The sequence below is a fragment of the Callithrix jacchus genome, chromosome 2 (assembly GCF_049354715.1).
Source record: "Callithrix jacchus isolate 240 chromosome 2, calJac240_pri, whole genome shotgun sequence".
Lineage (NCBI taxonomy): Eukaryota > Metazoa > Chordata > Mammalia > Primates > Cebidae > Callithrix > Callithrix jacchus.
In genome coordinates this window covers 40,338,300-40,399,247 of record NC_133503.1, presented here as the reverse complement: position 1 = coordinate 40,399,247, position 60,948 = coordinate 40,338,300, and the positions used below count along the sequence as shown (strand labels likewise).

Sequence of the window (60,948 nt, the reverse complement as noted above, 5' to 3'; positions counted from 1 at the left end):
GCAGGGAATGCCCCAGGGTCTATGCAAAATCCAGAGGTAGTCACAGGATGGGATAAGTTGTACAGATTACAACACTCACCCTTGCAATAACGTCACTGCCTGTGACTTGGGGCCAGGCCCAGGCCAAAGCCCTTCATGCATCATTTCATTTAATCCTCACAATTTGCTGCTGAAAGGGCAACTATTCTTATTCCCATCCCCACTCTACAGATGAGCTAATGGAGGCCCAGAGAGGTTAAGTGACTTGTCCCAGATGACATAGCTGGTAAAATTGCAAAGACAGAATTTGAACCCAGGCAGTTTAGCTCTGATGGCTCACTCTGTTAATCACAGCTGCTTTGCAGTGAGACAAAAATGAATGATCAGGGAAGAATCAACAGGGAGAGGTAAACAAGAGTGGGAAAAAGGCAAGAGTGAGAAGGAAATGAATGGGGAAAAGATAGGAACAAATAGAGATGGGGAAGGGGAGAGATGGGGAACCTGACTTGTCCAGGATGGGCATCAGTACACGTGCAGGCAGTTGGAGGCTCAAGTTTTCTGCTCACTTGGTGATGCAGCGGTTCCCTTTCCCTCAGCAGCCACCTTGCTGCACGGACAGCAGCGGCTTCCCATCTGGCCTGTCCTGGGAGCCCCAGCCTCATCCTCCTCAGTGGCAGGCCGCTCAACTTCACAGGAAAGCTCTTTCTCTAATTGGCATTGAAACTCACAGCCCTCCCTTTTCCTGTAGGTGGGGTTTCCATAGGAAAAAGCTGCTTCTCTGTTTCCCCAGCCTAGCAACTGTTTGGAAGTTAGAGCCCCACATCCTGCTCAACTGGGTCAGGTCCCTCTTAGACCAGCTCTTTTCCATCATTTGCTGAAGTGGACCAACTAGTTCCCCTGTGGGGGGGTCTCCCCTGGCAATTCTTGATTGGTGTTCGGACATCTCAGATCGCTTCCGATGAAGATGGCCTTGCCTGGGGGTCCTGCTTGTTCCATTATCATCTAACTATGGGACAAGGTTGTGCCAGCCAGTCTGGGGGAAGGAGCACGGGGCTGATCAAGCCATTCAGGAAACACTGGAGGACTTGTCCAGCCTTGAAAGAACTCTAGCAGTTTCTGAATCTAGCGCTCTTGGCGGTAAGCATGATGCAACTTCTGCAACTTCTGCTGGGGCTTTTGGGACCAGGTGGCTACTTATTTCTTTCAGGGGATTGTCAGGAGGTGACCACTCTCACGGTGAAATACCAAGTGTCAGAGGAAGTGCCATCTGGCACAGTGATCGGGAAGCTGTCCCAGGAACTGGGCCGGGAGGAGGGGCAGAGGCAAGCAGGGGCTGCCTTCCAGGTGCTGCAGCTGCCTCAGGCACTCCCCATTCAGGTGGACTCTGAGGAAGGCTTACTCAGCACAGGCAGGCGGCTGGATCGAGAGCAGCTATGCCGACAGTGGGATCCCTGCCTTGTTTCCTTTGATGTGCTTGCCACAGGGGATTTGGCTCTGATCCATGTGGAGATCCAAGTGCTGGACATCAATGACCACCAGCCACAGTTTCCCAAAGGCGAGCAGGAGCTGGAAATCTCTGAGAGTGCCTCTCTCCGCACCCGGATCCCCCTGGACAGAGCTCTTGACCCAGACACTGGCCCCAACACCCTGCACTCCTACACTCTGTCTCCCAGCGATCACTTTGCCTTGGATGTCATCGTGGGGCCCGATGAGACCAAACATGCAGAACTCATAGTGGTGAAGGAGCTGGACAGAGAAATCCATTCATTTTTTGATCTGGTGTTAACTGCCTATGACAATGGGAACCCCCCCAAGTCAGGCACCAGCTTGATCAAGGTCAACGTCTTGGACTCCAATGACAATAGCCCTGTGTTTGCTGAGAGTTCACTGGCACTAGAAATCCAAGAAGATGCTGCCCCTGGTACTCTTCTCATAAAACTGACTGCCACAGACCCCGACCAAGGCCCCAATGGGGAGGTGGAGTTCTTCCTCAGTAAGCACATGCCTCCAGAGGTGCTGGACACATTCAGTATTGATGCCAAGACAGGCCAGATCATTCTGCGTCGACCTCTAGACTATGAGAAGAATCCTGCCTACGAGGTGGATGTCCAGGCAAGGGACCTGGGTCCCAATCCCATCCCAGCCCATTGCAAAGTTCTCATCAAGGTTCTGGACGTCAATGACAACATCCCAAGCATGCATGTCACATGGGCCTCCCAGCCATCACTGGTGTCGGAAGCTCTTCCCAAGGACAGTTTTATTGCTCTTGTCATGGCAGATGACTTGGACTCAGGAAACAATGGTTTGGTCCACTGTTGGCTGAGCCAAGAGCTGGGCCACTTCAGGCTGAAAAGAACTAATGGCAACACATACATGTTGCTAACCAACGCCACACTGGACAGAGAGCGGTGGCCCGAATATACCCTCACTCTGTTAGCCCAAGACCAAGGACTCCAGCCTTTATCAGCCAAGAAACAGCTCAGCATTCAGATCGGTGACGTCAATGACAATGCACCTGTGTTTGAGAAGAGCAGGTATGAAGTCTCCACACGGGAAAACAACCTACCCTCTCTTCACCTCATCACCATCAAGGCTCATGATGCAGACCTGGGCATTAATGGAAAAATCTCATACCGCATCCAGGACTCTCCAGTTGCTCACTTAGTAGCTATTGACTCCAACACAGGCGAGGTCACTGCTCAGAGGTCACTGAACTATGAAGAGATGACCGGCTTTGAGTTCCAGGTGATCGCAGAGGACAGCGGGCAACCCATGCTTGCATCCAGTGTCTCTGTGTGGGTCAGACTCTTGGATGCCAATGATAATGCCCCAGAGGTGGTCCAGCCTGTGCTCAATGATGGAATAGCCAGCCTCTCCGTGCTTGTGAACGCCTCCACAGGCCACCTACTGGTGCCCGTTGAGACTCCCAGTGGCTTGGGTCCAGCAGGCACTGACACACCTCCACTGGCCACTCACAGCTCCCGGCCATTCCTTTTGACAACCATTGTGGCAAGAGATGCAGACTCGGGAGCAAATGGAGAGCCCCTCTACAGCATCTGCAGTGGGAATGAAGCCTGCCTCTTTGTCCTCAACCCCTACACGGGGCAGCTATTCATCAACATCACCAATGCCAGCAGCCTCATCGGGAGTAAGTGGGAGCTGGAGATAGTGGTAGAGGACCAGGGAAGCCCCCCCTTACAGACCCGAGCTCTGTTGAGGGTCATGTTTGTCACCAGTGTGGACCACCTGAGGGACTCGGCCCGCAAGCCTGGGGCCCTGAGCATGTCCATGCTGATGGTGATCTGCCTGGCTGTGCTGCTGGGCATCTTCGGGTTGATCCTGGTTTTGTTCATGTCCATCTGCCGGACAGAGAAGAAGGACAACAGGGCCTACAACTGTCGGGAGGCTGAGTCCACCTACCGCCAGCAGCCCAAGCGGCCCCAGAAGCATATTCAGAAGGCGGACATCCACCTCGTGCCTGTGCTCAGGGGTCAGGCAGATGAGCCTTGTGAAGTCGGGCAGTCCCACAAAGACTTGGACAAGGAGACAATAATGGAAGCAGGCTGGGACCCCTGTCTGCAGGCCCCCTTCCACCTCACCCCGACCCTGTATAGGACACTGCGTAATCAAGGCAACCAGGGAGCACCGACGGAGAGCCGAGAGGTACTGCAAGACACCGTCAACCTCCTTTTCAACCATCCCAGGCAGAGGAACGCCTCCCGGGAGAACTTGAACCTTCCTGAGTCCCAGCATACTACGGGCCAGCCACGTTCCAGGCCTCTGAAGGTGGCAGGCAGTCCCACAGGGAGGCTGGCTGGGGACCAGGGCAGCGAGGAGGCCCCACAGAGCCCACCAGCCTCCTCTGCAACCCTGAGGCGGCAGCGACATCTCAATGGCAAAGTGTCTCCTGAGAAAGAATCAGGGCCCCGTCAGATCCTGCGGAGCCTGGTCCGGCTGTCTGTGGCTGCCTTTGCTGAGCGGAACCCGGTGGAGGAGCTCACTGTGGATTCTCCTCCTGTTCAGGTACCTGGGACATGGGCAGCTCTTTCTCTGGTCACCCCTGGACCACCAGAAACAGCATCAGACACCCCCATAACCTGCACAGTCCTCATGTTTCTTTCTTAGGCTCACAAGGCACTTTCTGATGCTTTGGGTAGCAATGATTCAGGGCGCAGCTTTGGGATTGGCTGAACTTAGCTGTGTGATCCTAGGCAAATTCCTTACTGTCTCTGGGCCTTAGTTGTCTAATCTGTAAATTAGAAATGATTGTAAGAGTATATATCTTGTAGAGCTGTCCAGCCAATTTGATCAACTAATTCTTAGGAGGCATTTATGGTGCCTCGCAAGTAGACACATAGCAAAGGTAGTGATTAAGAGTATAAGCTTTGGGCAAGGTTACCAGGGTTCAAATCCTGGCTCTACTTCTTCCCAGCTCTGAACTACAGGGAAGTTAACTTCTCTGTTGAAGATGTCTTTGTTGACAGCACCCACCTTCTAAGTTTACCTGAAGATAAAATGAGTGAATGCTCTTAATGCCTGTAGAACAGCATCCATCTGACATGTAGTCAGAACTCAGCAAATTATTGCTATTACTTCCTCAAAGCACTTCTCCTTCTATACTCTTCACCTGCCCTCATCTCATCTGAGCAACCTCCCTATGAAGAAAGCCAGCACAGGCATCACTCCACCCAAGGTCAGGGGCTGCATATAATTTTTCTGAGACCCAAGAGCTTTCTGGCTGGGCCTGCAGGATAGGGCAGTGGAAATAACCTTAGCACTTTGCAGTTAGGCAGATAGAAGTCCAAATTTCAACACAGCCACTTAAGAGTGGGGCAACCTTGTACATGTCCTTCAATGTCTGAGCCTCATTTTCCTCATCTATAACGTGGGGATTATGAGACCAAACTTACCCTGTGTCTACCTCCTTGGAGTGTGAGGGCTAAATGGGATGATGAGTGACAAAATGTCTAAGGACCCGGGCTTTTCTAGACACAAGCGGGAAACATTTCAGGGATGATGCCTGATCTCACACCCGTATCTGCTTCTGTGAACATCAGATATTTTTACTGTGCCAGGCTGCCAGTGCAAGGCACACTTCTGTTTGGCCAGGCCATCAGCTCCGGTTTCCTGTGAAGCAAAAACACAGTTTCCTTCCCTTACTCCCTCCTCAGGAAGCCACCTGGAGATGGCCCAGCTGTTCTCTTAGGAATCTTGCCCTGGGAGGGGTGCAGACCCAGAGGTTGCCAGAGCCAACCATTCATTTATCCTTCCATTCATCCACCATTGATCAGGTGCTTTTTGGATAAATTCTGTGCCGAACACTGTGCTGGCTGCTGGTGGACAGGTCAACAGAGAATAGGCATTATGGGTGACCCCACTGGGGTGATAGAAAGAAAGGTGCCCATTTGGGATCAACTTGAGGGTAAGAGGCAACTTGCTCAATGCTCGTATCTTTCCAGCAGCACAGTAGAGTCAGATGTGACTTTAATTTCCAGCCCTCCCACTAATGTCTGTGTAGCCCCTGTGAGCCTCCAGTTCCACCTCTGCAAAATGGCCATAATGGTATCTCTTCTCTTAGGCTGCTGTAAGAATTAAATGAGATTACATACCACTGGACCATTGTTGTTTATCATGAGATCCATTAATAAGCTCATTTAAACCTCATAACCCACCATATGACCTGGGTCTCATTAATATTCACTTTTTTTACTGTTGAGGAAACTGAGGCTCAGAGGGCTTAATTCATTCCTCAAGTCCACACTGATGGGAACTGGAGCAAGGGCAGATTTAGAATTTGAACCTGAGTCTGAGTGATTCAAGTCTGGGCTCTAACTGTGAAGTGACCCTAAATGACAGCGCTCAGCATAGGGCTTGGCATGTAGGGAGTCATATTATGAAATGCCAGCTGTCACTTGAACAAAAGGTGGCAGGTGTCTTAGGAAGGCTTCTGGGCCTGGGCTGCAAGGTGAGATCTGCCGAGGCAGGCAATGAGACCCAAGTCTCCCAAGTCACAGTGAAAGCCCTGTCCTGGCCATCTCTGCTTCCACTCCTCCTCTGAAGTTGGCACTTCCTACCTCAAGCTGCACAGAGGGGCACAGTGGACCTGCTAAGGGAGGAAGGGGGGTGGGCCCAGGAGGCAGAAGCAGTGTTTCTAGGAGTAACAACCCAAACTCCCTGCTTTTGCAGAGGATTTTTAACTTTTTCAAACCATGTAATCCTGACAACACTGTAAAGAAGGTTGTGTGAGTATTTCTAGCCCTACATTAGAGATGAAGAAACTGAGGTCTGAGGAGGTCTAAAAAAAACTGTCTAACACTATACAATAAGCTACAAATGGCCTTGAACTAGAACTCCGCCTCCCAGGACTTGATCTGTTGCCTCTCCCTCCCAATGCCCTGTAGGGTCTGACTCTGATATCTCACCCATCCCCTATCCGATTCTCCAGTCTTTCTGAAACTCCACCATCTCTTTCAGCCTTTCAGCACGCAGTGCTTCTTCCTGAAACCCCCTCACCCCTTGTCCAGACCCTTACTCTCTTTCCACTTGTCAAACTCTTGTGGAGCCTTTGGGTCTCACCAGAGGTGCCTGGCATGTAGTATGAACTCAGTCACATCTGTTAAAATAAATGAATAAACTTCCTCCTGTACCACCCCCCTGCTTCTTCCCTACTTCAAGTTGGGTTAGGGGCCTCCCCTCTGCTCCCACAGAGCCCCCACTCTTTCCCTATGCCCAGAGGCACCCTGTGGTAACCACTCTTGCTGCCCTGGTCTCCAGTCAGTCTCCCTGTGGCTGCCTGCACCCTACACATCCTGACCATGCTGAGGGCAGCAGCTGGGTCTCCTTCTCCTTCTTACTCCCATTGCAACCACCCTGGCTGGCACTTACTAAGTACTTGTTGAATGAATGAAAAGGTGAATAAATGAATGACTCAATGGCACCATTTTGCCTTCTCTACAACATAGTCTTACATCTGGTCCACAAAAATTGGCTGAATGTCCAAATACCGCTAAAGGGAAACAGCTCTTTAAAATAATCTTCATCAAAATAATAACAAATTCATGGTCAGGAAATGCCTTTTCATCTCTATCCCTCAGAGTCCACCAGGCATAGGTCATTCAGAGGAATGAGTATGAGGGGACGAGTCCAGAGGGTCCTCTTGCTCTTCTTCAGATACTCAGGTCCTAGGGTGACATGACAGAACAGGGAACCTGCCCGCCTAGGTCCCTGTCTCCGTCACTGGGCACCATCCCCCATCTGATCACACAAACATCTGAAGCCAGAGGAAAGACTATAAAAAGAAAGCACCGGCATTGAGGGAAACATCCGGCGAGGAAGTGTGCTGAGTCGGAATTGTGTGGAGTCAACAGATTTTTCCTGTCTTGTAGCAAATCTCCCAGCTGCTGTCCTTGCTGCATCAGGGCCAATTCCAGCCCAAACCAAACCACCGAGGAAATAAGTACTTGGCCAAGCCAGGCGGCAGCAGGTAAGCAGCACGTAGCCCACACAGGCATCTGAAGGCCCCCACCGGCTGCCCCTCATGTCTGTAGCCTCTCTGAGTGAGGAAGGGTGAGCACATCCCAGAAACCAGTCTCCTAGGAGGGTGCAGCAGACAGCATCCATCCTCCCACCCTTGGAGGCTTGGTCATGGGCAACTGTATTGATAGCAATTACAGGACTTAGAGTCACCAAGGAAATGACTTCATTCTGAGGCTGTATCTGTCTCCTGACTACAGAGGTGATGTAAATTGCCTTTGTATCTGTAACTTTCACCTTTCTTTCTCTTGACCCATAAACATAATATAAAGGCTCCCCACTAAAGAAATGGATGTGTGGGTGTGCCCCTTAGGGCAATCCTAGGATTGAAGAGACCTTAAGAGAACATCAAATCTAACTTCTTGTTAGAAATGGTGAAACTGAGGCTCTGATTAGTCTGATTTAACCCAGCTATGTAAACTTGAGCAAGTGAGATAATCTCTCAGGACCTCGGTTTCCTCATCTGTAAAATGGAAGCCATCCCACTTCCCTTGTGGTAATGGCAGAGCTCCTGACTCCTGCATCAGTGCTCTTGCCCTGACAACTTATAGCTTCTTTTTTATAAGGATGGTGAGAGGTAGTGGAGAGCAGGGGTGAGTCCACACACTCCAGAGTCACACTGGCCTGGATTTGAATTCCATGAGGAACTTGGGCAACCTGCCAAATCTTCACAAGTCTTGGTTTTCTCACTTGCATATTGGGGTGATAAAAGGGAACCCCTTACAGGTGTGGAAAGTTTGAATGAGACAGTGCATGCACCCTGCATCACATGAGGCCTGACTCAGACTCACTGCTCAATAAACATTAGTTGTCATTACCACCCACACACTTGCCACCTCCCTGCTCATTTCTTCACAGCAGCAGAAATGGCTACAGGGGAAAAAAACCAACAGAAAAAATTCCCATGCCTTAAAACCCTTCAGGGAGCCTTCACACCTGCTGGGATGAGGGTCCAGGCCTGTCCCCAAGTGTCTAGGAGGGATGGGCCAGGATGGAGACAGCAGGAGACTGGGGTGAAGAGAGCAGATTCCGAGCAGCTGTAGGCTGCCTCATTCCAGCTGTACCCGCCAGATCTGCTCTTCTGGCCTGGGATTTGGCCTAAAGTAGGAAGGAAGGAATGTTCAGTCACTCATTAAGTATTGACTCAGCACCTACTGTGTGCCAGGCCCTGTTCTGAGCATTGGTGAGGGAGCAGGGAATGAGACAGGCAAAAATCCCGGCCTTGCTGGAGCTCCTCTCCTCTGGAGGGGTGGAAGGCTGCACTGGCTCCACTGAGCTTTCCGAAACTCCTCCTGTGTGCCAGGCAATGCATAGGCGTAGGAGGGGCAAAAAGAATGATAATATCAATGAACTCATATTCACTTCTGTCTGCTGAGAGCTTACAATGTGCCAGGCTCTGTGGTAGGTCCCTTTACCTACAATGTCTCATTTTACCCTCATAGCACCCCATGAGGTGGGTATTATTTATTATTCTCATTTTACAGATGAGGAAACAGAGTAAGAGGAGGGCTGGAATCTCATGATCCAGGTTGGTCTGACTCTAGAGGCCAGGCTATGTATCCATTTCCCTGTACGGGTAAATGAATGTAAATATGAATGGGCATAAATGAGTGAATCTATGTGGGAATTTCCCTACCCATGGACTGGTTGGTTTCTTTTGCAGAAGTGCAATCCCAGACACAGATGGCCTAAGTGTGAGGGCTGGAGGCCAGACAGACCCAGAACAGGAGGAAGGGCCTTTGGATCCTGAAGAGGACCTCTCTGTGAAGCAACTGCTAGAAGAAGAGCTGTCCAGTCTGCTGGACCCCAGCACAGGTAGGGACTCCCTAGAGTCACACTGACCCTGCTTCTGCCCCATGGTGTCCAGGCTTCAGAGTTCTGCTCCCAGCCACTGCAGGGAAAAACCATTCTGTTTCTTTGGAGGAACATCACCAACATTTTACTTCCCTTGCAGCCTCAGAAAGTATTTGTTTAAAGACCGGGTTCTACTTGAATTTTTTTTTTTTGAGACAGGGTCTCACGCTGTTACCCAGGCTGGAATACAGTGGTGAGATCACAGCTCACTGCAGCACTGACATCCTGGACTCAGGCAAGCCTCCCGTCTTAGCCTCCCTAGTAGCTGGGACCACAGGTGTGCACCACATCTGGCTAATTTTCTATTTTTTTTGTAGGGACAGGGTTTCACATGTTGCCCAGGCTGGTCTGTGACCCCTGGGCTCAAGCAATCTGCCCACCTCGGCCTCCCAAAGTGCTGGCATTAGAGGCATGAGCCACCTGTAATCAAAGCCAAAGTAGGCACCTGGTACTTTGATTATTCATTTTAAAAATCATTCTAAGAGTAGCAAACATGCTAGGCACTGGGGAAGCATCTTAGGTACATGATCTCATTTAAGCCTCCAACCAATCCCCACAGGTAGAGAATTATTACCTCGAATTTACAGATGAGCAAACTGAAGCTCAAAAAAATAAAGTAGCCTTCCCAGAGTTACCCAGCTCACCAGTGATTGAAGGGGAGCCAAAGCCTGAACCAGCCAGTCCTCTGCGGACTTCTTACCACTCATTTGCATTTGCTTGGTGTGTTTCAATATCCTTTCACCCTGGGAACCAAGTCAACTCTTTAATATGCTAACAATTGCAATTAAAACAAAAAGATTTTTTTTTTGACAGAGAAACAATTAGCTTTGACAATAAATACATACCATGAACTTGAATTTAGGAATCTGCTAGCACCCCCCGCCCCTGCTGTGGACATTGGCTAGCCTCCTTCGGCAACACACCCCATGGTGGCCCATCCCTGTGCTGCGGTTTTCTGTCTATGTAGTTAACACTGTTTCTCATGTGCTCCATCTGGCTGCAGACACACTGAAGGCACAGCAGGGACTTTCCCTTCCTTGGTTAAAAAAATATTGCTAACGCTTATTGGGCACTTTCTATGTGCTAGGCCATGTTGTAAGTATCTCATGAGAAAATCTTGTGAGATAGGGGCTATTCATTATCCTCACTTCATAAAGGAAAAATGTGAGGGTCAGGGGTGTTTAATAATTTGCCCAAGGTTGTGCAGCTCATGGATGGTTATTAACACAGGCAGTGTGGCTCTAAATTTTAGAGCTGTGTTGTTCAATGCAGTAGTCACTAGCCACATGTGGCTATTTAAATTTAAATGAATTAAAATTAAATAAAATGAAATATTCAGTTCCTCTGTCATACCAGCCACATTTCAAGTGCTCAATAGCTATGTATGGCTGGGGGATATAGCTTTGGATTCTATCTCTATTAGTCACTCTAGCTGGAACCTGTGGGCTCAGTTCCTGCATGGTCCTGCTTGCTCATAGCACAAAGTATACTGAACACAGGGGCACTGTAAGGAGTAGGGGGTAAGGAAGGAGGGAGGGGCAGAAAAGCCTTTGCTGCTCACAGGCTGGACTGCCACAGGGAGACTGGGATCTTGCTTCTCCAGATCTACTTCAGCTCTTGCTGCTTCAGATTCATATTGCCCCACTTGAGAATGTGACCATGACAATGATTTACTGATTGCATGAATTCACTGAATCTCACAGCAACTCCCTAAGATGAGGACTACTGTCTCATCACTTCCTAAGAGGAAATGGGAGCTTAGAGAGGTTAAGCCATTTTTCCAAAGGTCACACACACTGCTTCTAAGCGGCAAAGCTGGGAAACCAAACCTGGGTTGGCCCAGCACCCACCTGCAGCTAGAACTGGTGGGTGACGCTGGATGAATTCAGCATCGCTTTTCAGCTCTTCTCATATGCCCCAGTGATTTTTCTCATTCCAAGCTTTGCTCCTTCTGAAGCTCTCTGACCCATGTATAAGGAAAGGCCCGATCCTATAACACCAAGAGTTCCACCCAAACTTATGGCCTCAGAGTCTCAGGGAACTAAGGTTTACATTTCCCAAATGTTGAAGGTTAATATTTATTTTTGTTCAATTATTCAACAGACATTCACTAAGTCCCAGATATGGGGCTAAACCCAAGGATCCAGTAGGGCAGGAGCCCGACACTGTCTCCCAGCCTGCACAGTCCAGAATGCAAGACAGAGCTTCATTTATCAATACAAAAAATGACTAGCCATGCTTTGGAGTAACTTTTTCAAATTACATAAGTAGTATTTGGTTAATATAGAAAAATATAGATAAACAAAAAGAGAATAAATTGCTTCTGCCCAGGGGTAATTCCAGTTAACATTTTGACATATCTCCTTCCAGTCTTTTATTCTGTGCACAAATTTTAAAGTAACTCACCTTAGGCAAACATTAGATAAATGTTAAGTAGATGTGCTTTTTTTTAAAAGACACTGTTTCTTAACTACAAGACTTACAGTTTCTTTCCTCTGGCTTGGTCTCTACTATCAAGCCTAGGACTGGTTTCTTGAAACAGGATTTTCTGTTGAAGGGATGGGAAAGAAGTGTGATTGTACCATTGCAAACATAGGGGCCAGTTTTTTGAATTCCCAGCCACCAGACTGACTTGTCACTGCCACTACCCCAGTCCCTCTCCTGGGGCAGCCCTGGGACAGGCAGCCCCTCCTCAGCCTGACTCTAGGCCAGGGTTTCCTGCAGCTTGAGATGAAGATGTTGAGGAGGATTTGAGGATCTGGAACCAGGTGGTAACAGTGCAGACCTTAGGTAGCCTGGGAATTCCAGAGGCCCCAGCTGGGCACCTGGAGTATCCAGGGGGAGGAAGGGCCAGCTCTTCAGAGAGAGGGGAGGGTGGTCCCATCATAGGGAGCCTTCAAAGTCATCAGACCTGGCATTAAATTGAGGTTTGGTTGCCTAACAGATGTGTGACTTAACTTCTTTCAGCTTCAGTTTCCTCATCCATAAAATGAGGGTAATCATCAAAGGTTTGTGTGGAAGTTAAATGAAATAATCATGGAAATTGCTCATCACATAACATGCTAATATGTGCTCCCTATTATTACGGATGGGAACGAATGGCAGCGCCAAGTCAGGAACTCCAGCCTTAGCTAAGAAAAGTGATTTTTTCCCCATCCTCAGCTAGTGGAGCTCTGAAGGAGAAGTCACCCTGAGGGGTAAAAATCCTGGCTGAACTATAGAAAACACTGAGACCAGAAACACACCACAGCCCAGATTGGGAAATTCTGTAGAAAAAGGAAAATTTCTACTTCTAGGCCTTCTCCGTCTCCTGCCACTTCCTACTAGGTTCATGGGTGTGTCAGTCGACTGCTTTCCTACCCAGGGAGCTTCGCTGTCAGCGCCTCTTCCTTCCTGTCCCCCTCGGGCCACTCCGTCTGTCCCCTACCATTTCCCTTCCCTCCTTTGTCCACTGCCCTTGCCCTGCCCACTGCCCCACCCTCACTTGCCTGGCCCTTCCTGGAGCCTGGCCCTCACTGTGTCCCCTCCTCCCTCCACAGGTCTCGCGCTGGACCGCCTGAGCGCCCCTGACCCGGCCTGGATGGCGAGGCTCTCTTTGCCCCTCACCACCAACTACCGTGACAATGTGATCTCCCCGGACGCTGCAGCCATGGAGGAGCCAAGGACGTTCCAGACATTCGGCAAGGCGGAGGGACCGGAGCTGAGCCCAACAGGCACGAGGCTGGCCAGCACCTTTGTCTCAGAGATGAGCTCACTTTTGGAGATGCTGCTGGAACAGCGCTCCAGCATGCCCGTGGAGGCCGCCTCCGAAGTGCTGCGGCGGCTTTCGGTCTGCGGGAGGACCCTCAGTCTAGACTTGGCCACCAGTGCGGCCTCAGGCACAAAAGTGCAGGGGGACCCAGGTAGAAAGACGGGGACTGAGGGCAGGAGCAGAGGTGGTAGTAGCAGCAGCAGCAGCGGCAAGTACCTGTGAACATACCTTGGATGCTTCTGGATCCAAGAACCAGGGGCCTGAGGATTGGGGACATGAGATGGTTTCTAAAATCTTGGAACTCAGTAACTAGCGGTGGCCTGAGAACTTTAGGGTGACTGATGCTACCCCCACAGAGGAGGCAGTGGCTCCAGGACTAACATCTGACTGACCAAAGCAGCCCTTTGTAAGTGACTCTGAGTCTTTTGGAGGACAGGGACAGTTTGTGGCTAAGTGTTTGCTGGCAAAACATACATAGAGCACAAAGGGTCAGTCCTCTGCACAAAGGGTCAGTCCTCTGGCAGAACAGATGCCATGGAGTATCACTAGCAGGGAAGAAAGGCCTTCTTGGGTAGCAGGAGTCATGGAGCTGTACCCTGGGGGTGCCAGGCAATGCTCTCTGGCCTACCAATAAAGGAAAAACAGTGGCTCATTCTCCTGTTTGCACCTGTCACGATGGAGAAGGGAAGAGTAATACAGTGAGGGTTTTGTCATCCAATCCCTGGCAAGACTGTCACACTGGGCCTGGACAGGAGTGGGGCACCTTGGTACACAGTGACAGGTACACAAATAGCAGACACGTGCGCCCTTAACCCTGTTCCCCTGTCACTATGTTATCAACTAATCTGCTTCTCAGCTACAAAATTAGAGCTAAGAAAGCACAACTATTTAAAAAGCATTTACATGAGCCAGGCACCAGGCTTTACAATAGGATTTAATTTGATTTTCCAGCAATCCTGGGAGGGAGGCATTATTAACCCCATTTCACAGACATGAATATGGAGCTTGGCGAGGTCAAGTGGTTTTCCGAAGATCAAGCAGGGAGTAGAGGCAGAGCCAGGATTTGGACCCAGGCTGGCCCAACACCAAAACCCATGCCTTCAACCTTGATACCAGGCTGCCAACCAAGGAGAGGAAAAGCAAAGGCCCTGGAGGTGAGCTGTTGGCAGCAGTGATGCCCTAGCTCCCACCGGGAATACTGTTGAAACGAACATTTCCAAAGCTGGGAAGGCCTGCTCCTCTCTACACTTCCAAGCACAAGGCAGAAAGAACTTGGATCTAAACTGATGCAGGCCCCTGTCCTTTCCCACCAAGTAGCTCTTCAAGTGCAGAGGGCATCCTTCCCTATCCCATTTGTGGGTAAACCTTTCCCTGTCATTGCAGGTTCAGGCTGGTGAATTCAGGTCACAGAGGACACTGTGTGAACTGGGTCTATGAAATTGCACTGACAGCAGCCAGCCTTCCAGGGGATGGAGGAGTGAAGAAATAGCAGATATTTTCCCAAGGCTCAGCTTTATAATTTTCTTGGAAATTTCCGAGCAGTCAATCAGCTAGCTTCCAAACAGTGTGGGTCTCTCCTGGACACTGAAGGCAAAAGTTCCTCTATCTGCTCCTCTTTGTGTTCTTTCTTGGAGCTCAGTGCTCATGTTCACTGTTCACAGAAATGGGCCAATCATACTCCCAACTAGGGATAATGGGCATCATACATACTTGGAATACAGTGTGGTATCATTATTCCACTATTCAATTTTACGAATGAGAAAAATGAGGCTCCCCAAAGTTAAGAGCTTCAGGGGCAGAGTCTCTTGGTTTCTGCTCACCTCACTCTAGGCCAGAGTGATCTCCTTACAGAACCTGTTATTTTCAGGCCGGATCACAGAACTGTTGGGTTCTGTGGGCCAGTGAGAGAAGCTGGGGGAAACCAAGCAGGTAGGCAGGGTCTCCAGCCTGACCAGCCAGGTGCCTGCCACAAAGCAACGGTTGATGAATACCTGTTGAATGAATGTATGAATGAATAAATGTGTCAATAAATGCTTCAGAGGCCCCTTGTATCCATATTGGAGCTCCAGGTAGGACTTCATTAGAAAAAGATTCTGTTATATAAAAGCAAAGTCTGAGAATCAAAGTATTAGAGGAGACCATGCTGACCTCCCAGTTACCAGCAGATTTTCAGTGCGGAGCCGATGTTGGGAGGGTAGAGAGAAGACAGTGGGCACGGAAAGGTGACCTGAGGAAGCTGGAATTATAGCTGGCAACTGGATCACTAGATACTTGGGACCACTGTGCCATTCTAGTTCAAAAGCCCTAAATCTGTACTCCTTGGGCCCCCATATACTAGGTAAAACTTTGTGTTTAGGCATTTTTTAGGCATAAGATACAAATTTCTCATCAGATTCTCAAAGGAAACCTTGACCTTTAAAAGGTTATGCAAAATTGCTTTAAGATACTATCTAAACATCCACAGACATGGGCAATTGTCATAAGGAGTCTGAACTTTATCGATTTCGACTCTTCATTTTATAGCCAAAAATATAGAAAGAAATGGCAGATGACTTGCCCAAGGCCACCTGACAGGTTTGTGGGGGAGAGCTTTCCAAATTAAGATGACATTTAACTGAGTGGTTGGCCAAATTAGGATTTAGATCTGGGATTCAGTGTGGTAGTCTTTCTCATACATCAAGGATTCTTAATCTGAGGGCCTTGGTTGGACTGCAGGATCTATGAACCTGCTGAACTGCATACAAAATTGGGAGGATATGCATTTTTTCTATGGAAAGAAAGTAGGTACTTAGATCATATTCTTTTTTTTTTTTTTTCTGAGATGGAGCCTTGTTCTGTCACCCAGGCTGGAGTGCCATGGCGTGATCTCAGCTCCTGGGTTCAGGCAATTCTTCTGCCTCCGCCTCCTGAGCAGCTGGGACTACAGGTACACACCACCATGCCTGGCTACTTTTTTTTTTTTTGTATTTTTAATAGAGACGGGGTTTCACCGTGTTAGCCAGGCTAGTCTCAATCTCCTGACCTCATGATTCACCTGCCTTGGCCTCCCAAAATCCTGGGATTACAGGCGCGAGCCACCGCACTTGGCCAGATCAGATTCTCAGAGATTCAGGGCCCAGTTAAGATGAGGGACCACTACAATCCTCTAGGTCGGCCCTCAGCCCTGCCTTCCCTGCAGCACCTGGGGAACTCATGGGTAGAGCTGCTCCTGTTCTGAACTTTGATCAGGATGGGGGTGTATGTATGTGAGGGACTGTGTTCTCTCCTGCATCACGTATCCCCTCCTGGCGAGCTGATACCAGCACCTTTCCCAATAACAGGCTCAGAGTGAGACAGTGTCTCTGGTGACAGAATTGGGTGTGCTGAATAGGAAGGTTACAGAAACTTCTTGACATCATCCAAGATGTCAAAGCTGAGATTTGGACATGCTCAAAACAGTTTCCACCAAGATGGGCTCTGCCCCCTGGGAGACTGAGGGAGCAGGTGAGCCAGCAAGCACTCACTTAAATGTTGTCTTAATTTGGAAAGCGTAGAGGGACATTTTTTATCAATAGTCAGCCGTTCTCCAGCACCAGGAGTACAATGCAGTGCTCAGAGCCTGGGGGCAGCTCAGAGATTGACAGGCAGCCGCCTTGTCTGTCACCCAACTTCAGTTTGGCAGCTCACTGACCCTACCTCTTCTCTGGCTGAAATAAGAGTGAGATGGCAACCATTACCCTTGAAACTCTGGAGAGAACCAAATCCCAAAAAGAGAGGACAGAAGGAGGGAGAGCACAGGCTTGGCCTGGCACATAGTGTGTACCTAGAAAATAGATCAGCATTTTCTAGTTCCTGCTAAGTTTTGGGTACAATGGGGGAGGAGTAGGACATGATCAGATACACACATGCAACAAACATTTTGTATTTATTGAACAGTTACTAAGTGCCAAAAGTAGCACAGGAAACCATGTGTGTGCATGTGTGCGTGCATGTAGGCGGCGAGCAAGGTGGGGGGCAATAAAGAATTATTCATTCAAGTTATTTAGAGTACCTACTATGTGCTGGGTAGGCTTGGTGCTGGTCATTAGGTGGGGCAGGGGTGAGTATAAACACTCATTTGTTGAACATATATTTAGCAGTAAAGATAAAGTGAATCAAATAGCCTTTTTCCCATCATAGCGTCAGGACTCTGAAAACAGCATCTCCGGATAGGGAAACTGAGGCAGCAGAGCTTCGCACAAAAGTCTCATTGGTGAGGGCACCAGGCTGTGACCCAGCATCCTAACCCAGGCTGGCCCTGCTGATAGGAGCCACCTCCCTCTCCTCCTCTCACACTTCCTCTGGGGCACTGATGGTGAGTCATTAGTAGCAGAATTTTAATGGCAAAAGCACAGCAGTCCCCAGGTCTGCCAATGAAGCCCATCCCCCTGGGGCTGGATCAAGACTGCAGTGACTGAACAGCCAAGGACTTTTGGTCCCTTGACAACACCTTTCTCACGACTCTGCCATCCTTCCCTTTCCACAGGAGAGGCCCTTCCTTTTTAAATTGGAGAGCTTAAAAATATCCTGCCCCCCCACCTTTGGCATCCCAAATTGAATCAGTATTTAGCTCAGCAGTGACTGACAGGGAGGGAGAGCCACTCAGGGAGGGCTGCATCTGGCCTTCACCACAGGATACCCAGTGTCCAGACTGAACCACCCCTTGGCCCTGGGTATGGCTAGAAGGAAGTAGTCAGAAAATCCAAAATGACAACAGAAGGGAGGAGGCTGGGGTGTGGGGCTCCACAGGGAGGACCCACAGTGACATCTCATGCAGAGGGTGCTCCAGGAAGGCTCAAAGGCAATCTGTAGGGAAACAGGCTCTGGGCTTAACTCAGTGAGGGAAAACATTGGGTTAACCAAGCTCTTTACTGGAGGACTTCTTGGAACCTCGAATATGCTGATGTGTATTGTGAATCTATAAAAAGGGGACGTCTGGTGCAGCGTTAACTTATTTAACCACAGAAACCTTTGTTTGTTTGCTTTTTTGGCAGAGAGCTTAGCGCACTGCACAGCTTAAAACCCTGAGCTTGAAACCTCAGGTTTCCTACCCTGCACAGGGCCTTGCACTCAGTGCTGGGGACCCTGGAATACAAAGACAAGGTCCCTGCTCCCAAGGAGTGCCATCTGTAGAAGGCAGCCATGTGCAGGGTTCAATGGCGGTGAGCCAGTGTGCAGGGCAGCCCTGAAAAGGAGGCAGGGAGCAGGCAAGGAGCTGGACCTAGAGGACGCCTGGGCTCCCCGGGTGAAAGGCAGGTGCTAGGAAAGTGTGACAGGACCACTTAGAAGTTGAGAGAGGTGCAGTGGGAAGCAAGGAGGGAAACGTGGACAACTATCCCCCCTCAAATCTTCTCACCTTTGAACTGACCAAGCTGGTTGCTCTTTCCCACTCAGTCACAGGATTGTGGGGGGTGGGCCCTCTATCCCTCCCAGCCCCCACCCTCAACCACATCTATGCTATTCAACTTGGGCTAACGTCCAGAAGCCAGGGAACAGCTATTCACAAATTCAGTAATTGGACTCATTAGCGTCGACTCAGAAATCTTTTTTTTTCCTAAGTCTCTCTCTTGGAGAAGCTTTTAAGATCCTTTAAATTGGTTAATGGAGAGTTTAGAAATGAGGACAGAGCCTCAGCTTTCAGCTCCCCCTGCCCATCTCCCTGGTTCTCCCCAATATACTCAGGGCAAGAGTGATGAGATAATCCAATATCTGTTTTATTAAACACCAAGACATTTCTGGCACACATTTCCCAAACGGGGACCTCAAAAATCTACACTCTCCAGCTCTAAGACTCCTAGCACTCCAGCCACATTTACTCTCCCATGGGTAGGACAGTAATAATGCTTTCACATAAAATTGCAGTGTGAACTGACAGACAAGAACCCTGGAGTCAGGAGGCCCAGGTCCTCATCCTGGCTTGGCGACTCATAAAGCCACGCACCCATGGGCACCACCGCCTCCAGGGCCTAAGTGAGTACCAAGGTCCTCTCTGTGGTGAAATGCCCTTGCATTTGTCTTATAAGGCAGGAGGGAAGACACCATTGCCTTTGGTCTACAACTGAGGAAGCAATACAGGGAGTCAGGTAACTGCTTCAAGGTGACATGGCCAAGCAAGTGGCAGAGCCAGACCTGGGTCTATGCACCCTCCTCCTCTTGACTGTGCTGGCGCAGGTGCATAGGGGGAAGGTGGGTGGGTAACTGGCCTCTTCTTCAGGACTCAAATTGTGATATATATCTGAGAACCCACAGGCTCCATCTTTAGGGCTGAGGTGAGAAGTTCTGAAAGTCAAGCAAACACAACCAGGCATTTGGGCGAGAAACTTCTTCCTTCCAAATCAAAGGTGAAACGAAAACAATTATGAGCCCACGGGGGATGAATAGAGGTGAATGGTGGAGGTAGTCTCGAGGATGGCCTGATTCAGTGTTTCCTAAGTGTCAGCCACTCATGGAACCACCCCTATGATTTTTGCCACCTCTCTAGATCTGTGCTCCCTTTTACGCTATGTTTTTCTTTAAACTGATTCACTTTTTTTTTTTGGAGATGGAGTTTCGCTCTTGTTGCCCATGCTGGAGTGCAATGGCACAATCTCAGCTCACTGCAACCTCTGCCTCCTGGGTTCAAGCGATTCTCCTGTCTCAGCTTCCCAAGTAGCTGGGACTACAGGCCTGTGCCATAATACCTTGCTAATTTTGTATTTTTAGTAGAGACAGGGTTTCTCTATGTTGGTCAGGCTAGTCTTGAACCCCCAACTTCAGGTGTCCTGCCTGCCTTGGCCTCCCAAAGTACTGGGAATACAGGCGTGAGCCATCTCCCTGGCCCTGATTCACTTTTTTTAAAAGTTAGCTTTATCCTAGACAGAACATCTGTCAAACTGCAGGTCAATATGCTAGTCATACTTTTATATTATATGTTAAATATATAACTACTGAAATAGAAAATATTGATTTGAATGTCACCTAAAATCTTCTTGTGAACCAGGGGTACACACATCAAACATTGGCAAAGAGTGGTACTGGTTTAAGTGTGAGAAAACTGAGGCACAGGAAGGGAGAAGGTGAGTGATTTGCTCAAACACAAAGGCTAAGGTGAGCACCAGGGTCTGTGGACCCTCCAGGAGGGTTCTTCCTAGGTCAGTGAATGCATCCTTTGGTGCACAGACCAGAAATGACTGTGAACGCATCCAAGGCTCATCTGTGAGGCTACCAAGTCGGGGGAATGATCAGTTACTTACTAGCCATGTACGTGAAATTGCTTGAGAACCTGAACTCCAGCTGGAATTTCTACCTGGAAAGGGTTGCTGATGCTCTATTTTTGTTATCCAACCTCCCGCCCCCTCTGGCCCCTAAGAGGCGCCAGTGACTATGTTTTATCTCACCTTAGCCAAAACCTAGTCTGACGATGCTCCTTTCCAGTGGGCAGGGGTGTGGAGGAATAGCCCTGCTGGGGGCTTGCGGGCTGGCTCTGAAATGCCGACTTCTGCAGAGGAGGCCAAGGTTCCCTGTGCTTGAGGCATGTGGTAGGTGTGAGGTTCCTGCCAGCAGAGTGTTCAGGCTGCAGAGGGAGGGGCTGGAGAAAGACTTCAGTCCCGTAACTGTCAGGTCTCTGGGCCCTGGGGCTACAAGAAGAGGTGAGAGCAGCTATTACTCATGCTGTATATTCCTGGACTCCTACTTTGGAGCCAGGACTTCTTCAAGGGCTTGGTCCCCCAGGCATTGTTAACTCCCAATCCCAGTGACTCATGAGTGAGCAGGGCTCTCAGAGCCCTAGAAGGGTAATTCAGACAACCTTGGGATATTATCTCTCCTACAAAAGCATCAGAGCAGCTACCATTTGTTCAGTACCTACTGTGCTGTCTGGCTGTGCTAAGCCCCTTAGAGTCATCTCATTCAATCCCTAGGACAACCTAATGAGTTAGGTTTTACCCCTGCCTTTATTTTTAAAGGTGAAGAAAGAGAGGCGCAGAGCCATGGAGTCTAAGTTCAATGACAGTGGGGGTTAAAACTCAGGTATGGCTAGGAGTGGTGGCTCATGCCTGTAATCCCAGCACTTTGGGAGGCCAAGGCGGGTGGATCACCTGAGGTCAGGAGTTTGAGACCAGCCTGGTCAACATGATGAAATCCTGTCTCTATTAAAAATACAAAAAATTAGCTGAGCATTGTGGTGGGAGCCTGTAATCCCAGCTACTCCAGAGGCTGAGGCAGTAGAATTGCTTGAACCTGGGAGGTGGAGGCTGCAGTGAGCCGAGATCGCGCCATTGCACTCCAGCCTGGGCAACAAGAGGGAAACTCTAAAAAAAAACCAGCTCAGGTTTGTCTGACTCCAAAAGCTGTGCTCTTAGCCACCACAGGGGTTGGAAATGACAAGGAGACCAGAGACTACTGCCACATACTATTCTGTCACAGGGTACTGAGCTTAGGGAAAGGATCTGTTGGCTTGGACTTGTGTCTGTACCTGCAGCCTCCATGGAAAAGAGGGCTCGCAGCCTCTCCTGGGCAGCCTCATTTCCCAGAGCCGCTGACTGCTGGTAACATCTCAAGGCCTCTCCCAGATTCCTGTGTACACCAAGGCCTCTCTCGTAGCAAATTCCCAAGTGGTACCTGCTCTGTGAGTCCTAAGGGAGAAAATGGACAGACAAACAGATATACACATGCAGGACTGAGGAACTGAAATGCTAAGGCAGGAGGAAGGTAAAGTCAGGCATGCTGAGACTTCTTCCATGCAGGGTCAAGGCCGAACCCTGGCCCACCCCATAGCAAGGGATCTCAACTATGAAATGCCAGAGGCTCAGAGCTCGCCCAACACAAAGGAGAAGGGGATCCCTCCACCTGGGCAGATTCCAGCCAGGGCAGTGTGGAGGCTTCTCTTGCACAGGCTGGCTGAAAGCATGCACAAGAAAGGCTATAGGAAACACTCAGCCCAGTTACAGGAAACCTGGGAGTTGGGCTCCTACGTTGCCCTGAAACAGCAAGGAGGCAAATGTGGAGAGTCACCTTCCCAAAAACCCTGTGCCTTCCTGAATCTCTGCCTGGAAGGGCTGACCAAAAAAAGCAATTTTTCTCCTTTAAAAAGCTATGCTCTTTGCCCTGGCTCTGGATCCTTTCTCCTCTCACCAAGAGCTATGCTCAGGATCGGGTAGAGGCCGGGTGTCCAGCTGCACAGCCAGACTGTCTGCGCTCCCGTCATGGCTCTACCACTTACCAGCTGTGTTAACTCAGGCACATGACTCCACCTCTTGGCGCCTCAGTTTCCTCACCTAAAAATGTGATACTAAAAGCACCTACCTTATTAGGTTGTTGCAAGGATTAAATACGCTACATGAAAAGTGCTTATATGCACTCTATGAATCATATTCACTCTCCCAATTTAAAGAAACAAAACAAAACACTATTGACTCCCAACCATGGTCCCATTTCTCTTCTACCCGCCACAGTCAAATTTCTGGAAGAGTTGTCTACACATTCTGCCCCACTTCTATAACACACAGGCCAAAGTCCCTCCAATAAATATGGCAGACTCATGCCTACAGGTCAGGTTCCAACACAGCACTGGACACATGTCACCGCCCCTGCAAAGCTGCTCAGTACAAACCCAGGAAGACACAATTCCCGGTGGGGTGGAAAAGTGTTAGGTCTGAGTCCCAAGACAGTGTCACATAGCAGTTGACAGATATCCTTTTGTGCACTTTTCCTGCTAACATGCTGGTCTGATTAAAGCAGGCCAGCATGACCACAGGCTTGCCCTGCACATGGATGTGCAGACCTGCCCAACTTTGAAAGGCTCTGTGGGGCTCTTTCAAGGCAAGGTAGGTACAGCTCTGGATATTGGTTGGTGACATTGGTCCCCTTTTGAGTAGACAAGGAAAAGCATTCTGATGCCCAGGAGTTCAATGAAGCTATCAGTGTGTTAGCCAGAAAACAAAGGAAGCAGCAGTCCCCTATGTAGGGAGATCATGGTACACGCATATATTGCTTGATTTCATCCAAGACTCCTGGTCCGTCAAGATACAACTCAAAAGATCCACTGGCTAAATACACTTGAGGAATACAGCAAACCACAGATGGCCTTTTCAATGATCTACAGTGACATAAAGCTTTGAGACTTCCTGCATTAACAATAACTGTTTAACTCAGTTATTTCCCAAACCCATCTAACCATGTTTTTCCTCTCAGGACTTATAAACATCTTACGGAACTAACGCTTCATGGAACACATCTCAATTGTCTGAATGCCAGTGCCCCCAGTTCACAGACAACCAGACATGCCCACCCACCCCAAGCTGAGCAGTGTTCACTGTTTACTTCTCCACCTGATGCGTCTTCCGATTTCCCTGGGTTACCATCACTTGTAATGATGCATTTTTCATGTGTACAGTTTACACAGCACTCTCACACCTGTTATCTCAGTTAGATTTTGATCCTCAACAACCCTGTGAAATAGTGGACAGGTAAGGCAAACATTATTATGCTGATTTTAAAGACGAGGAAATAGGTTTCAATCAAGAAGTGACCAGGCCCAGTAGTATGCTGGTAAATGTTGAACAACTGGCTCTCTAGGAGAGAAACAGTGCTGCTTTGTGGCATTCAGCAATTTCTGTGGTGCAAATATTCCCTCCATTGCAGATTTTAAGCTGCACGCAGCTCACAGCCTGAGGCAAGGCAGCTCCAGCGCAGTCTTGCAACTGCCCAAGGGTTACACGAGAGCTAAGGCTTGAAGCCAGCCCAAAGCTCCTATCAAACAATCTCCTAAGCACAGAACTCAGTACCAGTTCCAAAATCCCTTCTCTTATCAGGCTTCAGCACCAACATGCTTGCACACTAGAGATCTCATACCCCATTGTTGGCTGCAAGCCAAAGGTATTTCACAGCTCTCTGCTCATCCAGGTAGGGCTCCTTGGTGAAAAGCACCCCGAGGAAAGCTTGGGCCTGTGGTCAAGGAGGAAGGAAAAAAAGGCATCTTGGTCAGTTTCAGGCTCCACAGGCCCCAGAGACCTTGGACAGACCCTGCCAATGGTACTCACCTCTCTCAAGCCTGAGTCTGCAGCCTGCTTCAGCATGGACACTGCCCTCTGCTGCTCAGGGTCCCACGAAGGGGCTGTGTCTTGTAGTAGGCACCTGGCATAGCGGTACTGAGCCAGGCTGTGGCCTTGGCTGGCAGCCAGTTGATAATAAAGGACTGCCTGAGGCAAAGGGAGAAACACCCAGTCAGCTGATAACTCTGTAAGCATTTTTCTTTCAGTGAAATTTTTAAAAATTATTTTAATTAAATAATATATAATAATTATAGAGTAGTCAGAAAATTCAGATAAGCCAGAATTTAAAAATATAAACCAAAAATAGAAACATAAAATCCCAAGAAATTCAGCCTCCTAAAGATCATTCTTGCTTAAAATGTTAGTGTTCAGCCTTGCAAATCTTCCCACATGTGTTATACATACTCACACACATACATTTTAGATATCTATGCATTTGCACACGCGTGTGTGTGTGTGTGTGTGTGTATGGGGGGCAAAGAGAGAGAAAGAGATTTAGATCACACTGTACTACTTTATAACCTATTTTTTAACTTTATTGATACACCATGAATGTCTTTTCCTGACAATATAGATCTAGCACATCATTTTAAGGCCCAAATAGATGTAATTAACCAGTTTTCTATTGAAGAAACTTACAAGCTTTTTTTTTTTTTTTTTTTTTTTTTTTGGCTCCACATACAACTTTAAGAAACACATTCTTATATACAACCACTTTGTGGCCGGCACAGTGGCTCACGCCTATAATCCCAGCACTTTGGGAGGCTGAGGCGGGTGGATCACAAGGTCAAGAGATCGAGACCATCCTGGTCAACATGGTGAAGCCCCGTCTCTACTAAAAATACAAAAATTGGCTGGGCATGGTGGTGCGTGCCTGTAGTCCCAGCTACTCAGGAGGCTGAGGCAGAAGAATTGCTTGAACCCAGGAGGCGGAGGTTGCGGTGAGCCGAGATCGCGCCATTGCACTCCAGCTTGGGTAACAAGAGCAAAACTCCATCTCAAAAAAAAAAAAATAATAACCTCTTTGTGTTCTTATCCTATTTTTAAAAAATTAATTAATCCATTCATTGAGATGCTATTCTAAGCCGAGAATACACTAGCAAAGAAGAAAAGCAAAATCACTGCCCTCCCTGATTTTTTAGTCTAAATTCCTGGAAGTTAGGAGCTTCTTTCTTATTTTTCTTTCGCAGCTGGGCTACAACCAAGTGGGGAAAAGAAGCCAAACTTTCCCCCTTCCCTGCCTACTGCTCATTTCTAGACATCACTCTCAGCAGCCCAGCACAGGGGACAGGCTTGGGGGCAGGGGAATACCTTGCTAATGTCCCTGGGGGTGCCTCTGCCATGCTCATGACACAAGCCCGCGTTGTACTGCGCTTTGCTGTAGCCGCGGGCTGCAGCTTTCTGGAAGTAAGAAAAGGCTGCCGTGTAGTCACCACTCTTCATGTTCTCTGTCCCTATAAGAAGGCACAGGGCACAAACACTCATAGCTTCCTCAGTGAACTTCCCCACACCCTCAGCCAGGTACCTACAGACTCCTAATCTGATCCTCCTCCCTTTTTTTTTTTGTGCCAGACACTTTGCATATATTTCTTTCTTTTTTTTTTTTGAGATGGAGTCTCGCTCTGTTGCTGAGGCTGGAGTGCAGTGGTGCCATCTCGGCTCACTAAAACCTCCGCCTCCTGGGTTCAAGCAATTCCCTGCCTCAGTCTCCCAAGTAGCTGGGATTACAGGTGCCTGCCACCATGCCTGGCTAATTTTTGTATTTTTAGTAGAGATGGGGTTTCATCATCTTGGCCGGGCTGGTCTTGAACTCCTGACCTCGTGATCCACCCGCCTCCACCTCCCAAAGTGCTGGGATTACATGTGTGAGCCACCACACGTGGCCTTTTTTTTTTTTGAGATGGAGTCCAGCTCTGTTGCCCAGCCTGGAGTACAGTGGCGCAATCTTGGCTCACTGCAACCTCCACCTCCTGAGTTCAAGCAATTCTCCTGCCTCAGCCTCCCAAGTAGCTGGGATTACAGGCATGAGCTACTACACTAGGCCCTTTACATATATTTCTATCCTCCAAATATTTCACTGGTTTGCCATAGACAGCAGTAGGTTCTGCCCTACTATAAACCATTCCTCCTTCTCTTGGTAATAGCATCCAGATTTCCCATTGGGAACAACCCCTCCCCTGGTGCTCCCAATGACAGAGATTTTTTCTTAGGAATCTGAACCTTGATCTGGTTGGGACAAGGAAAGAAAACGGTCCTTGTAGGTTTATTCTGACAGCACCACTCTGAAGATAGTCTATCAGCTGCTGCCTCTTGGGTCTCTGGAGCTTCCCTGATTCCTGTCCTTTCTGAGGCTTGGCAGGTCAATAGATCCCAATAGATTCCTTTTGTGCTTAAGTTAGCCAGAGTGGGTTTAGGTTGCTCATAACCAACAAACCCTAACTGATACAAGTGATATCATTAATCTTGTTTCATGAAGAAATTGGGAGCAGTAATACAGCAGCATCAAGACCTGAATGCAGGCACGTTCAACTCCAAAGCCCATGTTCTTTTCATTGCCCAAACAAAAAGGAAACAGGAAAGGATCAGGGCACAGCCAGTTCTCAACTCAAAGCCTTTGCTTCATCTGCCTCTCCTGCCTGGGATCTCTCTTTCCACCTCCACCATCAAAGGTCCCATCCTGTGTCTGCTCTAGAACCTTCAGCCCACACTCAGCCTTTAAACACTTTTTTGGCACTTACTTAATATACCAAACCTTTTTCTAAACCGTTTCAAAAGTACAAGTCCTGTCTCCTCAATTAGACTGTAAAATCCTGGAGGCAGAGCAGAAAAAGAAATGTAGAAGAAATAACTTTGCCTAGGGTGAAGGCACCATACAAATGCAAAACACGATTATTGCTTATGCTCCTTTTATGTTCTGCCACTGTGCCAAGCACTTGCTGAATAAATGAATATATGAATAAAGGGACAGGCAAGAAAATTCCGAGAAGAGACTCTTTGCCCATCAAAATCACATAAAGCTAATGAGGGAGAAACCAGGTTCCATTCAGCCAGCAATGAATTAAATACAGTTGCCTCCCTGCTGCCTGAAAACTCAGTGTCCCGGGTTGACAGAGCCCTCTGCCCTTGGGGAGAAGATTCAAGAATGTGAAGGATCCCACTACCCTCCTGTTTCCCACCTGGCTCATTAATATACCCAGATCCATCTACTCTTGTTGCTCTCTCCTTTCTCTAACCTAGACCATGCCACCGACGTGTTTTGTTTAGCTGTCACTAACAGCACCTACTTGGTCTCCTGGTTCCTCTCTAGCAACCCTACAATCCATGTCTGTCTACACGGCAGCCGGAGAGATCTTAGGAAAAGCACATCAGGTCATGTGACTGTCCCCTTTCCTACTCCTGCTTAAAGTCCTCCAAAGACTTCCTGTCTCACTTAGAAAATCCATACTCTTTACCATGGCTCAGAAGACCTCACCTGACCTGACTCCTGCCTGCTGTTCTGGCTTCATCTCCTTCCACCCTTTCCAAGATCTTAAAGCTCCAGCCACACTCACCTTTCTTTTGTTCCTTTAGCAAGCAAAATCCAATCCTGCCTCAGGACTTCTGCACTTACTGTTCCCACCACATGGAAAGCTCATTCTCCAAATTGAAACAAAAGTGGCTGTTTTTGTGACAGGTCTTAGATCAAAGGTCTTCTGCTCAGAGAGGACTTTTAAATAGAAAACCACTCCTTGCTCAAGTCACTAACACATTCCCGTGTTTTATTTTCTTCATAACATTTATCAGCATCTGAGATTCTTTTTATTTGTTTCTTAATTATTGTTTTTCTGCTCCCTGAGAATAAGGACTTCTTCTTGCAAGTCACTGTATCCCCAGTACCTAAAATAGGACCTAGCAAAAGGTAAACGCTCAATAAATTTGTTGCGAATGAATCCCAGCCTCTTGCCTATCTGCCCACTAGACCTCAATAGGTGCTGTGGGGAGTCTGAGTCTTCACATCAGAAGGCCTGAAACGAGCCAAGTCACTGCAGAGACCAGGACAAATGGTGAAAGGGCATTTGGAGTCCTCAGATGAGGGGAAAACGTTCCTGTTCATACATTGAGAATCTGCTACAAACCTCAGGAGCCTGTTCTTTCCTAAGTGTGGCAGAGAATGATAAGTGCGCTCCAAGATTTATTTTCTCCTTCATATATAGTAACTTGGCAGGATCCTCTGTGGCGAGGTGTGGCCATGTGCCTACATTCTGGACAAGGACTTGTGCAACATCTAGATTAAAGGGAAGAAGTGATTCTTTAGCTTACCTACCTTGCCCCTTCTAGCTGGCTAGAATATGGACAGGAGGGTAGTAGCTGGAATTGCCAAACTCTGCCTCAAGATGGGAGCCAGTTTTAAGAATGCCAGGACATATTTGCATAAGAATGGGTCTCAGCCATCACTGAGCCACCATGCCAGATTTGGTCTACCTACCTGGGAGAAAATAAAACCTCTCTTGTTTAAGCCACTCTCTATCCTGACTCTATCTGATCCACCCCATACCCTTTTCATTTTCCCACCCTCCTGCCTTGATGCAGGGTCCATTTGGTTACCCAGGAAGTTGAAAGCGATGGAAACACTGAGCTGGAAGAGCTGCTGAATGGAAGTCACAGCCTCCTCGAGGGAAAGAGTTTTTGATGTATCTTGTTCCTGGGGAAGAAACATAAAGACTCATCAAAGGATGGTTCAGTGGGATAGCCACCTGCCCAAGAGAATGTTATGTGGATCCAGGTGGCCAAATCTAGATAATACCTGTTCACCAGCGTGCTGAGGCTGGGCTGGTTTTGCCTTGGATTTGATTCTGCTACTGGCATGCAGGAAGCCAAAATCACTGGGACCTGCAAGGGAAAGGCCGACACCTGGCCAGGGCAAAGAATAAAGTTGTACTTCTTTTCTCCAACTCTCCCAGCCTACCAGGCTTTCCATCCAGCACCCTTGCCAGGAACCGAAATAATCCTCAATCACCTCACAAGGCATGGGACCTCACAGGAGTGCCAATTCCCTTCTCTGGGAATATGCATCAGCCAACATACATCTGCCCAGCTCCCCACCACCACCAACCTCTGCCTTCTGCCGATTCCATGAGGCAGGGACGTACCTTCCTCAGAGGAGGGGTCCTGAGGACGAGCTGCTCTCAAGGAGTTGTGTGAGAAGTTCTGGGGCTGAGCTGAGGCTTCTTCCTGGCCAAGCCTGGGTTCTCTGAGGCCAGTGTGCCTGGGAGCTGGGCCATCAGGGCTGGGGAGGATGTGCTGCCGCAGTGCTGCAAAGAGCCAGCAAGAGTAGTCAGGTCAGAGCCGGGTGCACTGGCTCACACCTATAATCCCAGCACTTTGGGAGGCTGAGGTGCGTGGATCACCTGAGGTCAGGCGTTCAAGACCAGCCTGGCCAACGTGGTGAAACCCCATCTGTACTAAATATACAAAAATTAGTGGGGTGCAGTGGCATGCACCTGTAATCCCAGCTACTCGGGAGGGTGAGGCAGGAGAATTGCTTGAACCCAGGAGGTGGAGGTTGCAGTGAGCCAAGATCGCACCACTGCACTCCAGCCCAAGTGACAGAGCAAGACTCTGTCTCAAAGAAAAAAACAAAACAGAACAAAAACATGTGGTCAGGCCAGAAAAGGATCAGTGCAGGCTGATCAGGCTTGACTGAGTCCTCCCTGAGGTTTTAGAGGACATAGGAAGAATTTGCAAACTCCTGTGACACCTCCTTCATACTCCTCCTTCTCTGTTTCCTTGGCTTCCTTCCACAGGAGTCTAGAGGGGGCTGTATTTGGACTGATCTCCCATCCTAGGCATCAATCACTCCTCTGCTTGAATTCTTCAGTGGCAGGGAGGCATCTACCTTACTCACTGTTGTAGCCCCAGTACCTAGCACTTTCTTTGATAGTAATTATTGCTAATGATTATCATCATAATAAAGACAAGAACTAATGCTTAAACTAATAATTACTACGCATTTACTATGTGTCAGGCACTGTCCTAAGTCCTTGATATGTATCAACTCATTTAGTCCTCTCAATAAACCTATGGGGTGGGCTTTATTATTACCCCATTTTATAGATGAAGAAACTAAGGCAGAAGGAAGTTAAAAGTGACTTGTTCAAGGACATAAGACTACTGTGCAGCCCGGCACGGTAGCTCACACCTACAATCCCAGCACTTTCGGACGCCGAGGTGGGTGAATCTCAAACTGAGGTCAGGAGTTCGATACCAGCTTGGCCAACATGGTGAAATCCTGTCTCTACTAAAAACATAAAATTAGCTGGGGATCGTGGCAGACACCCGTAGTTCCAGCTACTCGAGAGGGTAAGGCAGGACAGTCACTTGAACCTGGGAGGCGGAGGTTGCAGTGAGCCAGGATTGTGCCACTGCACTCCAACCTGGGTGACAGAGTGAGACTCTGTCTCAAAAAAAAGACTAGTATGCAGCAGTTTTGGACTTGAATCTTTATAATCTGACTCTAGAGCCTCAACCACTAGGCTATGTTGCCTCTGTACCATGGCACATAATAGGTGCTCAATAAAGATTCATTTATTCATAAATGACTGAGTGACTGACCAGAGAATAACCTAACTGGTTGAATGTGGGACAGGAAACCACACCCAGAACCGAAAGTGGTCTGGACCTGTGGGGCTCCCTCGGTTGGAGGTGATGGGAGGAAATGGAAAGACACTGAAGGGCAGGTGTGGCCCACACCCTAGGCGGATAGAACTTCCCCAATTCCTCTTCCTCTGACTTCAGATAGGAAAGGCAAGGAGCTGCTGACAGCTCTTTTCCTGAGGTGTGTCCAGAGATGCTTCGTGGCCCAGAGAAACTCCCAGCCCAGCCCTCCTGTCCCCAGGACTGAGAACTCACAGGAGCATGGGTGCCACAGGGGAGATGAGAGGAAACGGCCCAGGGGACTGTGCCAGGAGCAGTGTTCCACTCGGCGAGGCCCTGCTGGCAGGGATGCATGGAAGTGGATCTGCCTTGCCAGCTGCAGGGCCAGCACGGCCAGAGTGCCCTGGAAGAGAGAGCACATTAAGGACACAGTCGTTCCCCAGTCAACTCCGTCAGACTCAGCCTTACACTCAAACATCACTTCCTCAGGAAATCCAGGGGGGGCATCTCCTCTGCTACAAACTTTCACAGCACCCGAACTTCTCTGGAGCCCTGACCACACTGGCATTTAAACAATCATCTCTAGAATTATTTATCTAAGGTCTGTCTCTCCTGTTAGTCTATAAGCACAGCATGGGCAGGGACCATGTATGTTTTACTCACCAATGTATCTCTGGTGCCCAAATACAGCACAGTGTGCTAAGATACAGTAGGGATGAGATATAAGTACAAACTGAATAAGTGCTTGACCGAGTGACTAAATAAGCAAAGACTAAGCCAGCAAAAAGACAATGGGGTAGGCTGGGCGTGGTGGCTCACGCTGTAATCCCAGCACTCTGGGAAACCAAGGCGGGTGGATCACCTAAGGTCAGGAGTTTGAGACCAGCCTGGCCAATATCGTAAAACCCTGTCTCCATTAAAAAATACAAAAAAATTAGCCAGGCATGGTGGCGGGCACCTGTAATCCCAGCTTCTCAGGAGGCTGAGGCAGAAGAATCGCTTGAACCCATTAGGCAGAGGTTGCAGTGAGCAGAGATTGCACCACTGTACTCCAGCCTGGGCAACAGTGAGACTCCATCTCAAAAAAAAAAAAAGATAATGGGGTAGGTTGGCACCTAGTTGCAAATATAGCAACAGGTCAGAGTTCCCTTTAGGCTCTTTTTCCAGTCTTGTACAACCCCTCCTTCTACCAACTCCCATTACCCCAATCAATCACCCCAGCACACACACACATTTCCAGGTGTAGCTTTGTAAAGATGTTTCTTCTCTGACAGGTCTGCAGGAGACCTGAGCTAACTCTTTTTTTTTTTTTTTTTTTTGAGGCGGAGTTTCGCTCTTGTTACCCAGGCTGGAGTGCAATGGCACAATCTCGGCTCACCGCAACCTCCGCCTCCTGGGTTCAGGCAATTCTCCTGCCTCAGCCTCCTGAGTAGCTGGGATTACAGGCACGCGCCACCATGCCCGGCTAATTTTTTGTATTTTTAGTAGAGATGGGGTTTCACCATGTTGACCAGGATGGCCTCGATCTCTTGACCTCATGATCCACCCGCCTCGGCCTCCCAAAGTGCTGGGATTACAGGCGTGAGCCACTGCACCCAGCCAAGACCTGAGCTAGCTCTTATCCCAGAGACTGCTTAGCTTACCCTGTCTCTCTTTGTGTTATGCTTAAGAAGGCTGACCCAGGGTCGGGCGCAGTGGCTCATGCCTTTAATCCCAGCATTTGGGAGGCTGAGGCAGGCAGATCACTTGAGGCCAAGAGTTCAAGATTGGCCAACATGGAGAAGCTCTATGTTGAAAGTAGGTTAAAAACTCTACTAAAGTAGAAACTCTACTAAAAATACAAGAATTAGCCAGGTATGGTGGTACACATCTGTAATCCCAGCTACTCAGGAGGCTGAAGCCTGAAAATTGCTTGAACCTGGGAAGCAGAGGTTGCAGTAAGCCAAGACTGTGCACTGTACTCCTAAAAAAACACTAAGGTCGACCAAGATACTTGTTGCAACAGGCACTGCATACAATAGCAAGTAAGACAGACATAGTTTCTGCCCTCATGAAGTTTATATCTTGTGTTTAAAAAGACAAAACACAAGTACAGAAAGAAATAAATACAACTACTACTACTGATGCTAAATGCCAAGAAGGAAACAAATCGGAGTTACACAGAGCATAAGCGGGGTTGTGACAAGACAAGGAGTCAGGGAGAGCCTCTCTGCGGAGGTGATATGTGAGCTAAGGCCAGAAGAAAAGGCACCAGTATTGCGAAGAGCAGAGACATGTACTGTGGCACTGGGGACAGCTTGTGTGCAGACCCTTTCATATGAACAGTAGTGTCTAAGCACAGGGATGGCATCAGGACTTCTGGAATCCAGGCCCTCTTCCTACTTCTTACTGTGGAACAGCTTTAGAGCTCAGACCATCTTTGGCAGTATGGGAAAATGCTCCTCCATTCAGGGTATGACATGACCTTAGTCCACAGGTCCCCAGAGAGAGGTAACCCTGTCGTGGAGACATCCGAGGCTCAGCTGTGCTGATGATACCAATTTACAGATGAGAAAGCCAAGGCTCACAGAGGTCAAGTCATTTGTCCAAAGTACACAGCATGAAAGCAGCATGGATAGGCTGTGACAGACATGAGAGTGATATGTGTGTCAACCTCATTCAGAAGACCTTATAAGCAGAACTTTTACCTAGAATTTTGCCTGAAAAGCAAAAGATTCTGCCCTATGAGACTTAGTGTTCATTACTAAGAATCTGACCTTATAGATCAGATTCAACAAATATTTATTGAACAACTATTATAGGCTAGGCTCTGTATTAGATATAGCAACCAAGCAGTAGAACATGAACTCCAGAGTTAAATCTGGCTCCTCCGCTTAATAGGTGTGAGTCTCTAAGCACGTTACCTAATATTTCAGAGCCTGAGTTTCCTCATCTGTTAAATGAAGGTGATATTTCCTTTGTAAGATTTTTGTGAGGATTACACAAGATAATGCAATGTATAATACTTTACATTAATAAATAATGCTATGTATTATTATTTATTGTAAGATCCATGAAAGCAAGAATATATCTTGCTCTCTGCTATGTCCCTAGTACCTAGCAAAAATGCCTGGCCCAGAGAAGGTGTTAAATAAATGTTTACTGAATGAAATGAGGAAAACATACATGGTGGGGTAGGGGGAAATGGCAATATCTCCTTGAATATGCTCCAATGCCATGGGTTACTTGTTAAAGGGACACAGTGATTCCCTAGCCCTCGTTTTCAGGTTAAGACTATACATCTATGCAGGATAATTCTCATCTACATTGAAGGTCAAGGACAGGGCTGGGGATACCTTACCCATGATATGGCATCCCGTAGGGTGTTCGGGGAGACACAGGCAGACATCCACTGGAAGGCATCCTTCCATCCATGGGACTTTGGACCCCTGCTCCTGCCTGGGCCTTGGGGACCCGACCTAGATGATGCAATAAGAGGCTGTCAAATTTTCTACAAAGTAGGACCAAAGGGAGACCAGGGGAGGAAATGAGTGGCAATATAACAGTATCTTACCTGTCAAGGTTAGGCACAGGAACCAGCAAGGTGGAGGAGGCAGTCTGAGGCCCATCTGGGCTAGTGAACTTGGGAGTCACCCTCCAGAGGCTAGGTCCCAGCGTACGGGGAAGAGCTGCAAAAAACAACCAAAACTCAGATATTTCAACAAAAACCCAGGAATCACTGTCATCTGCCTCAGCAGAGGTTCTTAAACACAGATACACGTGAGAATCTTTCGTCTACTACAAATTCTAGCACCACAACCAATTGGTTCTAGAACTCCAGAACCAATAAACTAAGATTTCTCAGGGTAAAGCATCCACTTTTTAAAAAAGCTTCCATGTGATTCTGCTGCTCTCCACTGTCGTAAGATGACTAGACGTTTATATACATACTCTCAATAATGTTTGGGGCACTTTGTCTCTAAACCTCTCCTCTCTTCACTGGCTATGCCTACTCCACTGGCCGCTAATTGTGTTTGATTCCTTCAGTCCACCAACTCCTGCCATTGGACTCATTCCCCTCCCAATAGTTCCACCCATCTCCTTGGACTCCACCCTCTTCTCGCTAGGCCCACCCACATCTCAAATTCCAAGAGCCCTTGACTTCCCCGCCCCCTTTCAGGCCCCGCCTTCCTTAGCTCTAACCCCGCCCCCAATCGCTTTGGCTCTTTCCTCAGGCCAGCCCCCACTTCAGTTCGATCTCCTCGGCCCCGGGTGGTGCTCGTTGCTCGGACGCCCCTTACCTAGGCCCAGGAGTCCCGGGAGGCGCCACATGTCGCTGCCAGCACCATAAAGAGCTCGCAGCCGAAAGGCCGAGAACGAGCCTCGGGACAGCGGCTAGAGAGGCCACCGCGTTGCCCCCGAGTGGCCAAGTCCCCGAGGAAGTTCTGAGCCGGCCAATTAGAGGGGAGCCCGGCCGGAAAGACTGCGCTGCCGAGAGGAAGTGCAGGGAGGAGGCGTATTCCGGGCTAGCGTGGAGGTGACGTTCGGCAAGGGCATGGGGATGTGGGACCAGCCTTACGTGGGGGATGTCCTTGGCGTTGCCACGCAGAGGCAGGGGACCGCAGGTGGCAAAGCGAGCCGCTCAGAAGCGTGACCATTGAGAAACGGGGCTGGAGCGGCTTCGGGGGGACTAGAGGACCTTGCAGACGCTGAGGCCGCGAACGAAGAAAGGCTTCCCCAGACCCTAGGCTTGAGGAGGTGGGAGTAACCAAGCTCCGTGGCGGAGGAGAGGAGCCCCGGGGTCCAACAAAAGAAGCCAGTAGGCCGAGCTTCCATCCAAGGCCACCTGCCTGGAGATGCCAGGCCAGGGCCCGACCGCATAGGCGACGAGAAACCGTGCAGGGCAAGGCTTTGATTCTGGCTTCTAGCTCCGGCCCAGCTTTGTCTCACTGTGCAGCTTCCTGCCATCCCCTTAACTTGTCCGAGCCCCAATCCGTGCCAAATAGGGTCAGATGGAATGACTGGCCTGACAGGCTGGGATTCTTGGGTAGCTCCTTTCAAAATACCTGAGACACCTCCGCTCCCTATTAGAACCCCGGTCTTCAGACGTGGCAAAGGTTATCTTTGTATTTGTTCTTTGTGGAAAAGAATAGTTCCTCTTTCACCAGACTTGAATCCGTGAAATAACAGAGCTCACATTCAAGTGTAAGGTGTTTAGATTTCCTCCCTATCCCCTTCCTCCGGGTATGTGACTTTAAGATGGGTGGAAGTCTCTAGCTGGGGTAAAAGTGTACTGGGGACACCTGCTTTTAGAACCAGGCATATTGCCTGAAAGTTGTATTAATTTGTTAAACAACTTTTTATTTGGATACGGATTCTAGCTCTGTCACCCAGGCTGGAATGCAGTGGTGCGATCTTGGCTCCCTGCAACCTCCGCCTACCTAGTTCAAGCGATTCTCTTGCCTCAGCCTCTGGAGTAGCTGTGGTTACAGGCGCCCGCTACCACACCCAGCTAATTTTTGTATTTTTAATAGAGACGGGGTTTCACCATGTTGGCTAGGCTGGTCTCAAACTCCTGACCTCAAGTGATCCACCCGCCTAGGCCTCCCAAAGTGCTGGGATTATAGGCTTGAGCCACTGTGCCTGGCCGTTAAACAACTTTTGAGCCATATATCAGCCTGTCATAGGTCTGAGAAGACAGATGAGGAAAGAGCATTTGTGGTCTCCAGGAACATGGTCCAATGGATTAAGAGTGGGCTTTGTAGTCCCACAAATCTAGGTTGAAATCACAGCTTGCTTACTCTCTAGCTATGTTATCTTGTGCAGGTTCCTTAACACTAAGTCTCAGGAGCTTCATCCATAAAATAGGGAAAATAATACCTCATGTAATTGTTGTGAGGTTTCAGTAAAATAATACGTTAAAAATGTTTAGCATGGGCCAGGGTGCGGTGGCTTGCTGTAATCCCAGCACTTTGGGAGGCCGAGGCAGGTGGATCACATGGTGGGGAGATCAAGACTATCCTGGCCAACATGGTGAAACCATGTCTCAACTAAAACATAAAAAATTAGGTGGGCGTGGTGGCACGCACCTGCAGTCCCAGCTGTTCGGGATGCTGAGGCAGAGGAATTGCTTGAACCCGGGAGGCAGAGGTTGCAGTGAGCCAAGATCAGACCACTGCACTCCAGCCTAACAACAGAGTAAGACTCCATCTCAGAAAAAAGTTAGCTTGGTGTTTCAGGAATACCCTTCAAAAAAATAATAAATAAATAAATAAAAATGCTTAGCATAGTAAAAGCCCAGTAAGTGTTAAGTTGCTGTTAATTATAGTAGTAGGGGAGGTAAGTAGGCAAGTGTAATAGATTATGTTCCCATAGAAACATGAGCAATGCGTTGTGGGATTCCTTAGAAGGCTTCAGAAAAATAGTTGCATTTGAGCAGGGCCTTTAAATATGAATAAGGGCTTGCCAGGTGGAGAAGGAAGAAAGGCATTGCAAGCAGAAGAAACAATAAATAAAGGCCGATAAGTTTGATATTCAGAAATAGCCTTGCTTTGGGATTTGGGACAGCCACCTTTCACATTCCTTGTGTTGCTGCCCCCAAAATAAAGTAACAAACAAGTATGCTGGTTCGGCTTTGTTCTTCCTCCTGGGTCTTTTGTACCCTCCTTCCTTTCAGACTATCCATAGTTTGTGTCATTTCTCAAGTCTTAGTCCAATCCCAGCTCTTCAGTGTAGACTCAACTGTTTGAGCCCTCCCTGCTCCCTACTTTTGCCAATTCCTATAGCACTTAATTACTTACTACACAGTTTAGCAGTAATTATATGCTATTATGATATTTATCTCATGTGTGTAACTCTAGCCTTCCCAGTTCTCTCCCTCAGGGCAGGAATAGCATTTTCCTGTTTCGTGTCCCATACAGAGCTTGATGTAAATTGTCAGCCCAAAGAATATATCCAAACAATGCCTATTGACAGAATACCTTGTATTAATGATTATTACAGCAAAGGGTACGAGACCCCAGTCTGGGGATTTGCTGATTTGAGTGGAAATATATTCATTGCACATACAGACATTGATTGAGGGCCCTCCCTGTGTGAAGCTAGTTGAAAAGTTTTGAAGGAGAGAGTAGGACATCTGTCCCCATGTATAGAATAACACGGCATCTCTTGTCCCCATAAACGGGAACATCAGCAGATGACTTGTGTGAGGGTGGATGGTGAGGGTGGCTGGAGCCCACAGCAGATCACCTGTTCAGTGCAGCTCATGAGAGCGCTGTCGGAAATAGCTGCTTTAACTTCCAGGCCTCAAACCATCAGCCTTTCTTTTCTGCTCCCAAACTCTATGGTGTTGGATTGTGGTTTAGTCCCTCTATGCAGTCCCTCAAGTTGACTGAATCCCTCCACAAAGGTAAGCTGTCTGTCTGACATCGGGAACCTGTTGTCCACCGTCCATTGAATTACCTTTCATGATGACTACACATGCCATTGTGTACTTTGTGTACTCTCACCACGGCAAGTGTTCTAGATACTTGTTGCCTTCATTTTTGTAGGCATTCTTAAAGTGCAGTAATCAAATATATGAGCGCTTATTTAGTGCTAAAGGATATCCTAAGTATATAACAATTTTAAAACATGGATGTGGGCTGGGTGCAGTGGCTCACACCTGTAATCCCAGCACTTTGGGAAACTGAGGTGGGCAGATCACGAGGTCAGGAGTTTGAGACCAGCCTGGCCAACATGGTGAAACCCCATCTCTACTAAAAAATACAAAAAATTAGCCGAGTGTGGTGGTGTTCACCTGTAATTGCAACTACTTGGAAGGCTGAGGCAGGAGAATCGCTTGAACCCAGGAGGCGGAGGTTGCAGTGAGCCAAGGTCAAACCATTGCACTCCAGCCTGGGTGACAGAGCAAGACTCTGTCTCGAGAAAAACAAAAACAAACCTTGAATGTGGTTTTTGTCCCTGCCCTCACAGAAAATAGCCTAGGAGGGCAAACAAAGTAGGCAATTAAAATACGGAGTGATATTTTAGTTACTTATTGCAGCATAACAAACACCCCAAAATTTAGTGGCTTAAAACAATCATCTCCCACAGTTTTGCAAATTGACTGGGCTCAGCTGGGCAATTCTGCTGGTCTCACTTGGGGTCTCTCATGAAGTTGTAGTCAGATGGCAGCTGGAACTGTAGTCATATGAAGACTCAAGTACGGCAGTGGAAAGACTTGGCTTCTTTCTCCATGTAGTCTCAGGGCCCCTTTGCTCCACATGTCCTCTCTAGCTAGGTGGCTGAACTTCTTACACAGTTGCTTAGAGCTTCCAAAATTACACAAGTGGAAGCTGGCAGGAACTGGCATAGCATCACTTCTGCACTCTGTTGGTTAAAGCAATTCACAGTGTCAGCCTGGAATCAGTGTGGGAGGGGAAAACACAAGGTCATGAATACTAGGAAGTAGACTTTGGAGGCGAGCAAGTGCTATGGGAACACCCAGGGGAGGCCCATAACCTAGGCATGGAAGTCAGGAAGACTTCCTGGAAGCAGCAATGCTAAACTAACCTTAATGATGAGGCCTGGGAACTAACCAGGTGAAGGAAAGGAAAAGAAAGCCCAGTTCAGGCAGGGGACACAGCTGATACAAAGATCCAGGGAGGAAAAGAAAGCACAATTTAAGATCAGTGTAGCTGGAGCTGAGGGGGAGACAGGAAGTGATGGTGATGGGGTAGTGATAGGCCTTAGTATGGAGAGGTAAATGGAGCAAGATCATAACACCTTGCAAGCCCCCAAGATATGTGGACTCTGTCCTGAAGGTGTGGGTTTTGGTAGGGGAGTGACCAGGCCACAGGGATCTAAGAAAGGCTGTTGACTGCTGTGTAGGAATGGATTAGAGGGGGTCAATCTCTCATTTTCACCCTGTCCCCTCTAGGCCAGTGACCTCACCTTCAGCACTGAGAAACCTGAGTCATCACCTCATCTCCTCAGCACTGATACTAGCTCTTTTTGCTTTTGCTTTCTATTAGTGGATATATATATATATATATATATATATTTTTTTTTTTTTTTTTTTTGAGATGAAGTCTTGCTCTGTCACCCAGGCTGGAGTGTGGTGGTGCAATCTTGGCTCATGGTAACCTCCGCCTCCTGGGTTCAAGCAGTTCTTCTGCCTCAGCCTCCTGAGTAGTTGGGATCACAGGCCTGTGCCACTATGCCTGGCTAATTTTTGTATTTTTAGTAGAGATGGAGTTTTTCCATGTTGGCCAGGCTGGTCTCAAACTCCTGACCTCAGGAGCGGAGGTCTGATCAAAGTGTTGAGATTACAGACGTGCGCCACCCAGCTGGGGTTTTTAATATAAAAGAGTGCAAATGGCTGGGTGTGGTGGTTCATGCCTGTAATCCCAGCACTTTGGGAGGCTGAGGCAGGCAGAACACTTGAGGTCAGTAGTTTGAGACCAGCCTGGCCAACATAGTGAAACCCTGTCTCTACTAAAAATACAAAAATTAGCCAGGTGTGGTGATAGATGCCTGTAATCCCAGCTACTTGGGAAGCTGAGGCAGGAGAATAGCTTGAATCCAGGAGGTGAAGGCAGTGAGCCAAGATCGTACCACGCACTCCAGCCTAAGTGACAGAGCAGACTCTGTCTCAAAAAAAAAAAGGCAAATTCGTTTATACAAATATTTTTGTTTTGTTTAATTTCTTTTTAAAGAACATAGCAGAAAACCTACCTGGTAGGAATCTGGATGTGGGGTTCGTCAGAGGTCAATTTATACTTAAGAGCGTTGTATATTAAGGAACAGCCCACTGGCAGGGAGTATAGAGCAAGCCAAGCTCAGTGAATTTGACCCCCCAGATAAATAATGGTTGTTGAAAAGCTCTTACTCTAGTAAAAAGTCATATAATACTAAAGGCTTATATCAAAAGACAGCAGACTTCTGCACACGCTCTCTACCCTCTAATCCTACTCTCTAGAGGCAATTATTCTGTACTACGTGAAGTGTCAAGAAGCGGCGCAGGAGAGCGGGGATTCTAGAATTGAATTGTCTAACATCCAACACAGCTGTCTCCCTTACCAGCTGGGTTACCTTGGTCTAGTTCATTATAATATCTTTTCCCTCAGTTTCTTCGTCTGTATGATGGGAATGATAATTGTACTCTTCTTATGAGATGACACAGTTAAACTGCTGGGCACATGGTCTGTAAATGGTAACTATATATGATGATGACGAAGAAAAATCTAACTTGAGAGCAACTGTGAGTACACTTGGACGTTAGCTGCACACTGAACAAATAAATATAAGGCGTGTTTATCATTTGGCGGAAATGACAAGAATACAGACTCAGTTGGAGAGGTCTGTCTCTTCCCTTTGTTCTAAGGCTAAACTCTGTGTTTGTTCTCAGTCCCATTCCCTTCCTGTCCCTTTTAGAACCTTGTCTCTATAATTATCCTGACCCTTATGCCAAAACATACATCTTCCTCCTACCTTTTTTCTTTCTGCCTGTGAAATATGTACAGGCCTTTCCAGTCTTGGGGGAAAAATCCTTTACTTGATCCTCCTGCCCTTTTCAGCTACCATTCTGTTTCTTTTTCCCTACTGCCAGATTTCTTAATTAAGTAAAACACATGCTGCCTCCCATTTCTGCATGACTCCTTCACTTTTCAGCCTTGTCTCCCAGCTTCTATCCCTGTTCTTCTGAAATAGGGGTCACTAGGGTCATCAAAGACCACCTCATTAACTACCAGTGGACCTTTGCTCAGTCGGACTCTTGACCCAGAGCACTTGACTCAGTTGGCCATCCGTGCCTTAAATCTTACACACAACCTCATTGTCCACTTCCATTTTTCTGGCTATTGTGTACTTTCCCCAAGCCACCCAGGAAAGGAATCTTGAACTCATTGTAGGCTCAACTCTTCCTTCTCTGCCCTCCCCAATACTAGTTTTATTTTTGCTTTCTTTCCTCTGGTTCAGGTTTTCTCATGACCCCACACTAGTTTTGACTCTTTCTGCAAGTATTAGAAACTCACTGAAGCTAGCTTTTGAAAAAGTTTTATCAGGGTATGGAAGAGTAGCCAGGACATCTAATGGATCCCAAGGGCAGGAGACAGCTGGGACCCAGAAAAGACCAGAATTATAGACTCAGGAGGCAACAAAGTGAGCCCTTTCTCTCTGGCTTTCTTTCTGGGTTTCTCATGATCTGTCCAGATACCCCAAAGGGGTCAGACACTTCCATACCCAGCTAGTCACTGGGTCCTGTGAAAATTGCCTTCTTTTGCATCAGGCCCTTTCAACTGTCTCCTCTCCAGCTTCCCTGGTCCTACGTCTCTCTTGTTCGTTTATCTCCTAACCATTCTCCTGTATCTGGCAGTGCTGCTTCTTCCTTCTGACCCCTAGTACCAGCATCATCCACGTGTCCATTCTTTCCCTGTTGCTCTTAAACTCCCTCTGTGCTGTTGACTTTTAAATGAGAATACAGTGGTTAAGAGCTTGGGTTCTGGAATCCTAATAATCCTGGTTTGAATCCTCCACCACTTTGTCGGTTGTGTGAACTTTGGAAAGTTACTTGAATTTTTTTGAGCCTCACTTCCTTATCTGTGAAATGGAGCACATGTAAAGCTTAGTTAGCACAGTGCCTGGCACACAGAGCCCAAAACGGTAACAATCATTAGCCTTACCTTTGCCCTCTTTCCTGAGTTCCAGTCCAGACCTCCACAACCTGCTAGGTTTATCCATTGCATGTCCTGCTGTGACCTCAGATCCACCTGTCGGAATTCCCCAGATGCTGGTGGATGATGCAGCTTTCTGACAGCTAGAGGGCAGGGAGATTTGAAAAAGGCAGGTGGTCTCGCCACATTCTCAAAGGAACCCCACACCTGACCTTGCCAAGCCTCAGCAGAGAAGGCTCTGAAGAACAGCTCTCCCAGAAGCCTCCAAGCCCTGTGCTGGCTGACTTTTAAGTTCTAGGAGGGCAAGCAGAGCTGCCATTATGAGGGCAAACGGAGGATGTGAACTTAACCTTTAAAAAAAAGCCCCAGGTGGTGAGAGGAGGTGTAGCAGATCAGTGGAGCTTGGAAGTGGGTGAGAGCAACACCCTCAGAGCGTTGAGCTGGGTTTAGGCTGGGGCCTCCCTCAAGCACTGGGGATTTGGCAGCAGGGAAGCCAGAGATGCTCCTGTTTTTAGCTGAGCAATTGTAGGTCCCCTTTGCCGCCCTTGTGAACATTCCTCATTAAGCGCCACGTGTGAAACAGGGTGGTTGCTTTCCCCGCCCCTCCTCCCGGCTCTCTCTACCTCCTCTCTGCTCCTGGATGGTGGCAGGTGGCAGTCCTACTGGCAGGAACCCAGGAGGGGCAGGGCTGCACTCTACCCAGCACAGAACTGGAATCATGAGGATGGGAGGTGGGTAATCTCACAGTGGTTTTCTCAAGGCAGCGTCACCAAGTAGTTCAGAGCTCTGGCTCTGAATCAGAATGTGTGTGCACCTGTTTGAATCTTGCTTCTGCTTTTACTCTTTTTGTGATACTAGGCAAGTTGTTTAAATTCTTTATGTCTCATCTGTATAATGGGATGATAATAGGCCTCTCTAATAGTTGTGAGTTTTAGTAATGCAGGTAAAGCACTCGGCTTAGTCCGTCTATGCAACTTGGAGCCAAGGGTTCTGTCCTTGTAGGAACGACCACCCCCATTGCTGTCTTTGTCTTCTGTTCACATATCCATCTCTGCCTTTGTACTACAGGCTCCACTGAGTCAGAGACTGAATTGTGAGTCTGTGTCTCTGGTGCCCAACACAGGACCTAGCATATAGAAGATCTTAATAAATGAATGTTTACTGTTGGAAGGAACTGGTGGAACAATGTAGAAGATCCAGGATTCCCTCTGGCCTGAGTTCCACCGTCCACTCTGGGTCATTTACCACAAATGGAGAACCCAGGCCAGTCACTGTCCTAGGGGCCTGAGGAAACAGCCATGAACGCGATAGGCTGGGCTCCTGGCCTCATGGAGTGAATTGTCCAGGGGGTGTTGGACAGGAAACATAACAAAACTGATGCTATATTTCAATTAGGAAGGTTGCTAGGAAGGAGAAGCTGGGCTGCTATGAGAGCGCAGAGCAGAGAAACTATATTTTGGGCAGAAAGGAATCAGGAAGAGTTTCCTAGACAATGTGACAAGTAACTGAGGCCCAAAGAAAGGGCAGGCTGGGTTGAAGAAAAGGTGGGATGGAGCCATCGAGGCAGAGGGGAGAGCAGATGCAAAGGTCCTGAGGCAGATAGGAACTAGGCTGCTGGGTGGAAGTCAAGGTTAATGCAGCTGTAACCCAGTGATGGAAGGGGTCCGTGACCTCTCCAAGGCTGCAGAGCTAGGAGCATGGGTTATAAGAACCTTGTAGGCTATGATGAGAATTTGAGCCTTTATCCCTGATATTAAATTTATCCCCGATATTAACATTTATTAAATTTTATGTATATGTGCACTGTGTTAAGTATCTCGCATGTTTTCTCATTTACTTTTCACAGCTTCCCCATGAGATTGGTGCTATTATTCCCATTTTACAGATGATGAAACGCTGGCTCTGGGAGGTAAATTTGTTCAAGGTCACATACTTAGCGGTAGCAGAGTTGATTTTGGACCCAGATATCAGGATCCAGTCACTGCCCCTTTAGGCCCCACGTGGCCCAGCTTAAGAGCTAAGTGTGAACTTGGAGCTGCACTACACATTCCTCAAGGCCTAGGGTTCCTCTTTCGCAGCCCCTCTTCCCCCCGATTGGGGAAGACAGGCACAGGTTCGCCCTGACCAGAGGAGCGCCCAGGAGGCAGGTTTTACTGCCTGAGGAGGCAGCCCCAGGATTGCCCGGGGCCGGGCCGCACCCACGTGACGGCTCCGCGACTGAGCCGCCAAGCACCGCCGCAGTGCGGTGGGCGCAGGCGTGTGCGCGCTCCTGCTGCTGCAGCGGCTGTGAAATCTGGAGGGAACCGACCCCAAACAGCGGCCGGGGGCCTGGTGGGGAGGGCGCCACTCCGCGCCCGGCAGGGGGCTCTCTCCCCCCGCAATCCCAGGGCTAAGCCCGCAGCCCCGCTGCCTGCATCACGTTCCCTCCAGCCTTGGGGGAAAAGCAGCGTTCGTTTCTGATTAAAAATGACTATTTTTAATGGGCTTCATTCTTTATTTCTTGCTGTCCTCTCCCAGGGCCAGAAAGAGGCGGAAAGCGACACTGAGAATCCATTCCAAACGAGCAGCCAAGAGGAGACGCGGCAGCTCCCAGATGTTGATGTTTTGTTTTTTGACATAAATCTTTGCACTCATATGGGAGTTTTCATTGATTCATGTTCCCATCTGCTGAATTTCCTTTTATTTATTTAATATGGCTTTGGGGGGAAGTTTTGCTCCGAGGCTCTGGAGGAACATAAACTGTGACAACAGTTGCACACCCCCACCCATCCCCAAAAACTTTGGTTGCCGAGGGAGGGAAATTTCAGTGGCATCCTGCGCTCATACTCTCCTCTTGGAGGCAAGCGCTCAAGGCCTGCATTTACGTGACTATTCTACTTGGGGCCTGCTCAAGGTTGTAAACCCAAGAAAGAAACAGCATCAGAGAGCTGGGGGGCGTTGAGTCTATTCCTCATCCTTCCTGCCCACCCACAATACCGTGTTTCCTTCATGCTAAAACACACGTACTCTCTTTTTAACAACTCAGAAATCAGGAAATATCTAACAGTGGATGTCAGTATTAAGTGTGTTAAGATTATATCCTTCTCCCTCCATTTATCCTGCACAGCCCCATCCACTAGTGATTCTTAGCAATGAAGAATTCCAGCTCTGGAGTCAGACTGCCTGGGCTTGAATCCTGACTTGCTTTCTATAATGAATTCTTGAGCAAGCTAACTGCTCTGAGCCTGGATTCCTCATCGGCAAAATGAGGATAATAGCTGTCTCTCAGATATAGGTACATTTTACCGATGAGGAAACTGAGGCTGAGAGTAATTAAGAGATTTTCCCAACTAGGGCAGAGCTAGGAACACCTCCTAGGTCTTTCTGATCCTCACCCTATCCCACCACCTCTTCTATGCCCACAATCTCCTGTGTATATCACATCCAGTCCAGCCTTCTCTGCATGTACCACATGGGACTGTCTTTGCAGGACAGGATATGGCTGGACTCTATAAATTGGTTCTAAGCTTACCCTATGGGTGCAGATGCCCTTAACCCTTCAACTATGTATGCCCTTTTATTGGAATTTCTATGCATGGTAAATAGGCATGATGCCTTTGCATGTGCTTAGTATCTTAAGGGAAGTAAGCCCTCAAAATATGTTTATTTAAGAAAATTTGAGGCTGGGCGCAGTGGCTCACGCCTGTAATCCCAGCACTTTAGGAGGCAAAGGCAGGTGGATCACTTGAGCTCAGGAGTTTGAGGCCGGCCTGGCCAACATGGTGAAACCCTGCCTCTACTAAAAATACAAAAACATTAGCCAGGTGTGGTGGCACACGCCTGTAATCCCAGCTACTCTGGAGGCTGAGGCCAGAGAATTGCTTGAACCCAGGAGACAGAGGTTGCAGTGCACTGAGATCGCACCACTGCACTCTAGCCTGGTGACAGAGTGAGACCCCATTTCAAAAGAAAAAAACAGTTGATGGTGTAAGAAGGCATTTCTGTTCTCATTGCCCCAAACCACATAGAATGAAATTATTGCCTTCTTGAAGTAAAGCCTACTCATTGGTTCCATGATTTATCATTGACGTTGCCACGAGATAGAAAAGAAGCAGAAATTATTAATCAAATTAAGCAGGAAAGAAATAACTCCAGAAATAATGGGAGGTGGGTGAGCAAAATGGCTAATTATCCACCAACATCTATTCTCCCCTTCTTCCATGGCATTAGAATTTAGGTGGGATGTGGCTGTCCAGCCAGGGTCTACATTTTCTAGCCTTTCACAGAGATAAGAGTAAGTTAAAAGAAAAAAAAAAAAAGCTCAAAAAAATATGTACAGTATGATCCCATTCACTTATATTTCAAACTGCATACATGGGTAACAAAACTATGAAGAAAGGAAGGGGATAGTTTTACAGATATATATGTAATAGATGTGTATTAATATAGGTTTATTAATATAGGCTCATATACATGTTTTAGACATCCTCTGTATATATGTTATATTTCACAATTACCTTTTTAAGATGTTACTTACTTGGCTGGGTCGCGTGGTGGCTCGCCCCTATAATCCCAGCACTTTAGGAGGCTGAGGCAGGTGATTAACCTGAGGTCAGGAGTTTGAGATCGGCCTGGCCAATATGGTGAAACCCCACCTCTACTAAAAATACAAAAAATTGCTGGGTGTGGTGGCACGCGTCTGTAAATCCCAGCTACTTGGGAGGCTGAGGCAGGCGAATAGCTTGAACCTGGGAGACAGAAGCTGCAGTGAGCTGAGATCTGCCATTGCACTCCACCCTGGGCAACAAGAGTGAAACTCTGTCTCAAAAAAAAAAGAAAAAAATTACCTGATAGGGTTGTGTGGGAACCGAATGAGGTGATGCATGTAAGGCTCTAAGCTCCACTGCCTAGTGCATTGTAGGTACTCAAAGGAAGCAACTTTTTTCATTTATTATTTTTTACTATTAAAATTATTTATTTATTTTAGAGATAGGATCTCACTCTGTCACCCAGGCTGGAGTGAAGTGGCATGATGATAGCTCACTGCAGACTTGAACTCCTGGGCTCAAGAAATTCTCCCTCCTAAGACTTCATAGTAGCTGGGACTATAGGCACATGCCTCTTCCCCTGGCTGGCAGTAACTTTTCATGTTGAGGGAAGGATTTGAGGCCTTGGGGAAGGCCATATAATTAGCCAATGATAAGGTTTTTAAAAGATCCTACTTTTTTCTATGAAAGACATTGACTCCTCCCATATATATATATATATATATACACATATATAATTGATATCAAAAATATCAATTTTTGAGACTCTTCAAAAAATAGGAAATATATAATAAGAAATATATATATATTTCTTTTTTCTGATGTCTTTTTTTTTTTTTTGAGAAAAAGTTTCACTGTGTTGCCCAGGCTGGAGTGCAGTAGTATGATCTCCACTCATTGGAACCACTGCCTCCTGGGTTCAAGCAATTATCTTGCCTCTGCCTCCCTAGCAGCTGGGATTACAGGCATGAGCTACCACTCCTGGCTAATTTTTTTTGTATTTTTATTAGAGATGGGTTTCACCATATTGGCCAGGCTGGTCTTGAACTCCTGACCTCAGGTGATCCACCTGCCTCAGCCTCCCAAAGTGCTGAGATTACAGGGGTGAGCCACTGTGCCCAGCCGACTTTCTATATTTATGTATGTAAGTGTGTGTGTATGGAGGTGGTGAGTATTGATGTTAATTGGTGTTAATTGATGGTCACGAACTTAGTGAATACTTGAAAAACTTCACCCTTCCCTTCAGAGAAGACACAGAGGAGAAAAGGAAAATTGCTTGACTTGAGGAAGCCTGGATAAAAAGAGGTAAGAGCAGTGAGGATACAATTATATTTGCACTGGCTCCATATGAGAGGCTCAGGCAGGAGGCTCCATCACCTGGATGTTCCACCTACACCCTTTTGGCTGTATCATGCTCCCTGTAGTGTGGATGAGGCCTCAGAAGTCAGCACAGACAACAGTGGGATGGCCCAGACCCAGCTCAGCGATGCTGAAGGAAGCTATTCTGCTGACTGTGTCTCTAAGGGACCGCGGCAGTAGCCAAGAGTGAGAACAGTCACCCAGCCAGAAGGCACTGGGATCAGCCAGGGACACCAGGAAAATCTGGCCAGTCTTCCAGCCAGGCCATGCCAACAGACCTGTGCACCTCTGGATGCCACACCCCAGGGTCTCAGAGCCAAGACTACTCTGCTCAGTCTTGGCCATGAGTTCTTAGAGGTTCCTCCCCACGGGGAGCCCTGTTTGGGGCCATGGGGAAGGTCTTGTTTCCCTAGCATAGTTTGCTGATTTCCATACTATTGGCTGATAACAGTTTGTCATGCAATGGAAGCCACAGGGAGAAGGGGGTTTAAATGTTGGTCCCACTACTGACTGTGGATTCTTGGACTAGAGACTCCTTAAGATTTTTCCCTTCTGGGTCCAAAGTGGCTCCCGCCGGAGGTCATGGCGCTCGCGAAGGCGAGGTCGTCAGTTCAAGGCTAACCTGAGCAACTTCATAAGCTCAAACTGATTGGCAAAAAAAAAAAAAAAAGATTTTTCCCTTCTACTCTGATCCCTTCTAGTTAATCCAAATCAGTCATTCAATTCACTCTATATCAGGCAGGCTGTGGTGGCTCACACCTGTAATCCCAGCACTTTGGGAGGCCAACATGGGTGGATCACTTGAGGTCAGGTGTTTAGGACCAGCCTGGCCAACATGGTGAAACCCCGCCTCTACCAAAAAATACAAAAATTAGCCAGGTGTGTTGACCCACACCTGTAATCCCAGCTGCTTGGGAGGTTGAGTCAGGAGAATCACTTAAACCTGGAGGCAAGGTTGTAGTGAGCTGAGATTATACCACTGCACTCCAGCCTGGATCACAGAGCAAGACTGTCTCAAAAAAAAAAAAAAAAAAAATCACCCTATATCTGCTGCCCATGTGTAATGTCAAGGTGCTTTTTCTTTCTTTCTTTCTTTTTCTTTCTTTCTTTCTTTCTTTCTTTCTTTCTTTCTTTCTTTCTTTCTTTCTTTCTTTCTTTCTTTCTTTCTTTCTTTCTTTCTTTTTGAGACAGAGTCTTACTCTCTCATCCAGGCTGGAGTGCCTGTGACACAATCTCAGCTCACTACAGCGTCAACCTCCCAGACTCAATCAATCCTTCCTCATCCTCCCAGGTAGTTGGGACTACAAGCACATGCACCACCACCCCCAGCTAATTTTTTAATTTTTTTAAATGGTATTTTGCCATGTTGCCCAGGCCTTGGTCTCCCAAAGTGCTGGGATTACAGGATGAGCTACCATGCCCAACCTCAAGGTGCTTTTTCCAAATGCTGGCATGATGATGAAGAAGGAAGACATGGGTCCAGCCCTCATGGAGTTTACAGTCTATGGGAAAAGAGGTGCAGGACAAGCCATTACAATTAAGATGTACTTTACAAAAAGTAAAAGGCTCAGGGATCTATGGAAGAGAATCACTTGGAAGCTTAACATTGTTTAGCAATGTTTCTCAAAATATGGTCCTTGGACCACCTGCATCAGTGGTACCTGAGGTACTTGTTAAATATTCAGGTCCTGGGCATTATGCCAGATATACTGAGTCCAAAGCTCTGAATGTGGGGCCTAAGGAATTTGATTTTTTTTTTTAATTGAGGTAAGGCCAGGTGTGGTAGCTCACGCCTGTAATCTTAGCACTCTGGGAGGCTGAGGTGGGCAGGTGACCTGAGGTTAGGCATCCGAGACCAGCCTGGCCAACACTGTGAAAACCCGTTTCTACTAAAAATTCAAAAATTAGCCAGGCATGGTGGTGGGTGCCAGTAATCCCAGCTACTTGGTAGGCTGAGGCAGGAGAATCGCTTGAACCTTGGGAGATGGAGGTTGCAGTGAGCCAAGATGATGTCATTGCACTCCAGCCTGGGGGACAAGAGCGAGACTTTGTCTCAAAAAAAAAAAAAGAACACTTCAGTGGAATTCAGTACATTCACAATGTTGTACAATCATCATCTCTATCTGGTTCCAAAACATTTTATCATCTCCCAAAGAAACTCGTGACTCATTAAGCAGTCACTCCCATTCTCCCCTCCCCCATCCCCTGGCAACCACTAACCTTTCTATCTCTATGAATTGACCTATTCTGGATATTTCATAGAAATGAAATCACATGCTATGTGACCTTTTGTGTCTAGCTTCCTTCACTTAACATATAATGTTTTCAAGGTTCATCCATGTTGTAGCATGTATAAGTACTTCATTTGTTTTTATTGCTGGATAATATTCTATTGTGCGGATATACCACATTTTGTTTATCCATTCATCCATTAATGGATATTTGGGTTGTTTTCATCTTTTGGCTCTTGTGAATATTGTTACTGTGAATATTTGTATACAAGTATTTGTGTGAGTACCTGCTTTCAAGTCTCTTGGGTATACACCTACGAATGGAATTTCTGGGTCATACGGCAATTCTGTGTTTAACATGTTAAGGAACCACAACTGTTTTCCACAGTGGCTGCACCATTTTATGTTCCCATCAGGAAAGCCCAAGGGTTTCAATGTCTCCACATTCTTGCCAATACTTGCTATTTTCCTTAATTATAGCCAGCATAGTGAATATAAAGTCATATTTCATTATAGTTTTGATTTGCGTTTCCCTAATGACTATTGATGTTGAGCTTCTCTTCATGTACTTTTTGCCATTTGTATGTCTTATTTAGAGAAATGTCTATTCAAGCCCTTTGCTCCTTTAAAAAATTAAGTTATCTAGGCCAGGCACAGTGCTCACACCTGCAATCCCAGCACTTTGGGAGGCCAAAGAGGGTGGATCACCTGAGCTCAGAGTTTGAGACCAGCCTGGGCAACATGGCAAAACCCCATCTCTACAAAAAAAAATTCAAAAAATTAGCCTGGCATGATGGCACACATCTGTAGTCCCAGCTACTCAGGAGGCTGTGGTGGAAGGATCACTTGAGCTCCAGGAAGGTTGAGGCTGCAGTGAGCTGTGATCTTGCCACTGCACTGTAGCCTGGGTAACAAGAGTGAGACCCTCTCTCAAAAAAAAAGTGGGGGGGGGTGTCATTTTGTTATCAAATTGCAGGAGTCCTTTATATATTCTTGATATTAGAAGCTTATTGGATATGTGATTTGCAAATTGACAAATGAAATGAAAAATGTCTTTTCACTTTCTTGAAGATGTTCTTTGATGCATGAAAATTTTTAATTTTGCTGAAGTCCAATGTATTCATATTTACTTTTTGGTGCATGTGGTTTTGATATCAACTTTAAGAAACCATTGCCAACTGGGTGTGGTGGCTCACACCTGTAATTTCAGCACTTTGGGAGGCCAAGCCAGGCAGATTATAAGGTCAGGAGTTCAAGACTAGCCTGACCAACATAGTGAAACCCCCATCTCTACTAAAAATACAAAAAATTAGCCGCGCATGGTGGCAGGTGCCTGTAATCCCAGCTACTCGGGAGGCTAAGGCAGAAGAATCACTTGAACCCGGGAGGTGGAGGTTGCAGTGAGCAGAGATCATGCCATTGTGCTCCAGCTCAGGAGACAGTGCAAGACTCCATCTTAAAAAAAAAAGAAACCACTGCCAAATCCAGGGTCATGAAGATTTACTCTTATGTTTTCTCCTAAGGGTTTAACAGTTTTTGCTCTTACATTTAGATATTTGATATATAATGAGTTCCAATTTTTTGTTTTTGTTTTAGCCACTAAGTTTGTGATAATTTGTTACATAGCAGTAGGAAGCTAACACAGGACCAGAACAAGAAAAGTTTCTGAAGCTATGGCAGGTATGATGTAAGCTGTTTTCCTTCTTGGGCCTTGTGACCCAGAAGATTCAACAGTGCTCCAAATATCTATTGCAGATAGGAATGCTGGGGAATCATCTGGGAATCCCCGGTAGAGGAATCATGGTGTAGACTCCTAGAGTTTTTTATTGCAGCTATGCCTTCTTACACAAATAACTCATTCACACTTTGGAAAACGAAAACAAAAAACAGCTCCTGGGCTTATTCCTGGGGCTCTGGTGGAGACCAAATGCCTGACCTAGGATGCCAAGAGAACATATAACATTTACCCCTTTATCATAAGGAGTATTTTAAAGGATACAGATGAACAGCCAGATGAAAGAGATGGATAGGGAAAACTATGTGGAAGGGACAGAGCTTTCATACACTCTCTAGGCATGCTACCCACCTTCCCTCCAGTATCTTCATGTGTTCAGCTATCCAGAAGCTCTTTAGTGAGTTAATATTTGTATATGATATGAGATAGGGGTCCAACTTTCTTCTTTGTTCTTTCTTCATCCTTCTTCTTTCTTCCCCTTCTTCCTCCTTCTCCTCCTCCTCATCCTTCTTCTTCTTCCTCCTTCTTTCTACTTCTCTCACTCCTCCTTTTTCCTCCTTCTTTTTCTCCTCCTCTTCCTCCTCCCTCTTCTTTGTTTTTTGAGATGGGAGTCTCGGTCAGCCACCAGGCTGGAGTGCAGTGGCTCAATCTCAGCTCACTGCAACCTCCGCCTCTCAGGTTCAAGTGATTCTCCTGCCCCAGCCTCCCTCCCCAGTAGCTGGGACTACAGGTGCGTACCACCATGCCCAGCTAATTTTTGTATTTTTAGTACAGATGGGCTTTCACCATATTAGCCAGGATGGTCTCAATCTTCTGACCTCGTGATCCGCCTGCCTCGGCCTCCCAAAGTGCTGGGATTACAGGTGTGAGCCACTTCACCTGGCCTTCTTTTCTCCTCCTTCCTCCTTCCTCCTCTTCTTCCTCCTTCTTCCTTATTTTGCACGTGGATAACCAGTTGTCCCAGCATCATTTGTTGAAGACGCTATTCTTTCTCCATTGAATGCTCTTGGCACCCTTGTCAAAAATCAATTGACTCCATAGCTGTATGAGTATATTTTTGGCCTCTCAATTATATTCCCTTGATACATATCCTTAGTCTACTATCACACTATTTTGATTACTGTAGCTTTCAAAACTTATTAGTTTTGAAATCAGGAAGTGTAAGTCTTCCAACTTTGTTTTTCCTTCTATCCCTGGAACCCGATAACCACCATTCTACTCTCTATGAGTCTCTGAGTCAGGCTACTCTAGGTACATCATATAAATGGAATCACACAGTAGTTGTCTTTTTGCGACTGGCTTATTTCACTAATGTCCTAAAAGTTCATCCATATTTGTAGCATGCATTTGAATTTCCTTTCTTTTTAGGGTTGAATAATATTCCATTGTATGGATATACCATATTTTCTTTACCTATTCAGCTGTGAGTTGCTTTCACTTTTGCCTATTGTTGAATAATGCTGTTATGAACATGGGCATAAAAATATCTCTTCAAGGCCCTGCTTTCAATTATTTCAGATATATACCCAGAAGTGAAATTGCTGGATCATATGGTAATTCTATTTTTAACTTTTTGAGGAACCACTGTACCATTATAGATAGCAGCTGTATCATTTTATCCTCCCACAAAAGTTCCAATTTTCCATATCCCCACTTTTCTTTCCCTCCCTCCCCTCCTTCCTTTTATTTATTTATTTTTTTTTTGAGATGGAGTCTCGCTCAGCCGCCCAGGCTAGAGTACAGTGGTGTGATCTTGGCTTACTACAGCCACCGTCCCCCAGGTTCAAGTGATTCTCCCATCTCAGCCTCCTGAGCAGCTGGGATTACAGGCACCATCATGCCCAGCTAATTTTTGTATTTTAGTAGAGATGGGGTTTCACCATGTTGGCCAGGCTGGTCTTGAACTCCTGACCTCAGGTAATCCTCCCACCTCGGCCTCCCAAAGTGCTAGGATTACAGGCGTGAGCCACAGCACCCAGCTTCTTTCTTTCTCTCTTTTTTTAGGGAGGGAGAATGTGTGGTGATATTGCATCGTAGTTTTGATCCGCATAGGAATCTGCCTTTTTTTTTTTTTTTTTGAGATGGAGTTTCACTCTTATTGCCCAAGCTGGAATGCAATGGCATCATCTCGGCTCACTGCAAGCTCCACCTCCCAGGATCAAACGATTCTCCTGCCTCAGCCTCCCAAGTAGCTGGGATTACAGTGATGCGCCATCACATCCAGCTAATTTTGTATTTTTAGTAGAGATGGGGTTTCTCCATGTTCGCCAGGCTGGTCTTGAACTCCTGACCTCAGGTGATCCGCCCACCTTGGCCTCCCAAAGTGCTGGGATTACAGGCGTAAGCCACCACGCCAGGCCAGAATCAGCCTTTTTAAATGAATTTTTTATTTTGGAATAATTTTAGATTTACAGAAAAGTTACAAAGATAGTACAGAGAGTTCCTCAACATCGTTTATTTGGTTTCCATTTCTCCTAATGTTATCATCTTACTTTACCATGGCACTTTACCAAAACATGGAATCTGCTTTGTACTAAGTCCGCACATGCACACATACACTCATGCACATGCACAGACATCACTTATATTGATTATTTATTTATTTATTTGAGACAGACTCTCACTCTGTCACGCAGGCTGGAGTGGAGTGGTGTAAGCTCAGCTCATTGCAACCTCTATCTCCAATGTTCAAGTGATCCTCCCGCCTCAGCCTCCTGACTAGTTGGGACTACATGCTCGTGCTATTACCAGCTAGTTTTTTGAATTTTTGTAGAGTCGGAGTTTTGCCATGTTGCCCAGGCTGGTCTTGAACTCCTCGGCTCAAGAGATCCATCCACCTTGGCCTCCCAAAGTGCTGGGATTACTGGTGTGAGCTACTGTGACCGGCTGATTCTTACATGCACTACACTTTGAGAGCCACTAATCTAGAGATCAGGAAAGTCCTTCCAGGGAAATACATTGCAGCTGTTACTTGAAAGATGATCATGAGTGAGTAAAAGGAACAGTGTGTGATCCAGGCAGAGGAAACAAACTGTGCCAAAGCCTGGGGGTAATAAAGCACTGGGAACATTTAAGGATAATCATAATAGCAGTAATAATAATTTATTGACACTTACCATATGCCAAGCACTGGTAAGCACTTTAGAACATTATTTTACTTAATTTTTCACAACAATCCTATAAAGTAGAAAATATGATCACTTCTGTTTTATAGATGAGGTAACAATTCTAAGAAGTAGCTTGCCCAAGGCCACACAACTGTAATGTGGCAAAGGCAAATTTGAACTTAGGTCTTTCTTTCTAGATTCCTTCTCTCCCACTAGGCCCCAGTAAATTTTATTCACCTGCTTGCGGCAAGAAGCAAAAACCTTAAATATGCAGCTTTCCCTCCTTCTTGTCTACTCTTCCCACTCTCTTCCCCAGACTTATCATTCTTCAGGCTTCAGAGAGGCCTTCCCATTCAAAAGTTATCCCTTAATGTTATTTTCTTTCATTGCATTGAAGGCTAAATTAATGAATAAATATAAATAAACAGTCTTAGCAACAATTTGCAATTATATACTCATTCATGCATTTATTTGTTTAATGCCTATCTTTCCTGCTGTACTGTAAACTTCATGAAGGCAAGGATCCATTCTGTTTGGTTCACCTAGTACCAGGAGATGCTTACTAAGTATTTGGTTTTTCGTTTTTGTGTTTGTTTCACTCTGTCGCCCAGGCTGAAGTGCAGTGGTGCTATCTCGGCTCACCGCAACCTCTGCCTCCCAGGTTCAAGCGATTCTCCCTGCCTCAGCCTCCTGGGTAGCTGCAATTACAGGCACCTGCCATTATGCATGGCTAATTTTTGTATTTTTTAGTAGAGATGGAGTTTGGCTATGTTGGCCAGGCTGGTCTTGAACTCCTGACCTCAGGTGATCTGCCCACCTCGGCCTCCCAAAGGGCTGGGATTACAGGCTTGAGCCACTGTGCCTCGCCTAATTATTTATTGAATAAATGAAGAAAGATAGGAACTCAATGAAACATTTTTTGGATGTTGAGTGAGTGACTTTTATTTTTGAGAAAGAAGAAAATCAAATGGGTCGTTGAATAACATTTAAGACATCAACCATAGTTTCCCTTTCTCTCCAGCAAAAACCTCAACTTTGCTGGGCACAGTGGCTCCTGCCTGTAATCCCAGCATTTTGGGAGGCCAAGGCAGGTGGATTGCTTGAGCTCAGGAGTCTGAGAACAGCCTGGGCAACATGGTGAAACTCCATCTCTAGGAAAACAAAACAAAATAAAAAAACAATTAGTGGGAAATGATGGCACAGACCTGTAGTCCCAGCTACTCTGGAGGCTGAGGTGGCAGGATCGCTTGAGCCAGTGAGGTGGAGGCTGCAGTGAGATGAGATCGTGCCACTGCACTCCAGCCTGGGTGACAGAGGGAGACCCTGTCTCAAAACAAACCAACAAAAACCCTTCAACCTTTGTTTATCCAACTGTCATACCCCATGGAAAGTGACAGTAGTTTTAATTTCATGGAGAGAGATACAGGAGAGACCCTGGTCTGACTGACCTGAGAAACATCTCTTTTGGGAAGCTCAGATCCGAATATAGGGGTGGGAAATCCCTATTCCTGACACAAAAGGTCAAGGGTATCCATCAAGATGAAAATGTCATCCTAAGAACTTCAGAAAGTCAACTGGCTACAAGGAGGGAAGGGAGCAAGTGACCTCTTCAGGTCTTTTTCTACTCTGGGGTTCTGCTTTCCAGCATAGCACCAGAGTGCTAGCAGAGTGACCATGTTGCAAGTGAAGGCTAATTGCTCCCTACTTCCCCTGGCTCCCTCAGTGTTAAATTAGCTTTATGTCAATACCACATCAGCAGCTGGGATGAATTATTGAAGCTCATTCATTGCAGTGAGCCCAGGTTCCACTTGCTTTATGAAATGGAGGTGAATGTGAGCATATTATTTCTGTTTGTCTTGTTGCAGTCAGTACATTTTCGGTCTGTTGTTAATATGAAGGGACTCAGCCCTGGCAGGCAGATAATCCCAGCCTCTGCTTCTCATGAGAGCCACAGAGATAAGCTTGGTGGGAGTTTCAGAGCACATGAAGTGGGAGGAGAAGAGTGTAGGAACACATCTGCTGGCTCCAAACTCATAGGGGCTCTTAGTTATCACAATTTACTTGGTAGTTCCCAAACACCTTACACACATAAGCACAAACAGTCAACACACACATACACATATATATGCATATATACATTCAGAGTCTTAAAGGCACGCTCACCAGGGGCCCAGGAATAAAAATGTGGAGGGTGCCAACATTTTAAAGAATGATTTTCTCGAAGATTGTACATTTTAAAGCCTTTGTTTCCCCGCACCTTCAGCACCAGTCCTTCTCTAGAAGTGCTGGCTAGCTTGCCCCTGACTCTTGGCAGAGATGGCTGGCCTGGGATGTCTAAGGTCATAAACAGGAAACCGACTTGTAGGAGGCTTCTGTGTGCGTGTTGGGGAGCAGTCTTCCTTCTCTGCTCCCCTCTAACTCTCATGAGTTCATATATGCCTGACTTTCAAGATATATTTCTGTTGCTTGGCCCAGATGCCAAAATTATCAGTTATAGCTCTCCATCTACCCATATATACACCTGCATCGACATTCACAGTCACAAACATTTAGCCATACTCCTACAAGCTCATGCTCACACACACTACATACCCAGAGCCAGGCCTCCTAGCCATATGGGTTTGTTTGAAGACTGATGAGAAGGCTCCTGACCCTATCTGCTGATCACATGCCTCTCAAAGATTCCACCATTAAATATTTATCGTTTTGGGAGTACTCAGTTAAGAATCAAGACCTCAAGTCAAGGCAACACACCATAAAGTTATCATCTAACATTTTGGCAGGAGCTCACTTCTACCCAGGAAACTTATTTCTCCTTGACTAGCTGACTCTTACTCATTCTTCAGGTCTGATCCAGCCTCCCCCTGCTCACCCCTAACCCCGTACTATTGAGGGAAGGTAAGTTCCCCCATTATCCATGCTGATTATTCTCTGTCATTTTCCTTTCATGCACTGATAAAAACTAATTAAATTATTATTTATGTGATCACATTTATATAGTTTGTGGCACCAGAAGAGAGCTCCAGTTGCTTAGGAGTTGCCTTTCTCTCTGTTCTTCACTATACCCCCACTGCTGGCACCATGCCTGGCACAGAATTGAAGTTCAATAAAACTTAAATGAAGTTGGAGGGTTTGGAAAAGGACAGTAGAGAAGAAAACAGATAGAAAATGTCAGAACAGATGGTTCCAAATCCTTCTGATCTTGGGCCTCTGAATATCACCAGTATCTCCCTTTCTTACCTGCTAGGGTGGCACCATGTCACTCTCCTGGGGCATGTTAAGATGCCCAGCAGAGACCAGGTGTGCTGGCTCATGCTGTAATCCCAGCACTTTGGGAGGCCAAGGCAGATGGATCACTTGAGGTCAGGAGTTTGAGACAAGCCTGGTCAACATGGAGAAACCCTTCCTCTACTAAAAATACAAAAACTAGCTGGATGTGGTAGCATGCACCTGTAATCCCAGCTACTTGGGAGGCTGAGGCGGGAGAATCACTTGAACCCAGGAGGTAGGTGGAGGTTGCAGTGAGGCAAGATTGTGCCACTGTACTCCAGCCTGATCAACACAGTGAGACTTTGTCTCAAAAAGAAAAGATGCCCAGTGGAACCACACAGGGACAGCACTAGGATTGGAGGAGACAGAAATGTCTCAGCTTGAAGAAACAGATGCAAGGGGCATTCTGGCCTGGTCTGGCTCTGCGCTTTTCCAGAATGTGACTAAGAGCTCATAGTTCTCGAGCAAGCTTTGTATGAGGAACCTTCTATTCCAGATGTATTCTGGCAATTAAGATAGGAGGTGTTTGTTGCCTAGAACATATGGTATTGATAATTATAACAAAAACACTATCAGCTACCATTTATAGAAAGCTTACTATATGCGAGGCACTGGGCTAAGCACTTTATATAATAGTTACACATAATTAATTAATCCTCAATCATTTTATGAGAAAAGTATAGCACTATTTCCATTTTGAGAAAAAGTAATTTGCCCAACATCACACAACTAGGAAGCAACTGAGTCAGGACAGGACTCTGCGGCAAAGCTCTAACCAGCAGGATGGGCTGCCTTCTATTTAAGTTCCAAGGAGCTGCCAGACCACCTCATACTCAGTCAACAGGTATAAAGTGGTGCCCTTTAATGGACTTGGGATTTATTTGCAATCTTAGAAGCTGCCACTATTCTTTTGTCTTAGAATCACCAGGACCTGGCTCCTGATTCCTGGAGTCACAGAAGAAGAGAGGTGCCAAAACATCTGAAACTGCAGGAGGAAGCAAATACAGACAGCTGGAAGGCACCTGATCCTTGGAGTTCCACAGCAAAACACTCCAGCATCCCTTTCCCTCCTGCTTGGAAGATGGGACCACTTTGAATCTTTTCCCTCTATATTTCTCTTCTCCCAGTGGTGATCCTGCGGGCTCATTTCAGAATGATGATAGTCTTGAGGCAGGTGACAAGTAAGCCACAGAGGGCCACATAAACTATCACCAGCCAGTGTGAGAGAGAAGCTGCCACTGAAGGTGGGCCCTGTGTACTTGGGGCTGCGCTCGTGGCCTTGTGTACAGCCACTTGTAGGAAGTGAGAGCTCCAAGCCTTTGACATTGGGTCATAGTGTCTTCTGTCCACCTCTTTTCCCTATGCACTGACTTCAGCTTTGTCCCTTTAATGATTCTGAGTCTGACCTCCGTGGCTTCAAATGAGGTCTGGAATCATTTTAAGACTACTATGGGCCAGGCACAGTGGCTCACGACTGTAATCCCAGCACTTTGGGAGGCCACGGCAAGCAGCTCACCTGAGGTAGGAATTAGAAAGCAGAGATCAGGAAGCTGAATGGCTGTTGCAGGAGAACTCCATGTCTCCAGGATCCTGCTTGACAACAGAAAGTCCAAAATAGCAGAAAGAAGGCATCTTCCTCCTTTCTGTCTTCCAGTCATAGAAATGTGTCTAATTGTAAAGGAGGCCTGGAAATGTATTCTAGGTCCCCAATCCTTGTAACACATTAGGAGAAAATAACAATAGAGGATGCATGCCAATTGACTATATTCAATATTAACTTGGACCCTGCCCTTTAGGAGTCCACAGACTAGAGAGAGAACACCACAATCAATGTAGGTTGAAAGGAGGAGCTACAAAGTGTCTGTTTCAGACCAAGTTTAAGTGGCATGAGTCTGGGTCCATAGTAGTCTTTTTTTTTTTTTTTTTTTTTTTTTTTTTTGCGACAGAGTTTAGCTCTTGTTGCCCAGGCTGGAGTGCAATGGTATGATCTCAGCTCACTGCAACCTCCTCCTCCCCGGTTCAAGCGATTCTTCTGCCTCAGCCTCCCAAGTAGCTGGGATTACAGGCATGTGCCACCATGTCTGGCTACTTTTATATTTTTAGTAGAGATGGAATTTCTTCATGTTGGACAAGCTGGTCTCGAACTCTTGACCTCAGGTGATCCAGCCACCATGGCCTCCCAAAGTTCTGGGATTACAGTCGTGAGCCACTGTGCCTGGCCAACCTTCCCAGGTTTTATGACCTGCTTAAGGGAAGAAGGGAGAGGAAAAGGTGAGAGTGGCTCTCCTG

General features: G+C 47.1%; 2 protein-coding genes and 1 long non-coding RNA gene across 11 annotated transcripts; 2 read left to right on the top strand and 1 right to left on the bottom strand.

Moving 5' to 3' along the window:
- The first annotated feature begins 770 nt into the window (after positions 1 to 770).
- PCDH12 (protocadherin 12) lies at positions 771 to 15,151 on the top strand. Its single transcript, XM_035287287.3, has 4 exons — positions 771 to 4,002; positions 7,365 to 7,462; positions 9,176 to 9,327; positions 12,906 to 15,151. The coding sequence occupies exons 1-4, from the start codon at positions 1,123 to 1,125 to the stop codon at positions 13,337 to 13,339; spliced, it is 3,564 nt and encodes a 1,187-aa protein (XP_035143178.2). The 5' UTR covers positions 771 to 1,122; the 3' UTR covers positions 13,340 to 15,151.
- A 3,677-nt stretch (positions 15,152 to 18,828) lies between these two features.
- On the bottom strand, positions 18,829 to 35,213 carry DELE1 (DAP3 binding cell death enhancer 1). 9 transcript variants are annotated; one of them, XM_054250142.2, is made up of 13 exons: positions 35,079 to 35,213; positions 34,352 to 34,466; positions 34,139 to 34,256; positions 31,054 to 31,201; positions 29,295 to 29,456; positions 28,949 to 29,055; positions 28,750 to 28,846; positions 28,281 to 28,429; positions 24,154 to 24,312; positions 23,966 to 24,058; positions 21,588 to 21,747; positions 20,512 to 20,751; positions 18,829 to 20,420 (listed from the first exon to the last, which is right to left on the bottom strand). In XM_054250142.2, the coding sequence occupies exons 1-12, from the start codon at positions 35,107 to 35,109 to the stop codon at positions 20,513 to 20,515; spliced, it is 1,578 nt and encodes a 525-aa protein (XP_054106117.1). In that variant the 5' UTR covers positions 35,110 to 35,213; the 3' UTR covers positions 18,829 to 20,420; position 20,512. The 9 variants fall into 9 exon arrangements, with proteins under 9 accessions (XP_054106117.1, XP_054106110.1, XP_054106102.1 ...); XM_054250135.2 differs by having other exon boundaries at positions 18,829 to 19,462; XM_054250127.2 differs by having other exon boundaries at positions 18,829 to 19,414.
- Positions 35,214 to 35,282: 69 nt separating this feature from the next.
- LOC103789656 (uncharacterized) lies at positions 35,283 to 45,064 on the top strand. Its single transcript, XR_013531302.1, has 3 exons — positions 35,283 to 35,314; positions 44,278 to 44,340; positions 44,949 to 45,064. It is a non-coding gene; the product is annotated as an uncharacterized LOC103789656 (long non-coding RNA).
- The last annotated feature ends 15,884 nt before the right edge of the window (positions 45,065 to 60,948 follow it).

Bases quoted from the DNA above. Each gene is read 5' to 3' on its own strand.
- PCDH12 (XM_035287287.3), top strand. From the start codon at position 1,123: ATGATGCAACTTCTGCAACTTCTGCTGGGGCTTTTGGGACCAGGTGGC. The intron at 7,463-9,175 runs GTAAGCAGCACG...TTTCTTTTGCAG, and splicing joins GCCAAGCCAGGCGGCAGCAG to AAGTGCAATCCCAGACACAG. The intron at 9,328-12,905 runs GTAGGGACTCCC...CTCCCTCCACAG, and splicing joins TCTGCTGGACCCCAGCACAG to GTCTCGCGCTGGACCGCCTG.
- DELE1 (XM_054250142.2), bottom strand. From the start codon at position 35,109: ATGTGGCGCCTCCCGGGACTCCTGGGCCTAG. The intron at 31,202-34,138 runs GTAAGGTATCCC...TCTCTCTTCCAG, and splicing joins TACGGGATGCCATATCATGG to GGCACTCTGGCCGTGCTGGC. The intron at 20,752-21,587 runs GTACAGACACAA...CTCTTCTTGTAG, and splicing joins CTTTTCCATGGAGGCTGCAG to CCCCAGGGCCCAGAGACCTG.